The 71,626-nt window shown below is 46.4% G+C and overlaps 1 protein-coding gene and 1 long non-coding RNA gene across 5 annotated transcripts; both read right to left on the bottom strand.

Annotated features, from left to right (window-relative positions):
- Positions 1-23,195: 23,195 nt before the first annotated feature.
- LOC139084418 (uncharacterized) lies at positions 23,196-24,193 on the bottom strand. Its single transcript, XR_011541755.1, has 2 exons — positions 23,938-24,193; positions 23,196-23,618 (listed from the first exon to the last, which is right to left on the bottom strand). It is a non-coding gene; the product is annotated as an uncharacterized lncRNA (long non-coding RNA).
- Positions 24,194-45,582: 21,389 nt separating this feature from the next.
- Positions 45,583-53,350, bottom strand: LOC103541729 (melanoma antigen preferentially expressed in tumors-like). 4 transcript variants are annotated; one of them, XM_070626846.1, is made up of 7 exons: positions 53,250-53,350; positions 51,781-52,517; positions 49,224-49,368; positions 48,907-49,061; positions 48,277-48,576; positions 47,243-47,833; positions 45,583-46,344 (listed from the first exon to the last, which is right to left on the bottom strand). In XM_070626846.1, exons 5-7 carry the CDS (start codon positions 48,564-48,566, stop codon positions 45,819-45,821), a joined length of 1,407 nt encoding a protein of 468 aa, XP_070482947.1. In that variant the 5' UTR covers positions 48,567-48,576; positions 48,907-49,061; positions 49,224-49,368; positions 51,781-52,517; positions 53,250-53,350; the 3' UTR covers positions 45,583-45,818. The 4 variants fall into 4 exon arrangements, with proteins under 4 accessions (XP_070482947.1, XP_070482948.1, XP_008506817.2 ...); XM_070626847.1 differs by lacking the exon at positions 49,224-49,368 and having other exon boundaries at positions 53,250-53,342; XM_008508595.2 differs by lacking the exons at positions 51,781-52,517; positions 53,250-53,350 and adding an exon at positions 49,685-50,010.
- Between the last annotated feature and the right edge of the window lie 18,276 nt (positions 53,351-71,626).

Below are 71,626 nucleotides of genomic sequence, written 5' to 3'. Positions count from 1 at the left end.
GAAATGTCTGTTCATGTCTCCAGCCCATTTTTTGATCGGGTTGTTTGATGTTTTGTTGTTGAGTTGTGAGAGTTCTTTATATATTATGGATATTAAGCCTTTGTCAGATATATGACTTGCAAATATTTTTTCCCAGTTAGTGGATTGTTTTTTGTTTCAATCCTGTTTTCATTTGTCTTGAAGAAGCTCTTTAGTCTGATGAAGTCCCATTTGTTTATTCTTTCTATTGTTTCCCTTCTCTGAGAAGACATGGTGCCCGAAAAGATCCTTTTAATACTGATGTCAAAGGGTGTACTGCCTACGTTTTCTTCTAGAAGCCTTATGGCTTCAGGTCTCACCTTTAGGTCTTTGATCCATTTTGAGATTATTTTGGTGAATGGTGAAAAAGAATGGTCAATTTTCATTCTTTCACATGTGGCTTTCCAGTTTTCCTAGCTCCATTTGTTGAAAAGACGTTCTTTTCTCCATTGTATGCCCTCAGCTCCTTTGTCGAAGATAAGCTGTCCATAGATATGTGGTTTTATTTCTGGGCTTTCAATTTTTTTCCATTGATCTGTGCACCTGTTTTTGTACCAGTACCATGCTGTTTTGATTACTGTAGCTTTGTAGTATGTTTTGAAGTCAGGGATTGTGATGCCTCCCGTTTTGTTCTTTTTCCTCAGGATTGATTTAGAAATTCGGTGTCTTTTGTTGCCCCATATGAATTTTAGGATTCTTTGTTCTAATTCTGTAAAGAATGCCATTGGGATTCTTATTGGGATGGCGTTGAATCTGTAGATTGCTTTAGGGAGAACGGACATTTTATCTATGTTTATTCTTCCAATCCATGTACATGGAATGTCTTTCCATCTCCTTATGTCGTCATCCAATTCTCTCAGAAAGGCCTTGTAATTTTCATTATATAGGTCCTTCACTTCCTTAGTTAAATTTACCCAGAGATATTTTATTCTTTTTGTAGTGATTGTGAATGGTATTGTGTTCTTGAGTACTTTTTCTGTTAGTTCGTTATTAGAATATAGAAATTCTACTGATTTATGCAAACTGGATTTGTACCCTGCAACTTTGCTGTAGTTGTTGATTACTTCTAAGAGTTTCCCAATGGATTCTTTGGGGTTTTCTATATATAAGATCATGTCGTCTACAAATAGCGAGAGTTTCACTTCTTCCTCCCCTATTTGGATTCCTTTTATTCCTTTTTCTTGCCTGATTGCTCTGGCCAGGACCTCCAGTATTATCTTAAATAAGAGTGGTGATAGAGGGCATCCTTGTCTCATTCCTGTTTTCAGGGGGATGGCGTTCAGTTTTTGCCCATTGAGTATGATGTTGGCTATGGCTTTGTCATATATGACCTTTATTATGTTGAGGTAGTTTCCTTCTATGCCCATTTTGTTCAGAGTTTTTAGCATAAATGGCTGTTGGAGCTTGTCAAATGCCTTCTCTCCATCTATTGAGATGATCATGTGGTTTTTATTCCTCAGTTTGTTGATGTGGTGTATCATGTTGATTGATTTGTGGATGTTGAACCATCTGTGTGTTCCTGGTATGAATCCCACCCGATCATGATGTATGATCCTTTAGATAAATTGCTGAATTCTGGTTGCCAAAATTTTGTTTAGAATTTTTGCATCTCTGTTCATCAGTGATATTGGCCTGTAGTTCTCTTTTTTCGTGGTGTCTTTGTCAGGTTTTGATATCAGCATGATGTTGGCCTCATAGAATGTGTTAGGAAGTGTTCCATCCTCCCTTATTTTTTGGAATAGCTTGAAAAGGATAGGTATTAAATCCTCTCTGAAAGTTTGGTAGAATTCCCCAGGAAAGCCATCTAGTCCTGGGGTTTTATTCTTTGGGATGTTTTTGATGGCTGTTTCAATCTCTTTCCTTGTGATTGGTCTGTTCAAATTGTCTGCCTCTTCTTGAGTGAGCTTTGGGAGGTTGTAGGAGTCCAAGAATTTATCCATTTCCTCTAGGTTATCCATTCTGTTGGCATATAGTTTTTTGTAGTATTCTCTTATAATCCGTTGTATTTCTGCAGAGTCTGTTGTTATTTCTCCTCGCTCATTTCTGATTTTGTTTATTTGAGCTTTCTCCCTTTTTTTCTTTGTAAGTCTGGCTAGGGGTTTGTCAATTTTATTTATCTTCTCAAAGAACAAGCTCTTTGTTTCATTAATCATTTCTATTGCCTTTTTCGTTTCAATAATATTTATTTCTGCTCTGATTTTTATTATTTCTCTCCTTCTGCTGACTTTGGGTTTTATTTGTTCTTTTTTCTCTGGTTCAGTTAGGTGTAGTTTAAGATTGCTTATTTGGGATTTTTCTTGTTTGTTAAGATGTGCCTGTACTGCGATGAATTTTCCTCTTAATACAGCTTTTGCTGTATCCCATATGAGTTGGTATGGCATGCTATCATTTTCATTTGTTTCCAGGTTTTTTTTTATTTCTTCTTTAATTTCTTCAATGATCCATTGCTTGTTCAGTAGCGTGTTGTTTAGTCTCCACATCTTTGTGCCTTTCTCAGCTTTTTTATTGTAATTAATTTCTAGCCTTATAGCATTATGATCGGAGAAGATGCTTGTTATTATTTCTATTGTTTAAAATTTGTAGAGGATTGCCTTGTTTCCCAACATATGGTCTATCCTTGAGAATGTTCCATGTGCACTTGAGAAGAATGTGTATTCAGCTGTTTTAGGGTGAAGTGATCTATATATGTCTATTAAGTCCAATTGTTTTAGTTTTTCATTTAGCTCCACTATTTCCTTGTTGATTTTCTGTCTGGATGACCTGTCAATTGATGTGAGTGGGGTGTTGAGGTCCCCTACTATTATTGTGTTGTTTTTAACATCTTCCTTTAGGTCTGTTAATAGTTGTTTTATGAATCCTGGTGCTCCTTTGTTGGGTGCATAGATATTTATAAGCCTTATTTCTTCCTGATGAAGTGTCCCTTTGATCATTATATATTGTCCCTCTGTGCCTCTCTTTACCTGTCTTATTTTGAAATCCACTTTGTCTGATATAAGAATTGAAACACCTGCCTTTTTTTGCTTGCTATTAGCTTGAAGTATTGTCTTCCACCCCTTCACTCTGAGTCTGTGTTTGTCCTTGGGGCTGAGGTGTGTTTCCTGGAGGCAACAAATTGTTGGATCATGTTCTTTAATCCATTTTGCCACTCTGTGTCTTTTAATTGGAGAGTTCAATCCATTCACATTGAGAGTGATTACTGAGGCATGTGGACTTAATGCTGTCAATCTGTCGCTCATGATCTTGTTTTCCTGCGTTTCTTTTCCTGTGTGCTTTAGCCTACCCATTTAATGCTGCAATTTCTTATGCTGGGTTTCTTAGATTTTTCCTTATTTATGTTTTGCGGCTCTGTTCTGTTTTTTAGTTTAGTGGCTACCCTGAAGTTTGTATTTAGAATCTCATGTATAATATAGTCTATTCTCTGGTGGTCTCTTACTTACTTGGCCTATACTGATTTAGACCCTTTGCTCTTCCCCTCCTAAATAATTATTTTCATTTCTTATTCTAACTCGTGTTATGAATTTGTAGTTAGAGTGATAAGATCGTCCTTGCTTTGGTAGTTTCCTTACCTTTACCCTAATGCTATAGTTGAATATTTGCTATCCTGTTCTGGTTCTATCCATCGGTCTCCCTAGTCTGTGGTTTGTGACCCCTTTCTCCCTTTTTTCTTTTTTCAGGTATGAGAGCCTTCTTGAGGATTTCTTGTAGTGGAGGGCTTTTAGTTACAAAATCCCTTAAATTTTGTTTGTCTGGAAAAGATTTAATTTCTCCCTCCTATCTGAAGGAAATTTTTGCTGGATAAAGTATTCTTGGCTGAAGATTTTTATCTTTTAAAGCTTTGACTATGTCACTCCATTCTCTCCCAGCTTGTAAGGTTTCTGTAGAGAAATCCGCTGAAAGTCTGATAGGAGCTCCTTTGTAGGTTATTCTCTTTCTTGCTTTCCTTGCTTTCTTTGTCTTTCCTTCTTGCCATTTGTACTACTATGTGCCTTGCAGTAGGTCTTTTTACATTGACAAATGTAGGAGATCTGAAAGCTTCCTCTACACACATTTCTCCATCAACCCTAGATTTGGGAAGTTCTCTTCTATGATTTCATTAAGCACACTTTCTGCTCCATTTTCCTTTTCCACGTTCTCAGGAATTCCTATGATCCTTAAGTTCTTACTCCTCATTGAATCCACTGTCTCTCGGAGATTTTCCTCGTTTTTAAAAATTCTTAGTTCTCTTTCTTCCTCTGTCTGGAGCCGTTCAGCCTGTCTATCTTCAATTATGTTAATTTGCTCTTCTATGATGTCTACACGGGCATTCAGGGAGTCCGTGTTCTGTTTTATCTGGTCCATTGTGTTTTTCATCTCTAGTAATTCTGTTTGATTCTTCTTTATAATTTCAATCTCTTTTGTGAAGTAACTCCAGAACTCATTGCCTTGTTTCTCTATTTTTCTCTCTACCTCATTGAGTTTTTTTATTATAGCTGCTCTGAACTCATTATCACTTAGTTTATCTAATTCCAAGTCCTCAGGACTTAATTCTATGTTGCTATTGTTTTCCTTCTGGTCTGGGGCTTTTATAAATTGCTGGATGGTAGAGGAGCGGTTTTTTCGCATGGTGGTAGAAGTCGGTTGCAGTTACAGCCTGTCGCCCTAGATGGGGGTCGAGAGCCACGTGCTCTGAGCTCTCCGCCTTCGGGCAAGATGGCGGCACCCAGTGCGCTTTTCCGTGAGGGAGGGGCTGCTTTTCTCGCTCACCGATCTGGATTCCGATCAGTTCTGTTCTCTGGTCTCCCGGGGCCCTGCGTTTATGGGGTCCCTACCCATGGAAGCTTTCCCTTGCCAGCATGTTTCCACTGTACCAGTGACGGGAGTCCTAGATGATCCCCTGGTCGCATGGCCCCTCCCCAGCTCCTTCCTGGACCACACAGCAGGGATCGCAGAATCTAGGGGAGCGAGCCTTCTCTCCTACCCTGTTCCACCTCCTCCGAGGCCGTCAGCAATGTCTCTGTTCTCCGCCTTCTTGATATTGTAGGTCTCTAACGTGTTGGCATTAGATTTATTCTCTGAAATTCAGTTTTTCCAATCCTTTGTTGTATTTTGGAGAGGAGAGAGTCCCGGGTCAGCTCACCCCGTCATTTTCCTCCGTTCCTTTTTCTGATGAATAAAATTTAATGTTCAACTTCTTAACCCCAATTGCCCCAAAGGAACCTGGTGGGAGTACTCATAAAGGAAAAACAACATGTTCAAAATCTGTGTGTTCAAAGAAGACCCAACTCTGCCCGGGAGGAAAGTGCATAGAGGAGATCCATAGAGGATTGTCTGAGGATGTGGACGTGCGGGTCTGGACTTTCTTCCACTCAAATGTGTCATCCATGAACCTCACAGCTCCAAAACACAGGACGCCTTGCTCTTACTCCACTTTCTCGGTCAGTACAACCATCAAATGAGCTCACCATTTGGGAGATTACAACATAAACACAATAATGTGAGAGCAGTTGGACTTCTCTGCTTTATTGATGATTGTCCAAACTTGAAGTCAATCAATATGCCCTTTGAAAGGTGAGTTGATAGACAAATACCGGTACATCTATATAATGGAACATGATTTAGCCATATAAATAGATATTATTTTTGTACAATGTTATTTTGTACAATATTATATTTTTACAAATCTTTAATGCACAAGAGTTTGGGGACACTGAACATGTACGTACCTGCTGAAGCACGGACCGGTGACGTGCTGTTGTGTTTGGATTTGTTTTCACATTCAGTGAAGTATTAGGATGAGGGAAAGTGAGGACGGAAGATTAAAGAAGATGGGGCCTATCGATGACAGTTGAAGTTGGGTGATGTGTTCAGGTGGTTCTTTGAACTATTCTCTGGAGTTTATATAACTTCAAAATTGTCCACAATCTATTTTTTAAATTCTCTACTCCTATCTGTGATGATACTGGTATGTATTTCTGTTAAGAGACACTCAGAGTTGCTAACATGTGTGTTTTCACCATAATCTCAAGTTTAAGTCCTTCTGTTCCCAACAGACAGAGGAGGAGTTGGCTTGCAGACCATGAAGGGGACAAAAATTCAGGTTTTGAAGTTACAGGGGAGTGAGGGAAGCTGGAGGTCTGAGAGCAAGGAGAGGGGCAGTGAGGTGGCGTGGAGGGGGCAGGGACCAGACCGTGAAGGCCCCTTAGGGAGCTGAGGAGCTGGGGTTTATGCGAACAGCAGTGAGGATCACTGAGTAGGCACCTGATCTCCCTGAGCTGAGTGAGAAGGATCTCTTGGGAGACCTTGAGGACAGAGTATCTGGGGGACACAAGGGATCCTGGTCATAGTTCAATTACTAAGAGGCCCTGTGAGTCTAGATGTTAGGGGACCACGTGCACAGATAAAGCAGAGCTGGATACGGGCACGGTGGGGAAGTGATGGCTTCTGGATTCAACTGCCCAGACACTCAACTCATCTGTGAAAACTTTAAAATGTCACAATAATCTTGTTACTAAAGTAAAACAATGATTAAAAAAGTACAAGTAGGAAAAATTTTATTTAAAATATAAACAAATTGTATGACACCTAAGAAAGAATGCTGATAAGATACATATGGCACAGATACGCAAAACTGTACAAACAATATATAACTCAATGTATAAAATAAAGAATATGTTACACATTCACTAGTAAAGGTGGAGCCTGCCCGAGCTGGTATCTTTATCCAATTACTGAGTCAAGCTAAACTCTGTCAAAACTTTAAATGCATGACCTGACTTTTGAAATGTTTGTTGAGCTGTCCTCTTTTGAACATACAACTGAGTTCACTCCTGGCAAATCCGCAGTCTGTGCCATTTCCCTGAAAAGCCCTGCATGTCCTTCACACCAGCTCAACTGTTCCATCATCTGAGACGCGTGACCTGATGCACATCCAGGTCATTTTGCTTTTTCTAAGGTGCACTCTGAATAGTTATATACATACATATTAGTATGTTACATGTACCAGGACTCCTTCTAGGAGTGAGAAATGACAGTAATCAAGCCCAGTGCATCAGAATCACAGCATCTAGGAATCAGATCACGGATGTGTGAACAGAGACGGTGACATGGTGAGCTGCAGGAACCAGCTGGGCTCTCAGGGCTTTGGGCCATGGGGAGGTGTATGCCCTGTCATCAGCAGGGGGCGCTGCAGGACTGCGTTGTGGTCCCTACACAGCTGCTCAGTGAGGACTATTCACTCAAAGCAGCCTGGGCCTGGGGGCTGGGCACTCTATGCATGCCATCAATACCACTCCTTTTCTAGCCTATTCTGTATCTTTCCCCAAAGTATCTTTTAACTCTTATCAAAACTCTGTCTTGTCTTTAAATTCCTCTTGGTTCTTCACTGCTCACTGATGGGGACTCAGCCGCCGTGTCCTCTCTGGCCTGGCAGAGTCCCCTGAGCAGGGACCTTTGTGTTGTCTCAGCAGGTGCTTCCTCCCAGGGCTCTCCCAAGGGGTGAAGCCGACCTCCACCCTCCTCAGTGTGTGGTGTGAGCTGAGCTCCAGCACCAGGGCTCAGGGAGGAGCTGGGCAGTCACTGGATGGAAACCCATTTGCATGGACAGCCCCTCCTGTGGCAGAGGGTGGAGAAGCAAAGGAGGCCTGGGGCAGCCTAGCCCCACTGTGGGACCAGGGGCCATGTGCACCATGGCCTGGACTCCTCTCCTCTTCATGCTCCTCTCTCACTGCACAGGTAGGGACAGGCTCCAGGGACAGAGGGCATCCTCCAGCTTCTGTCCCGTCTTGCTCAGATCCCTAAGAAACCTTAACCTGGTCCTGCCCCATCACCCATGAGTGTCTGTGTTTGCATGTTCCCTCTCCTGGCCTGTGCTGACCCAGCTGCCCTCCCCCTCTGCATCTCCTGGAACATCAGCCAGACTCTCCTGCACCCTGAGCAGGGGCATCAGTGTTGGCAGCAAAGATACATTTTGGTACCAGCAGAAGCCAGGGAGCCCTCCCCAGTGTCTCCTCTACTGCTACACAAACTCAGATAAACACCAGGGCTCCAGGTCCCCAGCTGCTTCTCTGGATCTAAAGATGCCTCAGTCAACGCAGGGCTTCTGCTCATCTCTGGGCAGCAGCCCAAGGATGAGGCTGACTATTACTGTGAGACTGTGCACAGTAGTGCTTCTCACAGTGACACAGGCAGATGGGAAATTGGGGCAAGAACCTCAGCCCACTCAGGCCCTTGGAATAGACACTTCTGCAATTTTACAGTAACCTGTATACACACTAACTGCCTGGAAGTAGTTTCTGGTTCACATTGGCTGTCTTTCCAATTTTCCGGTCAATACATCTGCAATCTCAGGTAAACAAACACCAAAGTGAAAACCAAACCAAACAAAATATAAATCTCATGATGACACTGAATCTTTGCCTGGTGACCCATGTGTGATAAAATCAGAGCCTTTGTAGCTGGGCCGTTTGTCTTGAAAGATGGGAAATCAGCCTATGCTAGATTTCCTCTTGGTTGGAATCCAGGGTCCATCCAGCAAGTGGACAGTCCTCCACAGCAGGGACTCTGCTCTCTGAGGGTTCAGGGCAGAGACCTTCCCGCCCAGGCTCCTGTGCTCAGATCTGGCTGAGGCTCACTGTATTCAGGGATGAGACATTAAGCTGTAAGACGCTGCTGTGAGAAACATCCCAGGAGAAATTCCAGCCACAGAGCTGGCCTGGCACACTTACTGGGTGCCTGGACCTACAGTTGTCATGTCAGGGAGAAGGGGAGACAAAAATGGTGAGCCTGCTGCATGGAAGATGTGTGAAGTAGGTCCCACAGTTGAGACTTTCCTACTGCTGATCCCCCTCAGGCCTCATGCAATTTCCGGTGTCTGGGTGACCCTGAGCCTACAGGTACACATTTGAGTTCTTCTTTCCTCTTGTATCTCAGTGGAGCTTTCCAACTAGACAAAGTGTAAGAGAAGGACAGTGGAATATGAGGGAGCAGAAACTCCCCGATATGTGCATGAAGTAAATCCATCCCAGGAAGCTCTATAGAAGGACCCAAACAGTCTCCTTTAAGGAAATCAACAGAAACATTGTAGGTTACCGTGGAAATCATTATCAAGTATTCCCATAAAGAGCCCCTATGTGTGTGTCCTAGGACAGCAGGGCTTCCAGACCAATCTCCAGATCTGGGTCTGTCAACATGACCTCCTTGACCACTGCAGGTTCCAGCCAGAGGATGAAGCTGATTGTCACTGTCAAACAGCTGCATGCAACCTCCATGCCACTCCCAGTCCATGAGGAGTGAGACAAGGATCTGCCCTCCACTCCCCAGTCTGACCTAACTCTCCTCTGTCCCTGCCTGTGGCCAACAGCAGCCCAGGGTTTGGCTTCTACTGTCACTTGTGCTGCTAAAACCAGAGGGACTGACGCTTTTGAGTCATTCTAACTGTACGAATGCAAAAAACAAAAATAAAACATTTTATTACTGGTTTTCCAATGCCAAAAAATCACTTTCTCAACTTAAAATAGCACCTCCTGCCTCATGCTGGCAGGATGACATGGAGAGGAGAAGTCAGCCAGCGTGACCTAGGAGGCCCAGGGCCTCCTCTGCACAGTCCCCTACATGTCCCTTGAGCCTGGCCCTGGCTTTGCTGATGGTTCCCTGAGCTCTGAAACCTGCACAAAGTGGAGGTTCTCTTCTTCTCCTCAGATCACATCCTCGAGGAACTCCTGGATCCCAGGTGCAGGAGAGGACGCTTCCCATTAAGGACCTGACCCTCAGACCCATCACCACCTCACTTTCCCCAGTTTAATCCCACAGATCTTACTGGTTTTGCAGCTATAGATCTTTTTTGGGGGGAGGATGCTTGAATGTATCTCAGTTCTTTGGGATCAGACATCTATGACCCAACCCTCATTATCATAGAGAACCCTGATATTACAGGTCTATTTACAGAGAGCCTTCTCCTTTCTTTACTGTCAGTATATGGAGCAGTTACCAAGTAAACCTGACCAGGGCCCAGTGTGGGTTGGGTGACAGATCTTGGATGCTACCAAGTCAAGCAGGTAGGATGAATCTCGAAAGAAGTGATATGTTCATAGCAATTGTTTACTTATCTATCTTCAGACTAAAAACATTGATAACACGAGACTAAAGTAGGAAAAACTACCGGAAATATATCATATATTCAGAAGAAGAAAGAATACATCTCCAGAACAGCCATTAAGGGCAAATGAGCCCAGAGAGGTCAGCAGGAGGGAGGGCGGCTTTCCCCAACAGCGCTGTGTTCCAGCAGCCACAAGAGATGTCACGACCAGCACTTGTGCAGTGGGGGTGGGGGATCTAACAGGAGTCCCTCACAACAACAACAGCAACAAAAACAATGACAACCACAACATAAGTCAGCCTGTCAGTGTATCCAACATAGATTTTTCATCAGTATGAACCAACAGAGTACACTGTAGAATTTTAGGTCTTGAATTTGGCTTAAGATGATCCAGACACATGGCAGAAGCAAAGTATTGGGTCATCCTGAACTATCTGGCACTGTAAGAACTGTGCAATACAGCCTGTATTCAGCAGTCCGGAGGTCATTAGTTATCTACAGACAATTAATATCTCAGACTCAAACCCTGTTAAAAGACCCACTGATTCTGCTATTTGGGGTAATAACATCACAAAGATCCATGTGCAAAGTCAGGATGCCCTCCATGAGATGTGAGAGGAGTCAGAGGCACTAGTGGACCCTGGATCTGAGACCAGCAGGGTGCTGTTGGAGTGGTCCTGAGACTGCTGGGTTCTGGGCAAGGTAGACATAGAAAATGCTCTCCTGACTCTTGCGTACTTGGGCAAAGAGTTTCCTCATTGAAGTGTGGCTTCTCCGTGCCCTTGTTTAATTGACCAAAAGCTAAGTTCTCATACCCACTCTAAGGAACAGGGTCTACAGCATGCAGCCCCATCTTCTCAATTTATGCTCCCAAAGTCTGTCCTTGACAGTAACACATTATGTGATTGTCTCACAGTCATCAGCTATTCCTCAATGTAAAGGGCAGGCTGCCATGAGAACAGAATCCATGATGGATCAGGGAAAAGCCAGAGACATGTACAGAGTCCAGCTGCGTCTCATGCAGGGTAGCCAACCATCCATCCAGGCCACTTATGAAACACCAACAATATGCTGGGCTGCATGGGGAATAGGGGCCATTAGAGGATTTGACATGGAAGATAGGAAATCTGATCAAGTTTATGAGGTTCTGCTGCTGCACAGAAGATGAGTGAGTTGGTGGTGAAAGTGAAGGCAGGGGCCTTTTGGGGATTGTGGATTTACTACAAAGAGCAGACTAGAGTCGCGGATGAGGAATGGAGAAGGCGAGGGGGAGATGGCTGTTGAGATTCTGCATGTTTTTTGGAGGTGAGAGGTAAAGAATGGGATGTGGGGAAGAGGTTTGGAGGCTACTTCTTGGAAACTGGGTGGGACTTGAGTGGGCTGTACCTCCTGGATGAAGGTTCATGGACAATGATGTGGGGTTGAGGTCCTGAGCTCCTCCCTGTGATGGAAATGTTGACAACAGCCGTCCTGCCTTGTTCAGTGGTGACACAGGAATGTTTTCTCCCTATTTGTCAAGTGTGGAATCTCGATAAGCTTCACTCCTTCTTCTCTGAGATTCATTTGAGATGTTCACTCTCCGTGATCTCATGTGTCCACAGGCTAATTTCCCACATGGATCAAAAATGTCTCTGCAGTCCCAGGCATCACATCCACACAACAAACCCTCCTGAATGAGAGAGACTTGCCCCCGACCCTGACCCATTGCACAGGAATCCCGGTCTGCACAGGGACTAGACCAGATCACTCACACCATTTCCCCTGAATCCATCATGGCGTCGTGGGAGGGGATTTTCTGATCGGTTTGGGAAATTAAAGACCTGCTCCTGGAGCTGGATTTGGGGTCATTCACAGGCTCACCACATGGCTGGGAGACTTGGGGTCTAAAGAGGAGAGGAAAGGGAAGAATGTTTCCCTAGGTGGTCCCCACCAAGCACGTCACTCTGCCCTCCTTCTTCATCATAGTGCATGTTGGCTCTTGTTCTGTGGATACCGGGAGCTGGGCTGGGGACAGAGGCCAGCACTTCCTGCCTCACAGAATTCTGCTTCTGGCTCCCAGACCTTTCTAATGTTCTGCAAAGGATCAATCTCAGGTAAAATCACACTCACTTCCATCAGTGAGGCATCAATCTGAAATTCAATATTCTCAGGAGAAGTAGAAAGAAGCACAAATCCCTCATGAGGAATCCTGTTTCCAGATTGAGTGAGAAGGATGATTAAGTCTCAAGAAACCACATTAGTGGCCAGTGCCAACCATCACTTGGGCCCCTCTCCTCCACCTGCCCTGTCCCTCAGGTGAGGACCAGTCCCACTGGCCCAGCTTATGAATCTCTGGATGCACACTCCATGCCAAGTCCCTCCTTCTCCCATCCCCAAGCACGTGCTCCACGAGCTCACTGAGGGCTCATTGCTGAGATTCTCCACCTCATGGGGCCCAGGTCACAGGTGCTCTGCCCCAGTCACCTTCCTTTTTTGTGTTCTGGAGCTGGGATCAGAGTTAACACGACTCAAAAAGGTAAACAACTGACTCTCATACAAGTATAGAATGAACCAGTGTAAAATGTTTTATTCAACTCATATATTGATGGGGAGATCAGTCAATGGTAAGGATTGGTCAAAGAGCATAGCAAAAACGAAAGTCCTTACATCCCACCAGGAATAGAACCTATGAAGCAAAGTCTTTGAGTGTTGGAGATGCACTGCTCAATCTCTAACAAGGGAGGGATCACAGATAAGGAAAGAATCTGGGTCCTGCACAGAAGGGGACCTGGCTCCATGGGGCTGGTCACTGCTCTGCACTTGGTCCTGATCTAAGAGGAGTTTGATAAGAGACCCCACCTCAGTCCTGACCAGTGAACAGCCAAGGGAGCCGTGGACATGCTCACCCTTGAGGAGTCTGAGTAGAGCTTAAAGACTGCCCTCAGGTGATGGGGAGGCAGGGGGACAGTGGACAGAGCAGTGGGGACCAGAGCTGTTTCTGATGAGCTTTAGTCACTGTGTCACACATTGTGAGTCTGGGCCTGGACACCAGGGGGCGCTCAGTGCTCGTTCCTGGGGCTGAGCACAGCTGGGACCAGCCACCTGCCTCTGCCTGGTGCCCACTGTTCAGGGCTCACAGCTGTGAACGCCCCACCCCCTGGCCATCCTTAGGCAGTGGGACCTGACCCAAGACCCAGTGAGAGATCAGAAAGCTGGGGGTCACATTTGCATGTGTGGCCCCTCCCTCTCTCAGAGTATGGAGAAGGGATGGGAGAGATTTGGGGGAAGCTCTGCTTCGGCTGTGGGGCCACAGAAGGCGGGACTCGGAGATGATCTCCACCATGGCCTGGTCCCCGCTCCTCCTCACCCTCATCGCTCTCTGCACAGGTGACTACATATGGGGACAAGGGAAGGGGCCCTGGGAAGATGTGTGGGACCCTGCTGTCTCCCCTTGTTTCTAGACCCCAGCATCACCATCTCTGTGTCTTTCCCACTTCCAGTATCCTGGGCCCAGTCTGTGCTGACTCAGCCCGCCTCAGTGTCTGGGAACCTGGGCCAGAGGGTCACCATCTCCTGCACTGGGAGCAGCTCCAACACCAGGGATAATTATGTGAACTGGTACCAGCAGCTCCCAGGAACCGCCCCCAAACTCATCATCTATGAAAATAGCAAAAGACCCTCCGGGACCCCAGATCGAATCTCTGGCTCCAAGTCTGGAAACCCGGCCTCCCTGACCATCACTGGGCTCCAGGCTGAGGATGAGGCTGATTATTACTGCCAGTCCTATGATGACAACCTGAATGCTCGCACAGTGCTGCAGCCCTGTGGGGAAGTGAGACAAAAACCTGCTCTCCCCCAGCCTGGGGCTTCCCTGTGCAACCCTCACTCCTTGGCCACCTCAGCTGCTTTCTTTGTTTGTTTGGCCAAAAACAGTTCTGAGACGCAATCCGGGGTGCTTCGTCTGGAGAATGTGTCCTCGTCCTCTCAAATTCTTCCCCCACTGCCTGTGCCTGGTTTCAACACTTTGCTTTTCTCAAATTGAACAGAAACTCCTGGACGCTGCTGCAGGCTGCCCTGGGGACAGAGTCCATGAGGGGTGTGTTACTCTGGCAGGGCTGCCATAACACAACACCACACATGGGGTGCCTTAACCAACAGAAAGTTATTTCCCCACAGTTCTGCAGGCTGGAAGTGCAAGATCAAAGTGAGGGCAGGTTTGCTTTCTCCTTGGCTTGCAGACGGCTGTGTTCTTACTGTGTCCTCACATGGCCTCTTCTCTGTGCACTAACCTCTGGCTTCTGTTCCTCTCCTTATAAAGACACCAGCCCTACTCGAATAGAACGTTACTCTATGACCTCATTTACCTTAATTCCTCCCTTCAATGCCTTATCTCCAAAGACAGTCACAATAGGGTTAGAGTCTCAACATAGGATTTTGAGGGACACAGTTTAGTTCATATCAAGGGGTCAGGGCAGAACCAGGGACACAGAGTCCAGCTATGCTTGACTCAGGGTAGTTGGCTGTCCAGATGATGTGCATCCACACCATTTATGGAACACCTACTATGTGTCAGATTTTGGTTCGAGGCTCAGGATAGTAGTTGGAAGATACAGGAAGAGTTCCCATGCTCAGGAAGCTGACACTCTCAGGGGAACAGAGAGAACAAACAAGCAAAACATGTTGTGAAAGAAAGATGTCCAGGGAGAATAAGGAGATTTGTGGTGGTGGGTGGAGATGGGAACATTAGGGGGGTGGACAGGGAAACCACAGAATCTGGTTTAAGGGCATGAAATCCAGGTGCCACATGAGCGATGAATTAGGAGGAGGTGAGAGTGAAGGCAGGGCCCAGGTTGGGGTGTGGATGATACACATGTCAGACTAGGAGTCCTCGATGAGGGGAGGAGCAGGTGGGATGGAGAAGGAAGGTCGGATCGCCCATGTCTTGGAGGCAGAAGGGACTGAAGAATGGAAATGGGAAAGAGAGGAACCGAGGCCGGGCTCTTGGGAAGAGTGCGGGATGTGACTGAGTCAATTAGCTGAGACAGCATGATGACCCCATCTAGTCGAGACAGGATTATTTGAAAAGTATATTTTCAGGGGATACGATCAGTTCCTGACAAACGGGGCGGTTCATCAGGATTCTAGCAATGCACGTCTCCAGGTTACTCTCACCTCACGTTGGATGAAAACTTCACCTGTGCCTGTTAAATTTCACCATGTTTTTAGAGGAACAGAACATGAAAGATGAACTCATCCCCTCGTTCTCAATGTGCCTCCATGTTGGAAATCTTCCACTTTGGAAAAGATGAATTCCACAATTTCCATCAGATGACTTAATTTTAACCTCCACAAGTGGGATTCTATAATAGGTTTGTGTTTATATGCTTCCAGAAGTTTCTTTTATGTATCATGAATAGATAACATCTAATTGGCTACATGTCTCATTTTCTTGATGAGGAAAATGAGCCAAGAGGAATGAACAGACTGATGATGCTGAGACTCAGTTCCAGATTGGACCCCAGGTCTCAGCATAGGGTGTCTCCTGTCCCACTGGGCAGGGTCAAGGCAGATGGATCCACACATCCTGATCCCGGTCATCCCCTATGGGGGATGGAAGGATGTGCTGGGAACTATTTGTTTAGGGTGGTCTCATTATGTCCCAGGATAAACAGAGTCTAGTAGGAGAAATAAAGCAAACTCTACTAGAAATCAAAATGTGAGGGATGCACCCACAGAAAGACAGCCCCTCACTGCAGGGATGAGGAGGGAGGAAAGACTTGGGCAATGATTGACATTAGAACAAAAGGAAAATCGTGGGATTCTTTTTCTTTTTTTTTTCTTAAAGATTGGCACTTGAGCTAACAATTGTTGCCACTCTTCTCTTTTTTTCTCCTTTTTCTCCCCAGATCCCCCCAGTACATAGTTGTATATTTTAGTTGTGGGTCCTTCTGGTTGTGGCGTGTGTGACGCCACCTCAGCGTGGCCTAATGAGGGGTGCCGTGTCCACACCGGGATCCGAACTGGGAAACCCTGGGCTACCGAAGTGGAGCACGCGAACTTAAGCACTCGGCCATGGGGCCGGCCCCTATTTTTCTAACATATGTATTTCATGCTATTACTAGGTTATTAAGTTCATTCAGAAAATATGACTTCCCAGAAGTTCAGTGGGTCCCTTCACTTGTTAAACACATAAGAGCAAAAGTGAGGGGAAAGCTGCGCTGAGCCGGGCACAGGGACCCCCATCTTGCAGGAGAGAAACTTGTCCTGCAGGGGCTCACAATCTGGGTGCTTTACAGCCTTTGATCTGGAAAATTCTCTCGGAGGAAAGAGGAACCGAGGGATGCTGGTCCTGCTTTAAAACCCGTAAGTGAGGGAGGGCAGCAAAGTTTGGACGATGACATCAGGAATCCAAATGGCCACATTTCAGAAGGAACAACTGTAAGCAAGGCTGATGAACACCACTGGATTCTCTGTGATTCTCTCCACTTCCTCCATGACCCCCAAATTTCCAGGCAGATTTCTCACATGGACCAAAATTGCCCCTGCAGTCCCAGGCATCACATTCACACAACAAACCCTCCAGAAGGAGAGAGACTTGCCCTCTCTGGTCCACTGATCTCCAGCTTTCAGAAGGACTGGACCAGATCACTCACGCCATCACCCAGCTCCATCACGGTGAGCAGGAGGGCATTGTCTGACTGGTTTAGGTAACACAAGGGCTGTCCAGGAGCTTGTGGGGTCAATCATAGGCCAACTGCATGGCTGGGAGATTTGGTCTCCAAATACGAGAAGTAAATGAAGGCAGTTTAACCAAATAGGTCTCCAACATTGCATCTCTCTTCCCTGCACCCTCATCATTAGTTCAGGTTGGGGCATGTACTGTGGACACTGGGATCTGGGAAAGGGACACAAGCCAGGCTGTTCCCATCTCATAAAGCTGAAGCTTGGCTCCCTGGCCTTTCTGCCATTCCTGCAAGAGACCAATTCCAGGACAACACACATTCAGCTCCCATCCACAAGGTGTTGACCTGAAATTCAGGTAGTCTCACGAGCGAAAGAAAGAAAAAAACCTAAACCTTTCTTGTGATGACCTCCTCTTCCCAGAGGCAGTAAGAAGGTAAAGAAGGCTCCAGAAACCTCCATGGTGGCATCTTCCCAAGTTCACTGGGGCACCTCTCCCCATTTTCACTCTCTCTGGTGAGGACTAGAGTCAGCGGCCAGCACATGAACTAGTACCTCTGTCCACACACTGCATGTGGAAGTTCCTTCTGCTCCCAAACCACAACTGCTCCTTTGGTCACCTCTGTGTCGCTGCTGGGAGTCTCCACCTCACAGGGTCCATGTCAGACGGAGTGAGGTCACTCAGCCTGACTCTAACTCCGCTGTGACTCTGCCCAAGCAGTACACAGAGCAAACTCTTAAGAGCAACAGTTGAACTCTCTTGGTTTTTCCCCCACCTGGACTCTCCTTGTCAGTGTCCTTCTGGAATATTCTTTGTCTATCTAATAATATCATGCTATGTCCTCAAACCCAGAATCATTTATTTTCCCAAATTCTACTCTCTCCTTTGTGTTCTCATCTCCTTTCCACCAGTCAGCTAATGCCTCTCAACAGTCATTTTCAACCCATTGTCACAAAAATGTGTGTGTGGTGCAAACCTCTAGAGAAATACATGGTCAGAAAATAACAGTTTTGGAAGCCCCTGGGAATCACTTCAGGACCCAAGAAGGATAATTCCTGAGCTTGAAGACTTCAGTCCTCAGTCACCACAATGTAACGACATTAGGTGGAAGAATCCTTTTAGACGTCTCAGTGAACAAATTCCCAAAGTGTCACAGAAAAATTTTCAAAAAGTTAAACATGAAGATTAAGAACTATACAGCTACACGTGTATAAAAAATTTTATTCAACTCATCTTTTACTGAAGAGACTAGTAAGACAGTAAAAGATTTTTTTAAGTATTTTTTTAAATATCGTACATTTATTCTACCAAGATTGGGCCAAGGAAGCAAATTTTCTATGATGGAGATGAGCTGATTAATATCTTAAAGGGTAATAAATCTATAAGCTTTGGATTTATCTTCTGTGTAAAAATCTACAAATTAATATGATCCCATTTATATGAAACACACAGAGAAGGACATCTAGATTTGGACTCCTCCATCTTACACTTCCCATCCAATCTTTCCTAAAGGGCAATCTGTCCTCCCTCTGTCAACTCTCTCACCCACCTTCACTTCTCACCCTGCTGACATGTGGCCTCTCCCTGTCTTCCTTCCCAGCAGCCTCAGTACATCCCGCTCAACAAGTGAGCAAGACCCTTCACCTGACAAACCAAAGAACATCTTCTGGGATTCCTAAGGCACTTGCCCCACCAGGGTCTCCTTCTTTTTCAACTCTGATCCCATTTCTCCTGGTAGCCCACTTCTCCTGGGTCGAGTTATTTATCTCTGTCTTCTTCTGTTTGTATCCACTTTGTGGACTTCTCTACATCTTCATCTAAACCCAGGGAATCTTCAAGTCCTGCCCACCTCTCCTCAGCTCTCATGTTGTCTCTGATTCCCTGCTCCCCTATGATTCCACCGACCTTCATCCTCTCACAGACCAATGAGTGCAGCAGTGTCCTCTCTGGTCTCCCTGCCTCCAGCGGTGAAGGTTAGGAAGAGAGACCCCCTGCATGCCTCTCATCCTTATGTTTCTTCTTCAAGGTCAGCTCCACGAGATGGGATGAGGCTGTCTAGCACAGCCTGGCGTTCCACTGCCAACCACCAGATGCAGCAGCAGATACATGTCCAGTAAATATGTGCTATTCAAGGCATGCCCCTCACCGTACAGACCACTTGTTACTGGGCCAGGATGGGGCCTGAATTAGGAGAGAGAAAGCTGTGCACATGCTCCTCTCTCTGCCCTGAGCCTGAGAGCTGAGGGGGCCCCATCAGGGAGAGAGCATCCATGGGGAGAGGGGCCACAGGCGGCCTCCTCCTGTGTGTGAGAGACTAGGCAGACCTGCAAATCCTTGTTTATTGCAGTGGGAGGAAAAGGAAAGCAAAATTCACTATGAAAATCTCTACATCCTCAGAAACGGAGCAGTTCCAAGAAAACTCAGTGTGCAAACATGTTTGTTAAAATTAATTTCTACTCAATAATGAATAAAATTTCATAAAATTCCTGTTGTGTGATTTAATCAAAATTGTTTCAAAAAAGAGCAAGACTTACAAAGAAAATAATGTTTCAAGAGGTGGTATCCTTGTCAATGCAAAATTAAAAGAGAGCTTTTTTTCTCAGCTAAATTCATCAACTAGCTTTCTTAAGTAATGACTTTAGATTTTCACTAACCCATTTAAACATTTTGGTGCATTAATATCTCAAAGTAACACAACCCCACTGTAACACACTCACACACAGAGCGTGCCAAACCGACGGTCAGTTTGTGCTCTCTGCCCCCAAAAACTCCCCACACTCAAGTCAGCTAAGAGTCTGGTGCGTATAATTCTGTAATTTTTCTGATCATATAAATCTTACTTTTTAATCTTATTACCTGCTCATTTTGTTTTATTTTATTTTGGTAAAAAGGAGCAATGTTTTTCTGTTTTTGTTTGTTTTTCTTTTTGTTTTGTTTTTGGCTAAAGGTGATCTTTCTGGCAAAATCATGTAGAGTGGACATTTTTCCAGATAAAAGCATTCAAATTTTTCTCATTTTTAAACCACCCCCAGAGGACTGGTTCTTGATATGAATCATATTATTTTCAAACTCTCTAATAGGAATGGTTGATCCTAACAGCTACACATATCAGGCTCCCCGGGGCCCAGGCTCTGTTCAAAGCAACTGACAGTCTTAAGTAAAATGCTCCAAAGAATGTCATTTGTCATGACTCCCTGAAGAAAAGACATGGACATGTTTCCAGATCGTTCCTCAGAAGTGCACCTCACATCCCTTCTCCTTTCCCGACCTCTCTGGTCCCTTAGTTCCTAAGGAGCCTCGAGTCTCCTGACTCTTCTGGCCACAGGAGTCCCTTCTCTTTCTCCTCCTTGGGCTTCTCCTCATTCCCCAGGGAGCCACCAAGAGTGCTCCTTCATCCTCCATAACTCTCACCACCGGGTGTCCTGTGTGCACATCTAGTGAGGGGTCAGGTAGGAAGAGAGGACCTGGATTCCTGAGCAGCCTGGGAAGTGACGTCATGGCTGAACTGCCCCTGTTCTCAGCTAATGGATGTTTTCCTTCATGGAGGGTTTGTATATGAGCTCCCTTCCCCTGAGGACTCCTTATACGGGGGGTGAATTCTGTCTCTGATTCCTGCTGAGGAGGCCCAAGCAGACAACTACAGACTGAAATGAGGTGGGACGCTGCCCCTGAGGAGGGACCTCACTCTGCCCTTAGGTGGGGAGTGGGCCATGGTCAAGGCCATGACGGAGGCAGGAGCTCTGGTCACAAACATGATGGACCTGGGTCTCGGGCAGCAGGGGTGCTGGGGGCCTGCTGCTGAGGAGTGTGTGAGGCTCTTGACTGGGAAACCAGACTCCTGTCCTCTGCTCTCTGCTCACTGCTCACTGGGCTCAGGAGCTGGGTCAGCTCGGGTCCATCCCTCTCAGAATTGACACCCGGACACTTCAGGGAGGGCACATAGGGACAAAGGATGGGTTTGGTTCGCCAGAGGAAAAGGGGCAAATTTGCATGGAGGGCCCTTTTCTTGGAGTTTGAGGGGGATAACAGAGAGCTGCAGTATGTCTGTCTCAGCAGAGCTCTGGGGTGTCTGCACCACGGCCAGGGCCCCACTCTTCCTACTCACACTCTTCTTTTGCTGCTCAGGTCAGGACAACCCACAGTATCCAGACTCTGCAGCCCACTGAAACTACCTCCCAGCCACATGTAGTGACTGTCCTTCCCTCTTGTCCTTCCTCCAGGACATAACAAGTATCTGCGTCTCCAGGGTCCCTCTCGCAGACTGTGCTGACTCAGTCACCCTCTGCATCTAACTCCCTGGGAGTTAGTCTTGGCCGAGCTCTCCTGCATCCAGAGTGAGCGCAGCTCCAACAGCACTGCATCGTATCAGCAGCAGCAGGGAAGGCCCCTCAGTTTGTGATGTGGCTTAAGAGTGACAGGAGCCCCAGCAAGGGGGATGCGACCCCCAAACACTTCTCAGGCTCCAGCTCTGGGGCTGGCCACTACTTACCCATCTCCAAAGTCCGGCCTGAGGATGAGGCTGACTCTATCTGTGGAAGAGCTCACAGTGCTGGGGTGTCATGTGGGTAAAGCACACGATCAATTTCCTTCACCGTGATTGCCCAGGAACCATAATAGGCATAATAGATTGAGAAACTGAAAAACACGTCACGAAGTCCAAATTTAAGGACGTGAGTTTGGGTGTTAAGAGCCCCAGATGTTAGATGTACTTTCCTTTTTCATCACACACTGCCTTCTCCTTCTTCATTCCGGAACATTATCCCAGAATAAGAATAATAAAAATCCTAAACACACACTTAGATATACAGAACGTTTACCAGAACAAACATCCTGTTTTCGATGACTTCTTCACCATTGTCCTAATGAAAACAAAGTTGACAAAAGAAAATTCGTATGAAACATTTGAAAATAGATGGAGAGGTTTACCATAGTAAGTAAGCCAACAATGACCTCACTTCTCGTCACCTCCACTCTATCTCCACCCTTCAGACCGCCCCACCTTTCGTCCCATATCTTCTGCTCCAAGCCCTGGATCAGGGAGACAGAGCTGAGAGCACATGCCTCCTGCCTCCTTGTAAATCAATCTTGCAGTAAAGCTGTTTTCTTTTCCCAAAAGCTGATGCCATAATAATTGGTTCTTTATGTGCATCAGGCAAGAGAAACCCAATTTTGTGCAGGAACAGGAGGAGGGATGTCAGTTGAATGGGATCAAAGACACATGTCTAGAGACAATTAGTATTTTGCATTGCTATCAGTTATCTTCCAAAGGAACTCAAAAACAATGAAAAACTAGAAAACAAGGAAAGATGAGACTGGAGGAGTATGATCTCAGCAGTGGTGTTTTTCATGGAAGTACATTTTTCCCACCTATCATAGGGTGGTGTCTGTCATTCAGCCAGCTCACTCATCTGGGGCCATAGATTCAAGTTTGAACTCTAAGACAGATAAAAACTGACAGAGCTGTTTCATTACAAAATCCCAAAACACAAATTGACAAAATGGTCTCTAAAAAGGAAACTATAGATCAATCTCACTTATAAATATTGATGCAACGGCACTGTTAAAGTAACTAGATTAGGCCCAAGATGGAGTCACACATGCTAAGTCCCACGTCAGCAAACTAAAATTTAGCTGAGTTTCTATGCATGGCTCTCCTAGAAAAGGAAGGCCTAGGTCAACCAGCCAGCATTTGCCTGCTCAGCACAAGTTACTTGAGCCGGCTCTAAGACTTCCCTTTGCTCCATAGAAGGAAAGTAACCCTGCTTTAACCAACCTGCAAATGCCCAGCGCAATTTCCTTGTTCCTGCTCACTTTTTTCTATAAAAATCTCTCACCTTGTACAGCTCTTCAGAGCTCCTTTCTAGCAGCTAGATTGGATGCTGCTTGATGCATGAATTGCTAGATCGGTAAATTGTCTGTGGGACACTTTCTTTTAACAGCACCCAACACCACATGACAATAACAACAGAATACGACAAAGTGAGAAATACTAGAAATGGAAGGATAGTCCGATATGAGCAAACCTTTTAATAAAATTCACCATATTAACAAGATAAAAGAGGAGAAAACCCCCCACATAATCATCCCCATAAGGAGAAAAAAATGCAAAGGAGTCATATCCTCAATAATCTGAAATTTGGATAAAGGTGTCAACAAAATAATTTATTTCTGGGTTATTTATAGCTTAATGAAATGGAAAACAACTGTCAATAAGAGAATTATGATGGATTATCAGTCAATATTTAAAATGATAATGAATCTATCTTAAATAAAATGGGATAATTTAGACACGCTATTAATTTTTTTAAGCATAAAAAAGTTTACTATGTAGTGTGTTTGACTCTATTAAGATATACATGCTCCAAATAAGCCTTAAAGGAAAAACAGCAAGAAGCTTTCACTCCTCTTCACACAGTGCTGTAAATAGTCTTATCAGCTCACACATTGCTTTCAACTGGATTGTTTTTATTTGCTTTTGGCATAAGGGGTTGGGGGACTGTTGGAAGTATACATGAGGCTCCTTTTATGGTAAGTTGTAAGTAGGCATACATCAAGCCAGAAACCTTTCAGACTGATTAAAGAATGATACAAAAACAGGGGAAAACAAAAAGAAAATTAAAGTACATATTCATCAAATCTCTACCAAGTACTGCACATTTAAAGCTTACAACAGTAACTCTAAAATCTAACGTTAAACAAATGATTAATATCAGTTTACAACCACTGTCTCATTTAATCTTCATACACACAGAACTTACAAGGTATGTCGTATGTTATCCCCACTTTATAGCTGAGGAATACTTTGCTTGAGGTCATGCAGCTAGTAATTGGAGCCAGGAGTTCTTAACATTGCACACTCTTCTCCCCCTGTGGAAGGTACTTAGTTCAGAGGGCAGTTCTGAGAAGTAAATGTGCTAAGTCACATTTTTTCCCTTAGTCCAGGGCCTGTCATATAGTAAACAGTCATTAAATTATAGGTCTTATTATTAAATTATTAATATTAGTGTTTACTTGTGCATATTCTAGGGTCCCATGTAGAGATTTTCCAACCATTTTGTTTAATCCATGTACTTCAATACCATATGGTACACAGGTGAGAATACCTCCAACTCTGTGATTCCATCAGTCAATAATGAGTTAAGGCTAGGAAGATAGAAGCACACACAGTCAAAAGTTCTTAACTCACCAGTTAGTGAAATTGTGGGTCAGGATGTGAGAAAGTAATGAAGGAATGGGGCCATTCTAGTTGCTGGACAATGTTCTAGTCAGGCATCCACGAGCAGCAATACTTTGGGATGGGCACCACATTCTGGAGTCTGGCTCTCAGCACTTGCAGTCGAAAATCAAATTTAGTCAGTATACACAGAATTATTCAGGCTCTTGGAAATTATTAAAATGAATCAAACTAACCAAATGGCTAATCTTTAAATCACGTTGTCAATTACGTATGTATAATTAGAGATATGCCTCTCCTAGATTGGGATATTCCATCCCCTTATTGCCCTGGCAATGGAACTCATTCTTTTTTTTTTTGAGGAAGACTGGCCCTGAGCTAACATCTGTGCCCATCTTCCTCTATTTTATACGTGGGACAGCTACCACAGCATGGCTTGCCAAGCAGTGCCATGTCCGCACCCAGGATTCGAACCGGTGAACCCCAGGCCACCGAAGCAGAGCGTGCACACTTAACTGCCGTGCCACTGGGCTGGCCCCTGGAACTCATTCTTGTTCCCAGATTGTGCATTGGAAATCACTTCCCTAACTGAAGTACTTCCTCCTTGAATCCCACCAAAGCCTTATTACCTGCTTTATTTTCTGTGGCATTTACCACCATCTAAAACTAATTTCCTTCTGGATTGTCTGCCTTCTTCCACTTGAGTGACAGGTTCTTGCATGTTTGTTCACCGCCATTAACCCCAGCTTCTAGAATAGAGCTTGACACATACTAGGAACTCAATACACGTCTCAACAAGTGAATGTAATCTGCAGGTTGTAAATCCAAGTTAGATGAGAGTCAATTCAAGCTCTTCTCCCTAACAGAGAATAGTTCCCTCGAAACTGGACTCTGTTTCTGAGTCAGTTTGTGCTTTCAGGAATCCCCCCTTAAAATACAATGTATTAGGTTTAAGCCAAGTTATAGAATAACTTGATTTGATTCTTGGTTCCACATTAACCATTCATTAAAATGGAAGCATGAGAGAGAGGGGAGTGTTGGTTATGCAATACAATGTGGAATTCATTCATTTCCTTATCCTTTTAATACATAAATTTCTTAAGCTTCTATCATGTGACAGCATCCCGTGAGATGTGGGATAAGGGGGGTTCTGTTGCCTCATTGCTCACTAATTACAAAACGAAAAAGCAAAATTTTAGTATTTTTCCAGCCAAAGGCAGGTGTCCTTGAACGAAAACAGCTCCGTACAGCTGCTGTGTCAAAAGAAAGAAATAATCTCTATAAAGTCCTGGATTTATCCTAACCACAAAGCAGTGACTCATAGGAGGTGTTGGGAATTCTTCCCAGGGACACCTAAGCCAGACTTGGGAAGTCCAGGAATGCTTTGCAGAGGAAGCCGTACAAAAGATGAGACCAACAGGATGTGTAGGAATACGCCTGAAGAAGACGGGGGACCAGCTTGTGAAGCTGACAGAAGAACAAGCGTGTAGGCACAGCAGCAAGACAGAGTTGTCGGCCTGAAGAACCAAAAGAAGTTCCATACGGTGCGAGCTTAGATTTTGATAAGGAATTTTATCTATTTCTTGATTTAAGTCCTATTTCAATACATGGTTGGAAACTCTCAGATATGCCTGCCTCTCCACCTGCTGGTCATTTTTCTGTTTCCTTTAGGACCTTTCAGTATATCTGGATCCTGTCCTGTTTGTCTTTTTGTCACTTATTTTTTTTTCTCGTATTTTTCCCTGTCTCAGTATTACATGTTCCTGCCTCCATCCTTATTAGTTCACAACACACAATCTTATTCCTTTTCGCTTGCTCTACTTCTAACATTCTCCATTTTTAACTGGAAGCAAATAAAGCTTATTATATTCACACTTGACAAATGTAAAACAAAACTTGGACACGCATGCCTTCAGCAGCGAAGCAGATGAGCCCTGGTTTTCCGTTCTGCAGCACGGTTCCGGGTAAATGGACGAGGCTGTGGCACAGAGCTTGGCACTGAAATTGTGGCTCTACCACTTACTGGCTGAGCGACAGGTACATTTTACTTAAGCTAAGCTTCAGTTTCCTCATCCATAAAATGAGAGGATTAACAGAATCTACCTGACGGCGGTTTTAGCAGAAAGTCTTGTCTACTATTATTGTGAAGCCCCTCAGGGTGAGAACTCTGGGTCTCTAACTCGGCCGGACTTTCAGTCACTAACCTCTCCGGATTCTGAATGCCTACCCTACCGATGTTTGAAGCAAGCAATGGGTTATCGTTAACACAAAGAAGCATTCAAAGGGAGGACCCATTTTCTACGCGAATGTGGGAAGGAGGCACTGCCGCGTGACCTGTCTTCACATACCCAGGATTCCAGAAAAGGACTAGACCCTGAAACAACTCAAGGAATGTTATGTTGGCAAAGCGATTCTCGGACCCTCCACGAAGAACCTCGTTTGGGACCGGGGGGGACCCACTTCCAGCGGTAGCAGGACACGGAGGGTCCTCTAGGAGCCGAGGCGGAACTCGGCAGGATGAAGCCAAAATGGCGGGCGGCAGTTGCACGCCGTGGCCCCGGGCACTTCCGGCGGGGCCGTAAGTCCGTCCCCGGTCCCACTCTGCCGGCTGCTAGCTGAGTGTTGCTCCTTAGTTCCTAGGGTTTGAAGAGGCCGCGGAAGTTAAAGGCCAGGTACTGCGCCTGGAACCGGATCTCCATGAATGACCGCTGTAGGCAGGGCTGGGTTGGCCCTGATAGGTCCAGGAGCCGGGAGTGACACGATGGGGGTGTGGCGGGGTGAGAAGAGCCTCTTCCTCCTCCTGGGACTGGAGGTAAGGAATTTGCATAAAGCCCTTTACTGCCTGGAGTCGTGGTTAAAGGATAAGGAAAAGGTTAAAGAAAGCTCAAAGGGCTGTGTGGGGCCGGCATCTCCACCACGGCGTTGGTCTCAGCCTTTCCTCAGAGGTTTTCTTACCACTTAGGAGAGTTGTTAGCATCGCAAGCTGTGATCTAACGTCACACAGATCTGTGCTTAAATCTTGGCTTTGTCTCACTTCCTGAGTGATTTCATTAAGTTACTTAAGTTCCCTAAACTTCATATTTTTATCTCTAAAGTGCAGAAAATAATTGTACTTGTTTTAGAGTTACTGTGAGGAAATATGTATATCACACAACACTGAGCCTTGTACATAGTAAGCGTTGAATTTATACTTGCTCTTTCACGTTTGTGTGAGTTAATGAAAACTTGCCTGCTTTGCTTCATCTTGTCCTGGCGGCCCATGGCACTCTCTTGGCAAACCACCTATGCCAAACAAAGATTCATCACAAACTGAAAGCTCTTTATTTTAGGAAAGTATGAATAAGGTGGTTCATATTGCCTTTAAAAAACGGTAAAAGGAAACTGAGAGGTGGATTGTCACCATAGTTTGGGGTGTTTAGGCTCATGAAAAGATTCTCGGAAGAAGAGACAATGGAAGGAAGAGAAGAGAGAATGAACATTCCAGGCAAGTGTAACAGCATGTGAGAAGGCCCCACAGTGAGCTGGAGCACGGCAGCTGTGGGGAACTGAGTTAGCTTTGTTTGAACTGAGATATTAATGATGGAATGGAGAGAAGTAGAGAGGAAGAGGAAAGCAGGGCTGGATTTTGTATGGCCTTGTAAGTCCTGTCAAAGAGTTATTCAAATTATCCTTCCCGATCATGTGTTTATAATGTATGAGTTAGATTAATAACCTTAGGATAAAGACAATATGGAATTGGCAAATTACAGTTACCCCATATAGTAACAGAGGCCACCTTTCCATAGAACACCAAGTAAAGTGACATCTCAGGTCCATACATCATGTGGCATGAAGGAATGCTCTACTTTAAGTGGTTGACCCTTTACAGAGGATCCTGGAGGTATCTGGATAAAAGTCTAAAGCTGTCATTGCTAACTCAGCCTCATTCAGCAATGGTTTTGAGGACATAAATTCCTAATGCTGCGCTGGAGAAAGAGGAACAGGAGAGGGATATACGCTCTTGCTTTGAGAGAGAAACTTTCTACTATCTCACTTCAGGTGTTGGCAGCAAGCTCTAAATGACTGGAATTCCCAAGGATGAGAAGGAAACACTAGGAAAGCTGCCAAAGAAACGGAGTGGCTATGAGTGGGTGTTCTGCATGGAATCAAATGGCCTGAGTTGAAACCTCACACCCCAACTAAATTATTTGACTAAATTACCTAATCTCTTTGACCCTTAATTTCTTCATTTATAAAATAGGTACAGTAGTACAATCATCAAGTTGTTGGGAGGAGTAAACAAAATACTTCACGGAGGGGCCAGCCCGGTGGTGCAGCGGTTAAGTGCACACGTTCCACTTCCCAGTCACCTGGGGTTCACCGGCCCGGATCCCGGGTGCGGACATGGCACCGCTTGGCAAAAGCCATGCTGTGGTAGGTGTCCCACATATAAAGTAGAGGAAGATGGGCATGGATGTTAGCTCCGGGCCAGGCTTCCTCAGCAAAAAGAGGAGGATTGGCAGTAGTTAGCTCAGGGCTAATCTTCCTCAAAATAAATAAATAAATAAATAAACTTCACGGAGAGCTGTACCCTAGTTTTTGGCGTGTAATAAGACCTCAGTAAATCCTAAGCATTATGGTTCTTAGTATTTTGCATCTTTAATCTTTCACATTTTTGTAAGCATGTGATCATTTGAATTTTACAACTTTGCTACAATAAGTGTTGTAGAATCAGAAAGCTGTACTTAGTAAACTTGCCCGGCATTCATCTAAATTCTCTAGTTTCTTTTTTTCCAGTTTTTCATTTATTTCTTGAAGGCATTATATTAGTTTACTAGGGCTGCCATACCTAACAAAATGCCACAGAGTAGGTGGCTTAAACACATTTCTCACAGTTCTGGAGGCTAGATGTCTTAAGATCAAGGTGTCGGCAGAGTTGGTTTCTTCTGCATCTTCTCTGCTTGGCTTACGAGTGCCCACCATCTGGCAGTGTTCTCAGATAGGTTTCCTCTGTGTGCACATGTCTGTGTCCTAATTTCCTCTTACTAAAGACACCAGTCACATTGGATCAGGGCCCACCCTATGGCCTTGTTTCACCTTAATTACCTCTTTAAAAGCCCTGTCTCCAAATACAGTCACATTCTGAGGTCCTGGGGGTTAGGACTTCAACATTTGAATTTGGGAAGGGGGGCACAATTCAGCTCATAACAGCATTTTTTTTTTTTTAAAAAGCCTCTTTTTGTAGAAACACAAAAGTAGAAAAAACCAGTACAATAGATCCCACTACTCATCACCCAGCTTCAGGGTCATTAGCTCTTTTCCAGTCCCCTTGCAGTGACACTCATGCTCTCCTCTTTCCTTCTGAATTTCTTGGAAGCGATTCCCTGACGTCACAGCACTCCATCTGCAAATATTTCAGCATTGATCTCCAAAGCACAAAATATAACCACAACATCATTTTATCACCTGTAAAAAACAATTCTGTATCATCAAATATCTAGTCTGGGCTCAAGTTTCCAGGCATCTCATAAATTGTTCATTTAAATCAAGATCCAGATAAGGTTCACATTGTGATTAGGTGATATATCTTTTCAATCTTTTTTTAATCTATAGATTTAGTCTTTAAAAAATGTAATGTACGTATAGATCTAGTCTTAGCCTGCCTGCGGACATGATCTCTTCCCCTTCCCCATTTTCCTTTGTAATACTTGTTAATATCTATCATACAACATGTTTATTTGTGTGCCTAGGGTACTGTATCTCCACCTGCCCATCATTAGAATAAAAACTTCCTAAGAGCAGGAGGAACTTTGTGGGGAGCAAATATTGGAATGTGCCTGACCAATGATCCCTTCTAACAGTGATTTTTCTCTAGGAACTTTTTCTCCTTGAACTGGGGAGGCTGGGAGAGAGGTCTTACATTTATTTTTATGATGGTTATTCTCTCCTAAACGGAAGTGATTTTTTCTGGGTGATAGGCTCAGCAAGAGGAGGTCTTATGACTAGATGATAATTGTTTTTTCTGTTTAGAAATTATACAAGACACTAGCCTCCCAGATCAACCCTGGTAGGATTAGAGAAGGAAAATGGAGAAAAACATGGCAATGAGGTCCAGGGGGACAGTTTGGAAGGGGGATATGTGGGATGGTGGCTTTGGCCTGGCAGGAGGTAGCCTAGTGTCAAAGAGAAAACACAGTGGGCAGTTAAGGAGAAGACTTTATTTAGGTTATTGCAACAGGGAGGGCACCCCAGATCCACAGATCAGAGTGTCTCGGCAGATTGGTTCTACCTTCGTCCTCTGTAGTAAGGGATAACCAAGTTGCAGGTGGAGTTGTTTGCAAGAAGGGCAAGTCTAAGTTATCTGACCAGCAACCGTTTTCCTCTGTGGTTAGCTAGTTTCAGCGAGACAGACACTTCTAATCTCAGTTACTCAAAGAACAAGAAGTTGGAGTGTCTGTGTGTAGCCTTGTCAGCAGGTTCAGGCAAAAGGGTCTGTGTCTGGCCTTGCCAAAGGTAAACAAGGGAGCCATCCTTGACTCTTATGGGAGCCATGAGAAACAGTGGACAGCGAGTCTTATCTAAGCCATGGGGAAGGGTAATTTTTTGAGTTAAGCTGTTTCCTAGAAGACAGATGTTGGGGGGGAGGGTTTCCCCAAACAAAAGATTGGAGGATTTCTTAAGCCTAGCTGTTTTTTTGGAGCACAGGGCTCAGGTAAAGTTCAACACTGTCACTAACTTGGTTGTTAGAGGACAGAATAGGTAGGGAGGTGCTGGAGTCTCATTGCCTTGAGACAAACTGTCCACAAACGCACACTCTGAAGCAGGTGTATTCAGCTGCAACACCAGGGCAGTTGCCTAAGGCCTGGCTTGTGCTGAGTGGAGAAGTGGAGACTGGTCTCAGGGAAGTTGTTTTCCCATCCTTCTGCCTCCAAACCCACAGAGCTGGGCAGTCACAGTCTGAGAGTCTCTCCCTACTGTTGCTTCTCCTGAGAAGCAAACGTTGAAGATCAGACCTGAGTTGTTATTTCTTGGGGTGGGGAGTGACTGGCTGTGGGTTTTCTGGTGCTCTCCACCCTAGGGCTCATCCGCTCCCCACCCCTTTAGCTAATCGGAGCTGATTGGGCCCGTCTGGTCTTCATTCATTCCTTTGCCCCACAGAAGGCACGTGGTATTTTTATGTTCAGGACGGATGTAGTTTACAATCAGTCGTATAATGGGCTCAGGAAAATGAGTGGGAGAAAAATCCACCAAAGCACTGACGCTTTCTTTGGGTAGTGGTGCCATAAGTGGTTGTTTATTTATGTGCTTTCAAAATTTCTGAAGTAACTAATGGCGTACACAGCCCTGTCAGACCCCCTCTCCACAGGCCCTTGGCTCAGGCCTGAAGCAGTGCTCAAGGAAGGACTGGAGAAGGCACAAGCGGGGACAAGTTTATATGAGTAGCCCCTCCTCTGCAGGTCAGTGAAGGGGCAGAAAGGCCCAGGGTAACCCAGTCCCACCGCATCTCCTATAGCTTTCTTGGTCTCCTCCTGTGCTCCTCTCTCACTGCGTGGGTAGAAAGAGCCCTCAGAGACCTGGGGGCTGCTCCCCAGCATGAGTGACCCCCTGTGGCTCAGACCTCAGAGCAGGTCAACCTGGCCTAGCCCAGTGATCTGTCTGTTCTCCAACCAGTGCTTACTCAGCTGCCCTCCCTCTCTGTAGCCCTGGGAACAACAGGCCAAACTTGCCTGTACGCTGAGCCATGGCTTCTGGGTTGGTGGCTACAGGATGTTCTAGCACAAGCAGAAACCAAGAAGCCCTCCTAGTTTCTCCTGTCCCTTTCCTCAGACTCAGGGAAGCTCCTGACTCTGTGTCCTCAATCGCTCTCTGGACCTAAAGATGCTGGTGCCAGACATCTGCTCGTATCTGACTCCAGCCAGTTCTGGCCCAATAATCTTCTCATTGTGACATAGAAAGGGACCAGGCTTCACAAGTTCTGAGTACTGTGACTCTTTTTGGTTGTTCAAAATAACTTTTAAATTGTCATGGTAACAGTTTGTCATGGTAACAGCAGTTGAAAGTGAATTTGTGCTCATGGTCATTAACTCTTCCCCTCCCAACTTCCCATTAAATATGTTTGAGAACTCAGGAAGGCTGACTCTCAAGAGCACCCAGAAACCGAGTCCTCCAGTCTGGGATGAGCGGTTATTTTTACACCTGGTGTACTAAAATGAAACTCACCAACAATGGTGACGTCGAGCTCTCCCTTGAGAGAAGGCCAGTCTCAGAGTGACAGGCAGTAAGCAGAGCCTACCTATCTCCATCACATCTGGCTTCTTACATCAGAGGCTCAGGGTCTGTTGACGAGGAGACTCATGGGCAGTCCTGCCACTGGGCTGCTCCTGCCTTTGGAGGAAGCAGTGGAGAGCTGCTTTCTCAGCCCCAAATGGCTGCCTCGGAGCAGCTGCAGCGTACTGCATTCCAGGGATGGTGCTTTCTGTGGAGTCAGAGAAACACTCCCACAGTGACTTTGAAGGGAAGCTGGAACCTTGGGAGGTGCTGTTGCTGTGAGAGTCAGAAGGAAGAGCTCAGGGTAGAAGAGAAACAGGGACCATGCAGACCTTGATGACCCTGATCCCACCGTAGAACGTATTTATGTCCTGGGTCTCAGGCAGGACTGGGATCCTGGACCAGGGGAGACTTTATTCAGCTTTGTGGGGGCATGGTGGCACCATGTATCCTCACTCCAGTTGTCTTCTGAGAGTCACTCCTTACTGACTTCTCTTCATACAAACGAGGAGAAGTGGTTCTTTCAGTTGGTTTTATAAGATCGAAGTGCTCTTTTTGATTGACTGAATTCACAAGCCAGATCAGAGACTTTCTAGTTCAGGAAACAATTACCTGCACATGTCCTCCCTTATTCACCAAGTCCAGTGTTTACTCCTAGCCCCGTGCGTTCACTCTGGACGTCATCCTAAGCTTGCTGTGGCCAGTACACGTCTCTCGTTTTCAGGGGATCATCCCCTCCTTCCATGCTTCTACTTCCTATTTCTTATGCATCCTGTTCTGTGTGGTTTCCAGCTGCTCTCATTCTACACAGACCCTTTAGGGGAATGTGCTGACCTCAAGATGCTCCTGGTATCAAGGTGGTAAGGAATGGCATCTAAAACCTGATTCAAAGTTCCATGCTATCCCATGATGTCACAGGGGCCGAGGCCTGTCTACGTGGTGACCTACCTCACAACCCCCATAAACAGCCCATATTCCATAAAATGTAGGGGTTTTGTGATTATCAGGAGATCAGGATAAGAAGAAACCTTAAAAATAACTCCATCAGCTCAAGTAGGATGAGCCTGCCCCAGTGTGTTCGTCTAGTGACCCTCTTAAGAGAGATTTTATGCATATACGAACAGTAGATGGAGGAGTCAGTTGTCTGCCCTCGATGGTGCTGGTAACAGGTCTTTGTAGACTTCATACTCCCAATGCATCACAGGTACATGGTCACTTACAGATCAGGTCCTCAAAAAATGTTAAATTAGTCCAGGCAAAGGGGGAAATGTTTTCTAGACATTGAATTCAGTAGCACCTGTTGTGGGGGGAGGGGGCCTCCAGGGACTGTTCCGACTGAGGAGGCTCATGGGGTCAGGATAGGGTCTGAGAACTCAACAGAAAAGTCTACAGTGTGCAGCACTGCAGGGAGAAGGGTTTTGAGATGGTGACAGAGAGAGGCAGGATCTGAGGAGCCTGAACAGGGCCAGCAGCTTTTCTGCTGCCTGAGACCTCAGCCAAAGTCACTCCTTCTGCCCTCTCCCCATCCTGGGCATGCGGTGCCCATAGCAGTGAACCCAGGAAAGGAAAAAGGGAAGGCAGAGGAATAGAAAAACGGAGGGAACAAACAGAAGACAAATAATAAGATGGAGGAATGGATGGTGTTTTCTAATACCACATGTGTGTGGTTTGTTTGGGTTTTTTCTCTGATGCCAAATACATGTTGTTTCCACACCAACCAATTCTCTGACGCTAGCTGGGTGTCCAAAAATTCAATCCAGTAATGACACTATCTGGAGTTAGCATCAGATCCCACAAGATAAAGAGTTCCACAAGACTGAGTCCACTTCAGATGCCAGCTACAAATGGGATGCCCAGGCCACCTACTCTTCTGCCTGGCTGACTATAAATTCGGGGGTTCCCACAACCCCCTCAGGTTTGATAATGACTTACAGAACTCAGGAAAGCACTTCACTTACAATTACTAGTTATAAAGGATGCAACTCAGCCAAATGGAAGTGATGTATAGGACAAGGTATAGGTGTGGGTGGTACAGAGCTTCCATGCCCACTCCAGGCATGCTACTCTACCAACACATTTATGTGTTCACCAACCCAGAAGCTCTCCAAAACTTTTAGGGGTTTTTCTGGAAGTCTCATTACCTAGGCGTGATTGATTATATCATTGGCAATTGGTGATTGAACTCAATAATATCTGACCCCTCTCCCCTCCCAGGAGGTCAACGGTGGTGCTAAAAGTTTTAATCCTCTAATTGTGTGGTTGATTCTTCTAGCCACTGGTACCCCCTCCCCACCATGACTCATCTCATTAGCATAAAAAAGACAGTAAATTCCAAGGGTTTTAGGAGCTCTGTGCCAGGGACCCAGACAAAGACTAAGTATTTTTTTTATTATACCACACAGACATAAATCTAATAACCTATTAAATTACATACCAATAGTTACATTATACATTATATTACACACCAATAATTATATTACATTACATTATGTAATTACATTACATTACATGCCAATATTTGCATTAAATACATATGGCTTAAAACACATCAATTAAGAGGTAGAAACTCAAAGTGGATTAGACTTGAATGTAAGACCTGAAACCTTAAAACTCCTACAATAAAACATAGGCAGTATACTCTTTGACATTGGTCTTCGAAGTATCTTTTTGAATACCATGTCTCCTCAGGCAAGGGAAACAAAAGAAACAATAAGTGGGACTATGTCATACTAAAAAGTGCCTGCATGGCAAAAGAAACCATCAACAAAACAAAAAGACAACCCACCAACTGGGAGAAAATAGTTGCAAATCATATATCCAACAAGGAGTTAATTCCCCAAATATATAAAGATCTCATACAACTCAACAACAACAAAAAATGAACAAAGTGATCAAAAAATGGGCATTTTTCCAAAGAAGATATATGGATGGCCAACAGGCACATGAAAAGGTGTTCAACATCACTGATAATTAGGGAAATGCAAATCAAAACTACAATGAGATATCACTTCATGCCTGTCAGAATGGCTATTACTAAAAAGACGAGAAGTGTTGGAGAGGATGCGGAGAAAAGGGAACCCTCATATACCACTGGTAGGAATGCAAACTCATGCAGCCACTATGGAAAACAGTATAGAGAGTTCTCAGAAAATTAAAAATAGAACTACCATATGATCCAGCTATTCCACTTCTGGATATTTATCCAAAGAACACAAAAACACTAATTCAAAAAGATATATGCACCCCTACGTTCATCACAGCATTATTCACAATAGCCAAGATATGGAAGCAACCCACGTGCCCATCAACAGATGAATGGATAAAGAAGATGTGATATATATACACAGTGGAATACTACTCAGACATAAAAAAGAAAATCGTGCCATTTGTGACATGGATAGACCTCAAAGGTATTACGCTAAGCAAAATAAGTTAGAGAAAGACAAATACCATCTGATTTCACTCATATGTGGAAGACAAACAAACAAAAAGATAGATAAGGAGAACCAATTGGTGGTTACCAGAGAAAGGGGCAGGGGAGGGCCAAAGGGGTAAAGGGGCACATATGTGTGGTGATGGACAAAAACTGGACTTTTGGTGATGAACACGATGCATTTTATACAGAAGCTGAAATATAATAATGCACACCTGAAATTTACACAAAGTATAAACCAATGTGATCTCAAAAAATAAATAAATAAAAGTGAGGATAGTTTAAGGGACCTCTGGGACAATATCGAGCATTCTAACATTTGCGTTATAGGGGTCCCAGAAGGAGAAAGGAAGGGGCAGAGAACTTATTTGAAGAAATAATAGCTAAAAATTTTCCTAACCTGGGTAAGGAAACAGACATTCAGGTCCAGGAAGCACGAAGAGTCCCAAACAAGATGAACCCAAAGAGGTCCACACAAAGACATATTATAATGAAAATGTCAAAAGTTAAAGATAAAGAGGGGGGCTGGCCCCATGGCCGAGTGGTTAGGTTCATGTGCTCTGCTTCAGCGGCCCAGGGTTTCACCGGTTCAAGTCCTGGGCGCGGACATGGCACCACTCACCAAGCCATGCTGCGGCAGCATCCTGCATGCCACAACTGGAAGGACCTACAACTAAAAGTACACAACTATGTACTGGGGGGCTTTGGGAGAAAAAGAAAAAAATAAAATCTTAAAACAAAACGAAACAAAAAAGATAAAGAGAGAATCTTAAAAGTAGTAAGAGAAAAGCAACAAGTCATGGAAACTCCCAATAGACATCAGATGACTTTTCAGCAGAACCTTTGCAGGCTAGAAAGGAGTGGCATGATATATTCAAAGTGCTGAAAGGAAAAAACGTACAGCCAAGAACACTCTCCCAGGCAAAGTCATCATTCAGAATGGAAGGAGAGAGAGTTTTCCAGACAAGCAAAAACTAGAGGAGTTCATCATCACTAAACTGACTTTACAGGAACTGTTAAAGGGACTTCTTTAAGTGAAAGGGAAAAGGCCACAAACAGAAATAAGAAAACCACGAAAGAAAAAATCTCACTGGTAAAGGCAAGCATATAGTAAAGGTAGTGGACCAACCACTTAGAAAGTTCGTATGAAGGTTAAAAGACAAAAGTAGTAAAATCATCTTTATCTGCAATAAGAAGTTAAGGGATACAGAAAGTAAAGGGAGGTAAAATATGACATCAAAAACAAAACGCGGGGTGGTGGTGGTAAAAATGTAGGACTTTTAGAATGTGTTCAGAATTAAGAGACCATCAACTTAAAATAGACTGTTATATATACTGGTTGTTGTATATGAACCTTATGATAACCACAAACCAAAAATCTGTAACAGATACACAAAAAATAGAGAGAAAGGAATCTAAACGTTGCACTAAAGAAAGTCATCAAATCACAAGGGAAGAGAGCTAGAGAAGAAGAAAGGAACAAAGATGAAATGCAAAAACAATTAACAAAATGGCAATATAGGCATACCTTGAAGATATTGCAGGCTCAGTTCCAGACTACGGCAATAAAGTGAATATCACAATAAAGTGAGCCTCACAAAAGTTTTGGTTTCTCAGTACATATAAAAGTTATGTTTACACTATACTGTAGTCTTTTAAGTGTGCAATAGCATTATGTGTAAAAAAAACAAGGAAAGGAAAAAACCTACAACCTGAACATACCTTAATTAAAAAATACTTTATTGCTAAAAAATGTTAACCATCACCTGAGCCTACAGCAAGTTGTAATCTTTTTGCTGATGGAAGGTCTTGTAATAAATGCAATTATCTGTGAAGTGCAATAAAAAAAAAAGCACAGTAAAAAGAGGTATGCTTGTAACTACATACCTATCAATAATTACTTTACATGTAAATGGACTAAATGCTGCAATCAAAGGACATAAGGTGGCTGAATGGATAAAGATACAAGACCCATATTTATGCTGCCTATAACAGACATACTTCAGATCTAAAGACACTCACAGACGGAAAGTGAAGGGACGGAAAAAGATATTCCATGAAAATGGTAATGAAAAGAAAGCTGAAGTAGCTATACTTATATCAGAAAAAATAGACTTAAAAACAAAAACTGTGGGGCCCGGCCTGGTGGCACAGAGGTTAGGTTTGCATGTTCCGTTTCTCGGTGGCCCGGGGTTCACTAGTTCGGATCCTGGGTGCGGACATGGCACCACTTGGCATGCCATGCTGTGGTAGGCGTCCCACATACAAAGTAGAGGAAGATGGGCATGGATGTTAGCTCAGGGCCAGGCTTCCTCAGCAAAAAGAGAAGGACTGGCAGTAGTTAGTTCAGGGCTAATCTTCCTCAAAAAAAAAAAAAAAAACCCAAAACTGTAATGAGACAAAGAAAGGCATTACATAATGATAAAGGGAGCAATCCAACAAGATATAACGCTTGTAAATATGTATGCACCCAATACAGGAGCACCTCAATACATAAAGCAAATATTAACAGACATAAAAGGAGAAACTAACAGTAACAATAATAGTAGGGGGGGCTGGCCCCATGGCCGAGTGGTTGAGTTTGTGCACTCCACTTTGGCGGCCCAGGGTTTTGCTGGTTCGGATCCTGGGCACGGACATGGCACTGCTCATCAGGCCATGCTCCCCACACAGCACAACCAGAAGGACATACAACTAAGAATATACAACTATGTACTAGAGGGCTTTGGGGAGGAGAATGAAAAAAAATAATAGTAGGGGACTTTAACACCTCACTTACATCATTGGATAGATCATCCAGACAGAAAATCAACAAGGAAACACTGGTCTTAAATGACCCATTAGACCAGATGTATTTAATGGATATATACAGAACATTTCATCCAAAGATGGCAGAGTGCACATTCTTTTCAAATGCACATGGAACATTCTCTAGGACAGATCACAGGTTAGGCCATGATACAAGTCTCAATAAATTTAAGAAGATTTAAATTATATCAAGCATCTTTTCTGACCACAACAGTATGAAACTAGAAATCAATTACAAGAAGAAAACTGGGGAAAAAAACACATTGAGGCTAAACAACATGCTACTAAATAACCAATGGGTCAATGAAGAAATCAAAGAGGAAATAAAAAAAATACCTTGAGACAAATGAAAAGGGAAACACATGGTCCAAAATCTATAGGATGCAGCATGCAGTTCTAGAGGGAAGTTTATGGCAACCCAGGCCTATCTCAAGGAACAAGAAAAATCTCAAATAATCTAACTTTACACCTAAGGGAACTAGAAAAAGAAGAAGCAACAAAGCCCAAAGTTAGGAGAAGGAAAGAAATAATAAAACTCAGAGTGGAAATAAATGAGAGACTAAAAAAACAATAGAAAAGATCAATGAAACCAAGAGCTAGTTCTTTGAAAAGATAAACAAAATTGATAAATCTTTAGCCAAACTCATCAAGAAAAAGAGAGAGGGCTCAAACAAATAAAATCAGAAGTGAGGGGGGCCTGCCCTGTGGCTGAGTGGTTAAGTTCGCACTCTCTGCTTCAGCAGCCCAGGGTTTTGCCAGTTTGGATCCTGGATGCAGACCTAGCACTGCTCATCAGGCCATGTTAAGGTGGCTTCCCACAGAGCAGAGCTATAAGGACCTATGACTAGAATATACAACTGTGTACTGGGGGGCTTTGGGGAGAAGAAGAAGGAAAAAAAGAAGATTGGCAACAGAAGTTAGCTTAGGTGCCAATCTAAAAAAGAAAAAAGAAATGAAAGAGAAGTTACAACTGACACCACAGAAATACAAAGGATCATAAGAGATTACTATGAGCAATTATATGTAATAAATTGGACAACCTAGAATAAATGGATAAATTCCTAGAAAGATACAATCTTCCAAGACTGAATCAGGAAGAAAGATAAAATCTGAACAGACCAATTACTAGAAATGAAATTGAATCATAATAAAAAAACTCCCAACAAACACAAGTCCAGGACCAGATGGCCTCACAGGTGAATTCTAACAAATATTTAAAGAAGAGTTAATACCCTTCCTTCTCAAACCATCCCAAAAAATTGAAGGAGGATCACTCCCAAACTCATTCTACAAGGCCAGCATCACCCTGATACCAAAAACAGACAAAGACATCACAAAAAAAGAAAATTACAGGTCAATATCCTTGATGAACATAGATGCAAAAATCTTCAATGAAATATAAGCAAACCAAATTCAACAGCGTATTAAAAGGATCATATACCATGACCAACTGGGATTTATTACAAGGATGCAAGGATGGTTCAATATCCACAAATCAATTGATGTGATACACCACATTAACAAAGTGAAGGATAAAAATCATATGATCATCTCAATAGATGCAGAAAAAGCATTTAGCAAAATTCAACATCCATTTATGATAAACCCCACAACAAAGTGGGTATAGTGGGAACATACCTCAATATGATAAAGGCCATATATGACAAACCCATGTCTAACATCATACTCAATGGTGAAAAGCTGAAAGGTTCTCTTCTAACATTAGGAACAAGACAAGGATGCCCACTCTCGCCATTCTTATTCAACATATTATTAGAAGTCCTAGCTACAGCAATCAGACAAGAAAAAGAAATAAAAAGCATCCAAATTGGAAAGGAAAAAGTAAAACTGTCACTTTTTGAATATGACTTGATACTATATATAAAAAGCTCTAAGGGCTCCATCAAGAAACTATTAGAGCTAATAAATGAGTTCAGTAAAGTTGCAGGATATGAAATAAATATACAGAAATCAGTTGTGTTTCTATACACTAATAATGAACTATCAGAAACAGAAATTAAGAAAACAATTCCAGGGCCGGCCCCATGGCTGAGTGGTTAAGTTCGTGCGCTCCGCAGCCATGGCCTAGGGTTTTGCCAGTTCGGATCCTGGGCGTGGACATTGCACCACTCATCAGGCCATGTTAAGGTGGCGCCCCACATGCCATAACTAGAAGGACCTGCAACTAAGATACACATCTATGTACAGGGGTGGTTTGGGGAGATAAAGCAGAAAAAAAAGAAGATTGGCAACAGTTGTTAGCTCAGGTGCCAATCTTTGGGGGAAAAAAAAGAAAACAATTCCATTTACAATTATATCAAAAGGAATAAAATACCTAGCAATAAATTTAACCAAGGAGGTAAAAGACCTGTACACTAAGAACTACAAGACATTGATGAGAGAAATTGAAGACAACACAAATAAATGGAAAGATCTACCATGCTCATGGATTGGAAGAATTAATATTGTTAAAATGTCCATACTACCCAGAGCAATCTACAGATTTAATGCATCCCTATTAAAATTCCAATGGCATTTTTCACAGACCTAGAATAAATAATCCTAAAATATGTATGAAACCACAAAAGACCTTGAATAGCCAAGGCAATCTTAAAAGAAGAACAAAGCTGAAGGTATCATGCTCCCTGATTTCAAACTATACTACAAAGCTATAGTATAAATATGTTATATGTATAGTATAAAACACTATGGTACTGGCACAAAACAGACACATAGATCAAAGGAACAGAATAGAGAGCCCAGAAATAAACCCACACCTATATAGTCAATTAGTCTACTACAAAGGAGGCAAGAATATACAATGGTAAAAGACAGTCTCTTCAGTAAGGTGTTGGGAGAACCAGACAGACACCTGCAAAAGAATGAAACCACTTTCTTACACCATATGCAAAAATAAGCTCAAAATAGATTAAAGACTTAAATGTAAGACCTGAAACTCTAAAACTCCTAGAAGAAAGCATAGGTAGTAAACTCTTTGACATCAGTCTTAGCAATATTTTTATGGATCTGTCTCCTCAGGCAAGGGCAACAAAAGCAAAAATAAACAAATGGGACTACATCAAATTAAAAAACTTTTTCACAGCAAAGGAAACCATCAACAAAATGAAAACACAACCTACTGAATGGGAGAATATATTTGCAAATGATATGTTCGATAAGGGGTTAATATCCAAAATATATAAAGAACTCATACAACTCAATATCAGAAGCAAACAATCCGATTAAAAAATGGGCAAAGGACCTGAATAGACATTTTTCCAAAGGAGACATACAGATGGCCAACATACACATGAAAAGATGCTCAACATCCCTAATCATCAGGGAAATGCACATCAAAACCACAATGAGATATCACTTCACATCTGTCAGAATGGCCATTATCAACAAGACAATAAATAACAAGTGTTGGCAAGGATGTGGAGAAAAGAGAACCCTCATGCACTGTTGGTGGGAATATAAATTGGTACAACCACCAAGGAAAACAATATGGAGCTTCATCAAAAAATTACAAATAGACCTGCCATATGATCTAACAATTCCCCTTCTGGGTATTCATCCAAAGCAGACAAAAATACTAATTTGAAAATATATATGCACCCCTGTGTTCACTGCAGTATTATTTACAATAGCCAAGATACGTAAGCGACCTAAGCGTCCATCAGTAGATGAATGGATAAAGAAAATGTGGCATATAGATATACAATGGAATATCAGTCGTAAAGAAGAATGAAATGCTGTCATTTGTGACAACATGGATGGATCTAGAGTGTATTACGTTAAGTGAAATAACTCAGACAAATAAGATGAATACTATATGATTTCACTTATATGTGGAATCTAAAAAAAAAAAAAAAAACAATGGAACAAACAAGACAAAACAGAAACAGACTCACAGATATTGAGAACAAATTAGTGGTTGCCAGAGGAGAGGAGAGTTGGGGGAAGTACAAATGTCAAGTCATAAAATAAATAAGTCCTGGAGATGTAATGTACAGCATAGGGAATACAGTCAACAATACTGTAATAATTTTGTATGGTGACAGATGGTTACTAGTCTTATCAGTGTGGTAATTTTGTAATGTATAGAAATGTTGAATCACTATGTTGTACACCTGAAACTAATATAATATTGTATGTCAACTATATATACTTCAATAAAAAAATAAAAATTAATTAAAGCAAAAAAAAATGTCCATACTACTCAATGTGATGTACAGATTCAATGCAATCCCTATCAAATCCCAATGGCATCTTTTACATAAATAGAAAAATAGAAATAGAATTCATATGGAACCACAGCAGACCCTGAATGGCCAAAGCAATCTTGGGCGAGAACAACAAAGCTGGCGACATCACACTTTCTGACTTGAAAATATATTACATAGCAATCAAACAGCATAAGAACAGACATATATAAGCCAGTGGAACAGAATAGAGGAAATAAGCTCACATGTTTATGGCCAACTGATCTTCCTCAAGCGTGCCAAGAACACACAATGGGGAAAGGATGATCTCTTCAACAAATGGTATTGGGAAACTGGATATCCATATGCAAAAGAATGAAATTGTACCCACATTTCATACACAAAAGTGAACTCAAAATGGGTTAAAGAATTAAACATTAGACCTGCAACTGTAAAACTCCTGGATGAAAACATAAGGAAACATCTTCAGTCAACAAAAGCAAAAATAGACAAACGGAACTATATAAAACTAAAAAGTTTCTCCATCTCAAAGGAAACAACGAAACAAAAAGGCAGTCCACAAAATGGAAAAAATATTTGCAAACCATATATCCAATAAGGCATTAATATCCAAAATATATAAGGAACTCATATAACTCAGTACTAAAAATATAAATAACTCGATTTAAAAATTGGCGGAAGATCTAAATAGACCTCTCAAATATACATATACTATACATATTTATACTATAGCTTTGTAGTACAGTTTGAAATCAGGGAGCATGATACCTCTCTAAAGAAGAAATTCACATGGCTAACAGGTCGATGGAAAGGTGCTCAGCATCTCTCATCGTCAGGGAAATGCCAATCAAAACTATAAGGAGGTATCACCTCATCTGTTAGTTTGGGTATTATCAAAAAGACAAAAAGCTCACTACTGTTGGTGGAGATGTAGAATAAGGGAACCCACGTGCGTGGCTGATGGGACTATACATTAGTACAACTGTTATGGAAAACAGTATGGAGGTTTCTCAGAAAATTTAAAATAGAACTACCATGTGATCCAGTAATCCCATTTCTGGGCACACATCCTAAAGAACTGAAGACAGGATAGCAGAGACATACCTGAACTCCCTTGTTCACTGCAGCATTATTCGAGATACGGAAAGAACCTAAATGTCTGTCGGTGGATGAGTGGATAAAGAATAGTACATTCTCTTTATCATTCATCTGTCAGTGGACATTTATATGTGTGTAGTCATGTGCCGCATAAGATGTTTCGTTCAATGACAGACTACATGTACAATGGTGGTCCCATAAGATTAGTACCACAGAGCCTAGGTGTGTAGTAGGCTACACCATCTAGGTTTGTGTAAGTACACTCTGTGATGTTCACACAATGATGAAATCACCTAATGATGCATTTCTCAAGATGTATCCCCATTGTTAATCGATGCATGACTGTATTTACATAGCGTTTACATTGTATTAGGTATTATAAGTAATCTAGAGATGATTTAAAGTATATGGGAATGGGGGCTGGCCCCATGGCTGAGTGGTTAAATTTGTGCGCTCTGCTTTGGCGGCCCAGGGTTTCGCCAGTTCGAATCCTAGATGCGGACATGGCACTGCTCATCAGACCATGCTGAGGCGGCGTCCCACATGCCACAACTAGGAGGACCCACATCTCAAAATACACAACTGTGTACCGGGGGGCTTTGGGGAGAAAAAGGAAAAATAAAATCTTTAAAGTATATGGGAAGATGTGTGCAGGTAGGTTGTATACACCATTGTATATAAGAGACTTCAGCATCTGTGGATTTTGGTGTCTGAGGAGGGTCCTGGAACCAGTCCCCTGTGGATACTGAGAGATGACTGTACTGGGATTGTAAGGAGGCTTCCTCACGTAGGCATAATCAATTATTAACTCTGTTTCTAGCCCCTCTCCCCTCTCTGGAGGATGAGAGGTGGGGCTGAAAATTCCAAGCTTCTAATCATGGCTTGCGGGGCTGGCGCTGTGGCCGAGTTGTTAAGTTCATGTGCTCTGCTTTGGCTGGCCAGGATTCACTAGTTCGGATCCTGGGCGTGGACCTACGCACCACTCATCAAGCCATGCTGTGGCAGCATCCCACATAGAAGAACTACAAGAACTTACAACTAGGATATACAACTATGTACTGGGGCTTTGGGGAGAAAAAAAAGGGGGAGAAGATCAGCAGCAGATGTTCTCTCAGGGTCAATCTTCCTCACCAAAAAAAAAAAAAAAAAAAAGAGCAAAAAGCATATCTTAATCATGGGTTGGTATTTCTGGTGACCAGCTCCCATCCAGGAGCCATCCAGGAGTCCACCTAGAGTTGCCTTATTAGAACAAAAGATGCTCCCAGTATTCTTATCACTTAGGAATTTACAAGGGTTTTAGGAGCCCCTTGTTAGGGATGGATCAAAGACCAAAAGTTAGAACAAGTCTTAGTGTTCCTATCACTTGGAAATTACAAGGGTTTTAGAAGCTCTGGGCCAGCAACTGGGGCAGAGACCAATATATATTTTCTGTTATCTCACAGCTGCCTGCCCCCAACTCCAGTCCCTCCCATTCCATTGGTGATCTGGTGTTCTCACGGCACTCCTCCGCACTCCGTTTTCTTATTGGTTTGCTGACTTGCTAGTGGTCTCCATCCCCTTCCAAAGTGAAGTTCTTTTGGAGGCAGAAACCTGGACTGTTTGCTGCTGTATTCCCCAGAGAGCCGTTTCTGAGCAAAGCAGGAAGTCCACAAGTAGTTGGTGAATAAGCGAGTGAAGAAAAGCCCTGTGCTGGGCACCTTACACTTACCTATTCCTTGATTAACATCTCCCTTACCCCACTTTATAAACAAGTGTTTCGAGAAGAAAATCACCCAATTGCTTGTTGGTCAAAGTGGGAAGCAAAATGAAAGAGAAATTGGGTAAACAGAGCAGAAGGACAAGTGCTGGAGAGGTTTTCTTTTTATCCCGGCATCAGAACAGCGCTAGTGCCTGTTGATTTCATGAATAACGGAGGCCGGCTCTACCCGGAAAGAGACGTCACCGCTAGTGTTCACTGCACCGTTTCTCATTTCCATAGTTTTCTTTAAAGCCACACCACCCGTTCAGGAACTCCACTGCCACAGCTGCGAGATCCACTGCTGCTGCTCTTCCCCATCAGGCCAGCTGTGCATTTTCATAAGTCAGGGCATCGAGGTACAATTCGTCAGCTCCATGTCGGCCCGCTGCAGAGCTTGCAGCATTTCCTGCAGTCTGGTGTGGACCCGGGCGAGTTCCACTCTGTTGAGGTTCCCCCACCTGTATTCATCCAAGTACACAATGCATTCAGCAGGCACAGGGTAGTGCACACGCTTCAGCTCCTTCAGCCCCGCTAAGTGCTGCAGCACGTTCATGATGCCTGACGTGGAGATGACGTTGTCGTAGAACACGAGGGAGCGGAGGCGGGAGCAGCAGCACAGGGCGGGCAGGAGGGCACGGAGCTGGGCCTCCTTCAGCCGGCAGCTCCTCAGGTTCAGGTGCTCCAGCGTGCCGGAGACCTCACCGAGCAGAACCTCGAGGGGCCCAGGGACCGTTTGGGACAGGTTATTGCTACACAGGACCAACTCCTTCAGGCGGGTGGCATGAGTGCTCTGGGACAAGTAGGTGATGTCATTCTCAGTAATCCTACATCCATTAATCACCAGAGTCTCCAATGGTTTTTGCAGGCCACTGTGGAGACACAGGAAGACACAGTTACTTCTTGGAAATTGGGGTGGAGTGCTAGATACATTTGGGAAAGGTCCAGAAATCTGGCCTGAGAAATTCGCCCCACCCTTGCCTCAGTCTAGATGCAAATGGTAGGAGCCAGTCTTCTGTACTGGTGAAGAACATGGAGCTTGGAGTCAAACATTTTCCCATCCCCAACAGGACCTCTCCTGTTTTCAGAGCGTGGTGTCAGGCACACTGACCTCTCTCAGCCTCAGCTTCCTAATGAGCCATGTAAACACAGTGATCACTCACGTCCCTAAGTTGTTGTAGGAATTAATGAAATTTAGATGTGGCTCCTACACGTGGTAAGGGCTAGGTTTTTACTGGTGGCAGGTTTAGGAAGGTGTTCCCCATGCTCCTATTCACAGACAGAGAAGTCTGTGAGACATAGATGAGGGGATGAGTTGACCAAATCACCTGGGCTTAGACACTGTGCGGGCAATTACCTTCCTCCAATACTGCCCTCCCAACTTAGCATCCTTGTTCACCCTTCTCTATATAAGCTCTTGTAAGCTCCAGGAAGACAAGGCCCTGTCTGACTTTTTTCAGGGTTTTATATCCATTCTTAGCTCTCTGCTTGGCATGAACTAAGTGCTTGAATGAATGAACGAACGAATGAATGAACAAATGAATGAGTGGATGAGATGCCAATCTTGGACATATGTCTTTCTCTTCTATAAGAGCCAATAGCCATTGGTTGGCCCAAGACCCCAGCCTTGGAGTCTAAGTCCATCAGTGAGTCTGCAGGAACTCATGGAAGGGGTGAGTCCCGGCTTGTCTCTGCTCTGAGAGAGCAATGCTTAGAGGAGTGTTCAGGGACCTTGGCCTTGTAGCTTCAGAGGGACTTTCACACACTCACCTGAGCATCTTATGGAGCTGGCCCGAGAGACAGCCAAAGGTGAGGTGGAGCTTCTGGAGGTGGCCCAGCGGACTCAGCAGGGAGAAACAGTCAGCTGGGAAATCCCAGGGGATGTCGCTCATGATGAGTTTGCCCAGGCTGCTCATCTGCCCTAGCTGGGTGAAGAACTGGATGAGGTCTGACTGGAAGCAGAACCTGCTCCTGTGATGAAGCCTCACCTCTCGGATGGCCTCCAGCTCCAGCATTCCCAGGATCTCTATGAGGCTGCGGAATGGCACTTGGTTAATGACCAGTGTCCGACAGTGGAGGCGCAGACAGCCGTGGCTCTTCCCGACTCGCTGCAATATGTACGACGGAAACCCAGACAGGTGGAAGAAACCGAACAAACCACCTAAGAACAGGTCCGTGTATATGTCCACAGGTTCTCGGTCACTCCGAGGCTGTTCTCTGAAACTGGGCTTGAGCTGGTCTGCCTCGGGCTCTTCTAGCACATGCGTGATGACAAACGGTGCAGGAGAGGTCTCAGAGCATTCCTCCCAGTTGGAGTGCTCAAAGTCATGGGTAAAATCCAGCACCTTTAGCTTCGATCTCCTGTGGGGAAGGAGGAGGAGGGCTGAGAGTGTGACTTTCAGGATATATGGCAGGGTTGGTATGAGACTGGCAGCAGCAGACCCTGGGAAGTGGCCTCTGTGCCGGCCAGCAGCCCTGCCCACTGCTGTCTGCCAAGCCTTCTAAGTGCACTCTTCCAGCCTCATACAGCCTCAGACCCTCCTCAGTCCCCTTCTCTTATAGGATCCGGGGATACCACCCAGGCACCTAACCACACTCTCGATGACCTCAGCAGCACGATCAGCACTGAACTATACTAGGTCTTTCCTCTTGGAGGGCATTTGAACAATGACCTCAAGGCCTCCCACTGATTGATGTTGTACTACCAGAAGATTCTGGCACATCCTTGGACCCCACATTCTTGAATCCAGCTCCCTCCTTCTCAACTCACTATGCCCCCACCAGCACCCCATCTCTACAGTTACCTGGGGCAAGCAGTGTTGGTAGGAACCAATTCCAGCCCATCTAGTACCGCTTCCAACAGGTCTTGAGTTATTGACTGATCCCTTAATGATCCCAGGTGGAGGCAGGGGAAGGGCCAGGCCTGCACCATTGCTGTCACCGTCTTTGTGTGTCCCCCTTCAAAGGCCACAGCGGACAGTGTTGGGAAGAGGCCCACAGGGAGCTCTCCCAGGGCACGCATGGCTGAGTCTTCGTCACTCAGCAGGCTCTGCGCTGCAAGGTCCAGGAGGCGGAGAGGGGCTTGTCGGCTCATCACCACTGACCTGGCGCAAGGTAAGGGGAAATCCTGAGTGGGCTTCACAGTGCACAGCCTCTTTTGTGGGGCCAGGACAACCCAGGCCTCAAACACCTGTCACAGCAGGAGCGAGACCCCCATCCCTCCTTCTACCCTTGCGTTGCTAGTCATAAATCGCCAGCTAGTGTTCCTGACTCTGATACCAGCTGGCCGAAAAGGGAATAATTAGAGTTTTCCCTGTCCCTCATTGCGGTTCAGAGACTGTAAACTGTTCCTAGCAATTTCTCGACCTTTCCTCAAGATCATCACCACCTCCCAGGTGATTTTAAGGAACATGACTGAACAACCAATCTCTTACCCTAGGCCAACGGTAAGGGGCCGAGGCCTGAGGTTTTGTTTGCCTGTCCGGCAGCAGGCCTTCTAAAATAGCAATAGCAAGGGCACTTTCCGCACGTTCAGCTCCCTCCTCCTTCCCGCTCTGGGGGCTGCATTCCCCACATTCCACCAGGTGTCCTGCAGTTCAGAGGGGAGAAAATAATTTTCAAAAACGTCAACAAGATATAAAACTCCTCTTACGGGGCTAGTAAAATTCAGAAAAAGCCAAGGGGAGAACGGAAAATCATGGGACAATCCTATGGATGAGCACAGATACAAAAGTCCCGAGTAAAATATTACCTAGTGGAACTAAGCTGTGTCTCACAAAGAAGCAGGATGACGAAGGGATTCTTCCAGGAAAGAAAGGAGGTGACACGGTAGAGAATCTATCGGTGAACTTCTGACTGCACTTGGACAGCTAAACACGAGTGCTTTGCGCTGCAACCTAAAAACCCAAATGCAGTGAAGGAACGTCTAAAACCAGAAAGCCAAAGAGGATCAATTAGAGATCCCCACTCCTCCAGAAAAGGCAAAGTTTTGGATTGTGGAAAAAGGTGGATTAGAGGAACTAGTGCTCACACCACAGAAGCCCAAACCTAAGCCTGTGGGGGCTGGGGGAGGGTAGTGAAGTCAGTAAGAAATCAGTTGCAGACCCCACCGGGGCCTCAGGAGTGAGATGCGCAAGTCGGGCCCGGGTGGGAAGCCGAGACTGTGGCCAGGACTTGGGCACTCGTGGAGCGTCTACAAACATGAGCGTCTACCTCCACCAGCAGCACAGGCAGCAGTCCACACCCGGGGCCCAGCCTTCCTCCGGTTCCCAGCCTGACTCTGCGAGGCTACCCCCTGGAGCCGTGCTCAGGCCCCCGTCCTGCAGCAGACTGCTCTTCGCGCGGGAGAAGCCAGTGCCCGAGGGCAAGGTTGGTAAATGATCATTTCAACAACCGAAACACTAGCTTAGGATCCAACTGAACCTTCTCTACTGGAGCATTTCCCACATATGCATGACTGAGAGGGGCACCTGCTCAGGGGCTCAGGCCCGGGGGCAGCCTGGGGAGCAGGCAGGGCAGGTGAGGGAAGCACCAGGGCCCTGTCACAATCCACCAATTGTTCTGAAGGCAGAGCGCCTCTGAAGCAGCCCGTGCTGCAGAGGTGGCTGCGAAGAGTCTGAGTCCTCTCCTCCGTGATTTTCCTGAAATATCCCATTTCTAGGAAGGAACAGCCCACAGGAAACCACACGCCCGCTACTGAAATGATGTGCAATGACAGTAGCTAGCTCACTGGAGGCAGAATATGCCTGGGACTCTCAGGGGCATCTCTGTCCTTGTCCCTCCTCTGAGAGCAGACAGAGCTTCACTGGCAAAAGTAAGCCTGACTACAAACTCTTCATAAGGGAGGGATGTATACTCTACTGACGTCTCCACAGGGGACGGAGAAGCGGTTCCCCAGGACGCAGCACACGAGAGCTCATGGCTCTCCGGGAGACAGTCTCCCCTCCCTCCACTCCCCTCCCTCAGCCTGTCTGTCTTTCTGGACAGTCTCCCTCCCACCAAGTGCCTTTCTTTCTGCCTTTTTTTCTTTGTTTCTTCCTTTGTTCCTCCCTCCCTCCCTCCCTTCCTGTCCTTCCCTTCCTTCCTCCCTTCCCTTTCCTTCCTTCCTTCCTTTCTTTCTTTTCTTCCTTTCATCCTTTCTTTCTTTTTTTGAGGAAGATTAGCCCTGAGCTAACATCTGCTGCCAATCCTCCTCTCTTTGCTGAGGAAGACTGGCCCTGAGCTAACATCCATGCCCATCTTCTTCTACTTTATATGTGGGACGCCTGCCACAGCATGGCTTGCCGATCGGTGTGTAGGTCTGCACCCAGGGTCCAAATCAGTGAACCATGGGCCACCAAAGTGGAACATGTGAACTTAACTGCTGCGCCACCAGGCCGACCCCATAAATGCCTTTCTTATGAGGAGACATTCACACCTGCCAGCTTCTCCCTGCTCATCACCCGCAGGAGCCTCACCGACCCCCTTCTCGGGTTGAGGTGGGTGTTGTGAGTGGCACATATTTGATTTCCTGAGGGCCTTCTCCTCGGTTCCAGTGCAGCTTTTCTTCTCCACTTGGATTTTCTGCCCAAGACAGAGTGTCTATCCAGCAGGACATAATGAGTTGATGCCTCTGGTTCCTTCCAGCAGGCAGCAGTCTCAGCTACTCCTTTTCTTGCCCGCGGAAACCAGCGTGTGTTGCTGGCCTACTCCGCCCTGTGCGCCACCTGAGTGCACTTCTACTCTTCGGCAAGGGGTCCTCTAGGAATCCAGTGGCCTCCGATCCTGGGGGAATCTCTGAGGAGGAGGCTAGTGAGATAAATTACAGCCTGGCCTCTGCGGCTGCTCTTGGGGCTGCAGTGGCTCTCATCTCCTCCTTCCTCCGTTATTTATTATGGATTCCCCTAATGATCAGCTGCCACCTCCGCTGTCCTTGGTAGCTGACCAGGTGGCCCGACTCAGAGCTTCATCTGCAGGCTCTGAGCCCCTATTCACTACGCCTTCTCCGGCTAGGGTTTCAGCACTTGTCTTTTTCCCTTCACAGCTGGGCAAGGGAATACCAAGAGGCACCCAAGGGATCACGTGGGAGTCAAACATATTCCTCCATACCCTCTGGTTTAAAAGCAGCCCTATCTCCTCCAGACGACCTGGGTCAGTTACCCCCGCCAAGATGGGGGCTCCTTTCCTTACCAACTGGATGCTGGACACAAAGAGGATAACGTGTTCTGCTGGCAGCCACAGCTTATAATGCAATGGGACACTTCTGTTGAACAATGGACCACTGCTGAGCCTAACCTACTTTATGACTTGGTAGGTTTGATGCAACTTACCTCATGACAGGCAGTTTGGGACATGAGGTCACCTCGTGTCCCCTGGTCCTCTGAGGGCCCACAGCAGTGCAGCAGTTTTACAGAGCACTTAGAATTCCCCACTGCAGACTGCACGCCTTGATCCAGACCTCCAGAAGCCAGTGTTGTGATCTCCCACCGGAGCATGCCATGAATTCCACATGGCACCTTTTCCAACCACTGATGCCTCCACTCCCCTAAGTGCTGCCGAGTCTTGTGGCCCAAATGGCAGGGCTGCTGTCACTGCAGCCCACACTGTACTGGTCCCCAGAGAACTTGCCTACTCTGGGCTGCAAAGTGGCAGCCTTTTGTGTCACAGCCTGTGGTATACAGGCCAGAGAAGTGTTCCCGGGTATGAAATATGCTGTCTCCGAAATCTGAAGAGTTCTATCAGGCATTGTGCTTCCCTCCTCATGTAGGAGGTGCAAGATGTGATCATTCGTCTTTTATTTTGGATGATATGACCCCCATGCCCTCGACCCTTGGGCTCTCAAAGTTGTTCTCATGTGGCGGGTCCTTGGATCTTCATGTGGATTATATCCTACTCTTTGCAGTGCATTTTTCTTTCTAGGCCTCCAACATGCCAGTCATTTCTCACTAATCTACTTGATTAGCATGATGCCATCAAAGTAGAGAATCAATGAGATGTTCTGTGGATGCCCAGATGGTAGATGGTCCAGATCTTTTCAGACTGTGACAGAGGGCAGAGTGGTATAATCCTGGGGAAAAAATTAAATGCATATGTCGTCTGCTCCATGTGAATGCAAATGGTATCTGCTAGGGATAGAAAAGAACACACGTGCCCATCAATGTTCATATACCATAGACCTGAGCCTTCATTATCGGCTCAAGCAGAGAGCGCACATCTGGCACAGCAGCTTTGATTGGGGCGACTATTGTGTGAGTCTATAGAAGTCTCGGCCAAGCCTCAGGATGAATCTGGTTTCTGCAGGGGCGGACTGGTGAATTAAAGGGAAATGTGACAAGGACCACTACCCCTGAGTCCTTTTCATCCTTAAGACTGGTACAATTTTCTGTCATTCCTCCTAGGATGTGGTATTGTATTTTATTTATTATCTTGACCAGGGGTGGGAATGGTTACAGAGGCCTCCACGTGGCTTTCCTCTCGTGATAGTTTTTATCCCACAGATGAAAGACCCACTGAGGGTATTCCATTAACTGACAAATATTCTATTCCAATTACACGTTTGCAAACTGGATAATGACACAGTGTACCCATTGTGAGCTGGATCTTGGCCAAGATTCTATTTATTACCTGGCTCCCCATATACACCCATTCTAACAGCTGGCCACAGTGATGTTTTGGATCTCAAGGTATCAACTCTGACCCTATGTCCAACAATATTCAAATTATTTTTATATCCCCCTTTCCCTGGTCCAAACACTCCTCAAATTGCTTGTATATTCCAATTTCCCTCGTTCACAGTTACCCAAGTGTGGTAGCCAGCCTCCAGAATGGTCACAATGCTTCTTGCCTCCTGGTATTCAGCCCTTGTGAAGTCCCCTGCCACAATGAATAAAGCAGATCTGTGATAACCAATAGGATACTGTGGAAATTACAGTGTGTGACTTCCAAGGTTAGGTCATAAAAGACACTGTGTCTTCCATATTGTTCTCTCTTGGATCACTTGATTTCATGTCATGGAGACACTCAAGCAGCCCTATGGAAAGGTCCATGTGGCAAGCAACTGAGGCCTCTTGTCAGAAACTTGCCAGGCGGGTGGGTAAGCTACCTTGGAAGCAGATACTCTAGCCCCAGTTGAACTTCAAATGACTGTTGCCCCAGCCCACATCTGGACTGCATCCTCATAAGACCATGAGCCAGAACCATCCGGCTAAGCTGCAACCAGATTTTTGACCCACAAAAACCATGTGGGATGATAAAAATAATAAATTAAGCTGCTAAGTTTTGGGGTAATTTGTTGTACAACACAGATAACTAATACACTGAATAAATGTATATAGATTCCTTCAAGGAAATTATTACTGAGTCCACTTGCCATGGTGTTACATGGTCCTTCCTCCTGGAGATCTGTCCTCTTCTTCAACCAAAGGGTTTCAGGCCTGAAAACTGACTCATGTCTAGAAACTTGGCAAAGGATCATGCCATTTTATCAGGCGGACTGCCCTCAGCCTCTATCATCCATGCTTGATTCTTTTGATAGTTCCAGTGTCACTCTGGGTGGCTGCCCTTCTATTTTGCACCTAAGGACACTGTGTTCTTTTTCTTGTCATGGAAGAGAATTATATTGATTCCGATTGAGGATTTAAGCACAAGTCTTTGTTATCCCATTTAAGCACTTAATGAAAGCAGTCCCAAAGCTTTTAAGGCTGTTACTTTGATGTATGAACTGTGCTCAGAGCTATCCTTGAGGATTATCCTTTACTATAGTGGGTTGCCTTTTTTTAAAAAATAGTATCTACTCTGCCGAACTGCCTACTCTCTGGCCACCCCCAGAGTAAACAGTTCAGTAAACTCTGAACTTTCTGCCAAGAAAGACTTTCACACAGGGGCTATGTACCATGGGGGGAGGTGCATCTGAGGGGCACTGCTGGGAGGCCAAATACCACAACTGACGAATGGCCCCTCTCTAACCCACACCTCTGGGCCAAGATGCCAGGCCCTTTAACTCTGGCCAAGTGTGACTGGTCTTAGGAAATGACAGTGACAGCTCCCTAAGCAGCTCCTGCTAGACTGGAGCCCCACAGGTTAAAGGACCTGCCCTGGAGTCACCTGGGGAGTTTACCTGTGTGGTTAACTGCCCTAGGGCTCTGGTCCTGGACAGTGAGAGTAACAGCGGCAAAGGCAGCCCTGCCCACCACCTTCCCGGGGAAGATCGGCTGCCCAAACCTTGCATTTCGTAGATCATGAAAAGTGAGCTCTAGAGAAGGGACGGGCCTCAACACTTAGAGCCCAAGTTCACGGCTACACCAGCACAAATAAGTTGGCCCCTTGCTCCTCTGGCATAAATAAGCTACTTAACTTGTAATTCACAAAGTCTAGCTGTTTACTCTGCAATTCAAAGAAAATCAGAGTCCTTCATGAAGTTTCTCCCAAGGAGTTAATATGTACAGTTTATACCTCTGATCTTGAAAATCTCCACATCGATATGTCTCTCTATGCAATTTGATTACTGCTACTGTAGAGGAGGAAGACATTTCCTCTACCCTCTCTGGGTTCTTTTGGCCGGAGAACGAATTAAATTCACATGAGACAGAATAGCAGGAGAAAATTAAACAAAGCTTTATAACATGTATACATGGAAGAGGCTCAGGCTGAAGCCACCACCTTAAATATCATATTCATTCAGCTAAAGACAAAGGAGGATGTTGGAGGTGGGGGAAGTCAGTTACAGGAGGTTACCAGACAAGCACAATAAACAGGAATAAGATTATTATGCAGATTTAAGTCCTTGCATTCTGTATTGATAGGAGTTTCTGGAGATAAGGTCATCCCCCCTTCTTCCTGGTACAGAGAGGGAGACACCTTTACAGATGGAGATTTCGTTTACAATGTAAATGTCTCTTACAAAGGGTAAGTAAATTCTACTTTTCAGTTGCTTTCCTGTCTGCAGTTTATTAAAAGTAATCAGCCCCAAATAATCCTCGTGCCAAAGAGATGTACCTTGGGGTGGCCAATTCCAGGCCCCCACACTACTTTGATTGGTATCATTCCAACAGGTACATTCAGCGCCACTCATCACCATGGCGCAGAGCAGCCCTGGGCAGACTGCAGCTGCATGGCCATGGACGTGAGCGTGAAGGAAGGGCCCTTCCCGCGCAGCTGCCCAGGTCATGCAGCTGGACTTGGACCCAAGGAGGCAGCAATTAAAGGTTGGAGTCATCTTTAAAGGAAATCCCTTTGAGGTACCCCTCCCTTTTTTTAACTAATGCAACACAAAGGCCCCCCCAAACCTATTTTTCATTAGAATGGGGCTATTTTCTAAAATCCCATGCCTTTTAAGTCCCCATACATCAGTTAGCCATTCTAGTTTCCTAGGGCCAGTTAGTTTTCTTGTTGTCGAGGGCTTCTTCCACAGTGAAAAATATCACCTACTCTGGAATGCAACATACTTAAAGAACTGCTCTGTTCACCACGTTGAGGCAGAGACTTAGTGCCCTATAGTGAGGGACGGCAGGTGGAGACTGTGGGAGTCTTTACTATAACAAGAAGATGGCACGAATGTGCCACAAAAAGCAGCCATGTCTTGCTAAGGCTTGAGTTATTAGAAGACCGAGTTGATAACACTAACCTGTGCAGTTAAGACCTTAAACGAACCTCACCCACGGAGGTGACTTCGCTTCTCTCCCAGTGTCCTTCCATGTGGGTCAACTGTCATTCAAAAGGAGAGGAGAAGTGGAAATTGACCAGTTTGGACAGAGTCAAAAGAGCAAATAGGAACTGTGCTCAGAAAGGTGAGGAGGCAGTGTGAACACAAAGACTGCTTAGATTTGTATTTTCTAAGGAAGAAGACTCTTTTCTGGATTTAACTTTCTTGTCTCAGAAGTTTAAGATATCCAAAAGAAAAACCCCACCACTTTTGAGAAAAAGCTGGATGTGAAAGAAACAGGAGAAAAAGTCATACTGAGTGATTAAGGATCCAAATGATTTCTGCTCCTTCGGTTCTTTTGTCAGTATGAAGTGCTATCAGGCTACGATTAATCATCACCTGATATTAAAAACACTGACTTTTAAGTGTTCCTCTTATTCGTTTTTCTAGAACATCTGTTCATTCTAAGTAAGTATTCTCTGCCCAAACTTCTTTTTGGAAGTTGTGCAATTGGGCTTATTCAAGTCAAGTCTAATTTGCATGCAACTTCCACAAGCTATGATGTTTCGCCTACTTTGAAGAAATGGGTCTCACCAACTCCGGGCTGAGTTCAACTTGAAACCCATTGAGTGGATGCGTCCCAGGCTGGCTGGCAAGTCCTGGCACAGCACCCAGGGAGTGAGCTCGGGCCTCATCTGCCCCACGCATGCAGGTTCAAGCGCGCCCTGGGGACCCGCGAGAGGAGACAGAGTGTCAGTACTGGCGGTGGTATCCAGCTTTCACCTCTAGCTTCCCCGCAGGAGGCGAAGTCCCTGTGTGACTGCGTTTCCGAGAGGCTGGGATGGCAGCAGTGGGCTGGGAGGCCTGTGCAGGTGAGCGGAGGTCCCTGGAGCGAGGGAGGTGCACTGGGGACCCACAGCGGCCGCCTGGAGGGGGTGGACACGGTCTTCTTTAAACCGTCTCTGTAACTGTCCCTGGGTCAGGTGCCTTGGTTGCCACTCCAACCTTATGACTTGCTACAGTAATTGTGTCCACCTGCCTTCTGATGGTTAAATGCCACCACCTGACCTCAATTGCTTCCGGGTCCTCCCATGCCCGTTTCTATTGGTGAGTCTAATTCTGTCTGTCTGTCATCACTGACCTACACAGGAGCACCACCACTGAACTTTCTAGTGATGCTGCTGTCCCAGTCTATTACCCTTCTGCTGCCATCTGTCACAGTAGTCCTGGAATTTCGACCTCACTTAGCACAGGCCATTGCTTTTTCCATGCTTCTAGAGGCTATCCCAGTGGCAGGTTCACACAAACTCCTGGGGTCCGGGACAGGATACTAAATCACCCTGTATCTCAGGAGAATGCTCCCAAATGAATACATTCATCTCCCCCCTCTCACTGTTCCGGCCACCTCTTCATCAAGCACCCTCCCAGCACAGTCCCTCACACAGGCCCGGCAGGCCTGCTGGCTCAGCTCCTTTGGAGCCGTCCCTTTCCACCTTGGCAGTCTGAGTGCGTCCCCTGCGTGTTCTGCCGGGACTGAGCCCCGGTTCCAGGCCTCCTGGGAGGGCAGCTGGGGAGACGGTCGGGAGGGCATATTTGTCTTAGTGAGGGAAGCCTCTGTCAGGTGGTCAAATGAAGGAGTTGAGTTTTGAGTAGGGTGGGTTGGTCCACTTCTGTGGGCTCAGAGGGTTAAGGAGAAGGAGTGGATTGAAGATTTTCGAGGTCTCAACCCAGACAACTCCATCCATAGGGCAGGGTGCCGTTCTTCCCCACCAGGGCCCTGACTGTGGCACAGGCGGCCTGCGGGCTAGGAGTCTACCCTCCGGAATGCCTCTGAAGACCAAGTCCCGGGCCTGGCCCCCAGCTTTGTCTGCCCTCCCACTACAGAAGCTGACGGCCTCTCTCTACGCCAGCAAGGAGACCCTGAGTGTGGCTCTCGGCCCTTCTGTATCCTTTACTATAGCGTCAACCAAGCACAGCACTAGCCATTCAGTCCCGTCGTTCTTCCTGCTGAGTCACTGGCTTCCCACCGTGTGCCGGACCGATCGCACCGGCTCACGCCCCGCCCGCGCACGGCCGCCGTCCCCCGCGAGGCCGCGCCCAGCGCCCGGCTCTCCGGGCGCCCCTCCCCGCCAGGGCCGCCGGCGCGGCGGAGGCGGAGCTGGCCAGGCTCGGGGCCATTCGGCTGGGCGGCCCCCCTGCCCCACGGCGGGCGCAGCAGCCCCCTCAGGTGCAAGGGCGCCGCCTGCGCACTCCGGTGAGTGACCACGGAGCGCAGGTGTCACAGCAAGGAAGCCCACCCACTTTGGAACCGAGTAACGAGGTCTGCGGCCACCTGGGAGTCCTCCCATTTCTCTACCCAGCTCGTCTGGCCCTCAGTTCGGAACCTGTCTGGGTCCCCATCAAGCAAAAGGGACGGGAGGGGCCCCGCCCCCCACGCGGCCTCTTTCCAGGCCAACTGGACGCGGGCGAGCGCCGCCCCGGCGGGTCAGCCGGCTTCCCACTCAGGCATCCGGCATCTCGAAGCCTCCGGCGGGAGCCTGGGCTCCTGTTCCTCCCTCTGAGGACAGGGAGACCCCAGAGCCCGCGCGCCGGACCTGCTTCCCCCACGGGATCGCGTGGGCGGCGGGGCGGGGCCTGGGCGCCACACCGTCCCGCGCCGTGACCCGGTCGGGGCGGGCTTAGAAGCACCCCTCGGCTCGCGGCCGCCCGCAGGTGCGAGCAGCCGGGGACCTGGAGCCCCGCGGGGCGGGGAGAGGGCTGGTCCGCTACGTCCAGTTGGCGGGCGGTCAGGTCCTGTCTCACGCCGGCCGGAATCTGTTAGAGGCAGCACGGAGGACCCTGGGGGCGCCTCGACCCCTGAGAGAAGGGTCTTTATGACCAGGGCTGGAAGGCAGCCCTGCCATGAGGACCAGCCTGAAGCCCGCACATCTTTTAGCTTGGACTACCGCGCTGGAAAGATGCAGCCGCGCTCTCTGAACCTTGTTTTCTAGAGTGAGTAGGTTCTCCACCTTCTCTTCTCCCCCAGCGGCATCAGGCGGCTGATCAAACTACCAATGAAGAAACGTCTGCCCTGTGCCAGGCAGCCCCGCCGAGCCCTTACTTCCCTTGTCATTTCCTCCCTACGATCTTACTGTAGGCTTTTGCACGCGCCTCATTTCCATGTCCCATCAATGCAGCTTCCTCTTCCTGGGACACTCTTCCCAACTTCATTATCTTCATTAAGATATCTTTACATATTCATTCCAAGACCTTGAAAGCAGACTCCTCGTGTACGCTTCTTAGAATAAAAACATTTGTAGCTAGTGTCTCCGGTGGTCTCTGTAATGATTCTGCACAAAATGTGATGGCACGTGGAGCAGGGTTTATCTCAGCAGAGAGTGGATGACTGTGCATGAGCCCCAGGGGTCTGAGGCCTGGGACAGGGACGAATAATAGAAGTCACCAGTATAGTGGGCATCGGGGTTTGGTTTGTTCTTCCTTTTAATTGTGGGTGAATTCTCCTAAGCAATTCTGGGCAATTAGGAAGCCAGGAAAGTTGCAGACCCCGGCGAGGTGAAATCCTTGACCTCAACCACCATGACAGTAGGGACTCACAAGTGTACTGACCTGTTTCCCTGTGAGACAGTGAATGTGATTCGTCTCTCTGGAGTTCCCATCGGTGTCCCAAAGTGACCCTGTAAGAATCCTGTCTCCACTACCTGCACCTTGCTCCGTTTCCCTGGGCCCACTGTCTGGAACCAGGCCGCTTCCAGCAAAGCCCTTGGGCTTGGATTACCTGAGGCAGTTCTGGTTGTCAGTGACAGAAACACAAATCAAATGAGCTCAGGCTAAGGAGAGGATCTGTTGGGCAGGTTGTAGGGAGCTTGCAAAATGAAGCGGAAGCCCGGGGTCTGGAGAGCTGTGAGACCAGGCTTCTCTACCCCTCGGTGGCTGGTATGCCCTCTTCCCACCCACTGCACACAATGGAAGCACTTCCATTGGGCTGGCTGGGGTCAGATGCCTCTACTGGAACACTCGGCGTGGACAGGGACACCGGACCACAATTGGGTTGGAGAGGCAGCGTCTGACCAGGAAAAGAGGGTGGAGGGCAAGAGCCCAATGGGCTTCTCCAAGGCCTCTGTTTGCCTCTTAGAGTTTGCTTTTCGGAGGGGAGAGTTACACACCCAGTCTTCCTTCTTCTAAGGCCCCAGGCAGGATGGTTTTACGCACCTGTCCACATCCAGGCTTCTGGTGCATGTCGCTCAGCTATTGGGGCTACAGCATGAAGCTTGTGTAATGTTCAAAGGGATTTTGATAAGCCCTCTGGAGGCAGACATCTCCAATTGGCCCCCAGGTTTATTTGCATTTCTGGGAAAGCAGTTACTTTGTGAAGTGGAGGAACCAGAACCGGGGGGCGGGGGTACCCACCGCCTGCACAAAACCAACCCAGCAGAGGATTCCACCACATGGACACATGGGATAAGCTTGGAGGATCGCTTGGTGAGAATGAGCACCCCGTCAGTCTGTCAAGTTCCTGCAGGACTGCAGGCCCTCTCACTCTGTGGGAACCCAGGGCTCCAAGCAGACAGAAACATCTACATTTATGGGGGCTCCAATTAGTTCCCTTCACCATTCCTTCGGGTTCAACACTCTCTGCCCATCCAAATTCAATTCCACGCCATCTCCACATCTATGTCCAGCCATGATTATAGTGCCTTGTCCACCACCGGCATTTTAAACTCTGTTCTGAAGGCTCTGGTCAACACCTTAAAGATGAGAGAAGCAGGTTGGTCTTAGCCAAGAGGGGACAAAGGAATATTAGGTATGGAAGATGACAAGGGACTTAGAAATCTCCAAAGTAACTAAAAAATGACAGAACATGAAGAATTGGTGCTGCAAGTGCCTGAGTCTGGTATGCACCAGCAAAACTTTTTTTACTCAGTGGATACAATAAGATGTGTTTAAACATTGGAAACCACTCGCCTGCCTCTGGCCCCATAAAATGCTGACAGTAAAGCTCAGTGACGAACTCGCAGGCGCTCCATGAAGAGTAAGACAGAAGGAAATTCATGCCAGGCTCTTGGATGGCCAGAGAGGATTCCACTAAGAGCACATCTTTACTAATTAGTTTATGATTTGAAAGGTTTTTTCAGACATAAAAGGTTTTTGTTGTTGTTCTTAATTAGACTGATTGTAACTTGTTGAAAGAATCAAACGCCGTAGATCAGGAAACTTGGCAAGAGAAATAAAGGCAGAGTCACTTTACAGATGTTTAAAAAATAATAAAGTGACAATGTTTTAAGTGAGACTGACTGAAGAGGAGAGCATGAGGTTAGCCCAGCAGAAGCGCGGGCTCCAGCCAGGGTGTCCTGGTCGACCTTCCTCCAGCCCTGGCCCTGTGCTGAGGCCAGCTGGTCAGGGGAGTCACGAAGGGAAGGTGGCCAAGGCCGGCAGTAGCTGTCTCTGACTGCCACGTGGCCGCCTAACGCTGCCTGGTGATGGCTCCTTCTGAGTTGCCAAGTGGCTAGAGGGGAAACCCAGTTGGTCAGGGTGTCAGGTGTCCTTCCTTGACCAATCAGATGAGGCCTGGGAGACAGTGTGGGAGAGTGGTACCCTGACATTGGGACCACCCAGAACCATCCTGGCACCCAGCACCCTTGGAGGACGGAACCACTTGCCGCCACTGAGACCCCAGGGCCTAGGTTGCCTTGCGAGGGGCAGAGTCTGCCGAAACCGGACACAGACCTTGGGCTCCCTTGGAGCACGGCCCATGTGGCACTCCCGCTGAGCCTTCAAGGACAGTCCAGAACAAAGAGGACCTAATGAACATGATGATGTCCAGAATTAAAGCTGTGAACCGCTTTGGCTTGAGCTCACAGATCCAGCTCTATTTTTTCATGTTTGTGATGAATAAATGAAAAACAATAAGCTACCCTGAGGTATGAGGAAGCCATTTGGTTTAAAACTAATTCAGCCTGACCTTGTATTTCCAGAAAGGCCTGACATGGCCTGTTGAGCATGCATTGTACATCTGCTTTAAACATTTATAATGTCCTAAAGCCTAGAATGATGCCCCTAAAGACAGAGACATAGCTACCCCATATCATCATTTCTTTAGGGATAAGCATCTCTTCCCAGAAACTAAGGATTAATTACCCACCTGCTGTGCTCACCGTGTCACCACTGACCTGCTGTGCCAGCAAAGCATCTCGGGACTGTGGTAGAAGAGAGAGTCCTGTCATATTCATGTTCCTTGTTCCAAGATGACACATAACCCCTCTGTGCACACTGCCTCTTCGGAGAGCTTCCTTCCTTGGTGAAGGTTCTCTCCTGGGCTATAGTTCTCAACACTGGCTCATATAATAAAATCACCACAATTTTGATTTATACACTGATTATGGATTATCTGCATTGACGTCTGTATCATGTTCTAATATTTCATATATTTTACTTATTTTCTTTATGTCTATGTCTGTCTCCCCTGCTAGAGTGTAAACTCCATGACGGCAGAGACCTTTTGATTAGTTTGTTTTTTGATTAAATATTTCCAGAATGAATGAAAGAGCTTGTCCTGGTACAGCCACGGCTGCCCTTTGTTCCTGCACAAGCCCCGCGGACCCCTCAGGACACCAGTTGGTTTCCTCCTCCCTGAGCCCTGGGCCCAGAAACCCGCCCCACGGCCTGTCTGCCCTTTGAGCGCTGTCTCCTCTCCTGAGAGGCCTCCCCCATCTCCCATTGTGCCCCTCTTTCCTCTCTATCTCCTGACTGCCTGGAGTTATTTCCCCACAGCATCCTGTGTGCTGGAAGTGACCCCCCGCTCCGGAAAATGTAGTTTAAGACGATGAGGACAGGAGGGAGAAGCTTCCCTTTCTTGTTTATGGAGGAAGAAGGGACAGGAGGGAGAATGGGAGATCACGGGACATTTTTAAATAGACGACTTCAAGGAGAGAGGCTAGGGGAACCCAGGGTGTCTGGGGGAGGGGGCAGATGGGGATAATAGCGTCCACTGAGGTGACCAGATAAGGTGCATTGAGTTGGGGGGCACTGCCAGCATTCCTCCTGCTGGGCAGTGATGTGTGGGGTGCCGAATGCTGGTAACTGAGGATGCCATCCGGTGCTGGGGGAAGAGCCAGCCTGGGGAGGCTCGGCCTACAGGGAGGGCTGTCTTGGAGAGGAGAAGGCTGACAGGCTTGCCTGGGATGCTTCCTGGGAGCCCTGGGGACTGGAATGAGGCCCCGCAGAGTCCTTTGTTGGGGTCACTGGCTCTTTTGGTCAGCTGGCCCTGCCTCTGCCCGGCAGCTTCCCCAAGGGTAGGCTTAGGGCCCCCAGGGCCCAGGATAACTCCCTCCTGTTCTGCTCCCCATCCTGGCGTTTCCTTTTAATCTTAAAGAGCTCCTCCCGCTTGACAACTTTCAGAGCCACTCCTTCGCAGTCTCTCCTTGCGCCCTCAGCTGCTCTCCTGGCTCCACAGGGGGATCCATTAGGCCCTCTGTGGGGAGCAGCCACACTGAGCCCTCCTACATGCGGGAGGTCAGGCCCGGCCACTGTTCTGGGAGCTGTCCCCACCTCCTTCTTCCAACAAGCACATCCTGGACCTGGGGACAGGCTTCAGGGGAGTGGCCAAGGGGACACTGTAGCTGAAGATGGACACTGTCACTCGGCAGAAGTTTACCGCAGAGGGCTGAGGGTGGGGAGAAAGTGCGGGGGCTTCAGGACGGTGCCGGGGCTTGGAAATGGGGCATGTTGATCCACCCTCTGGGGACTTATTGAGAATCATGAGTGTGTCACGTGCCTTTTTGGGCATCCTGGCTAGTGTGGTCCTCAGGATAGACAAATACGAATTGCTCCTTCATTCGTTCATTCATTCCTGAAGGAGAAGGTGCTTCCCCCTCCCTGCTCCCCCAGCTGTGGTCTTGACAGCACAGGGACCAAGGTGACAGAGGGCCTTGAGTTACAGGCCCCATGGCCTGGGCCTGAGGCAGGGCTGCAGTCGGGGATCCAGGAGCAGATTGGCAGGAAGGTTGACGTGGGTGTTGTGAGTAGCACTTATTTGATTTCCTCAGGGCCTTCTCTTCGGTTCCAGTGCAGCTTTTCCTCCCCCTGAGATTTTCAGCTCAAGGTCCCCGGCTCTCTGCCCGGCAGCACCGGGCGGGGGGAGGTGGGGATGACGGAGGCCTTTGGCTCCCCTGGAGTCATCCAGTTTCAGCCACTCTTTCCCTGACACAGGGACCTTGGGGTTTCAGCACCAACTGTGGCATTAAGCTGGCGCAGGATTGGGGCCCGGGTGCTCCTGATGGACAGAGGCTGCACGTAGACACTTGGTAGATAAAGCAGTAGCCTGGAACCAGTGGGGAAAGCTCATTCATTAATGACGATATTAAAATTGGTTCTCTGTAGGGAGAAAATTAAGGTGGATTCTGTACCCCGCGTCACTAAGAAATAAACCCAAATGGAACTAGACTCAAACTGTAAGGTAATGAGCGATATGCAGGGGGCCCTTCCTGGAGCCTGGAGGAGCTTCAGCGCGGCACTGGAAAAATCAGTGAACATCCAGCTAAAGATTTCCATTCAAAAAGAGAAAGGAGGCAATGTTAAATGCTGGGTTACAAACTGGGAAAGGACATTTACAAGGCAGGTGATTAAGGTCTAGAAAATGAGCAAATCACCAATTATGAGAAGGGGACGGGGATCTTGAGAAACACACGCAGACATGTACACAGGCGATTCACAGAAGGCTGGCGGGATGGCCCAATGCACACCTTCCTGGTAATAAGACCGCTGCACCTCAGGGGAGCCCTGAAGGTGGTAGACATTAGGCAGCCCTGTCGAGGCAGGTGGGGGTGTCAGGGCGGGCAGGGTGCTGAGGGCAGCCTTTCAGCATGAGGGAAACAAGCGTCTCTCCATTCCGTCCAGCCAGCAGCGCCTGGAGAGCTCCCACCTGGAGCTCTGTCGGGGATGTCCTCCGCCCCTCGCCCCTGTTTTGTGGGGGGGCGCATGTGACTGCAGTGTTGGTAGGCTCCAGGGCAGTAAGAATAGCCTGGGAGCTTTAGAGGCTGCGATAGTGCGGCCCGCTCTCCATGGTTTGGATTCGTTGGTTTGGGAGAGGTCTGGAAACAGTATGACTTTTGGAAATGTTTTCCTGAAGTTTAACATACAGAGAAGTGCACAAACCACAGGCGTACAGCTCAGCGAGCTTTCACAAGGAGCCCTCTTGTGTGACTAACAGCCAAAGAAACAGAACGTGACCAATGCTCCATTTCTTGGACGACAGAATTTTAAACGAGCCCCGGCTGATTCTAAGCCACAGCCAGCTTTTCAGAACTATCGCATGGGGCAGGAGTTCCCAAACTTTGTAGCATCCTGGAATCATCTGGGATCTTTAAAAAACACGGATGCCTGGCTCCCATCCCCAAGACGTTCTGGTTCAATAGGTATGGGTGAGACCTGGGCATCCAGGTGATTCTAATGGGCAACCAAGTTTGGCAACCTAAGGCACTGGGGGAATGGATAGGGAAAATGTGGCATCCAGGTGATGGAGTACGATGCAGCCATAAACATAGATTTCTGCACATGCTGTAGAGTGAAAGAAGAGTGAGAAACAGGCTGGGCACTGCAGACAATACGACTGATGTGTATTAAAAATACTCATGCATGGAACCACTGTCGTTTTCTTAAGATAAATATGTGAGAAAGAAAAAGGCAGCGCCTGACAGCTGGGAGCCCGCCTGGTCGTATCAGCCAGGCCTTGGGATGCTGGGCACTGACCTGGCCCCCACAGCTCCTGTGAACATGAACAGTTCACAGATAAGGCCAGTCTGCATGGAGACAAAACAAGAGGACTCCACAGTCATGTCGAACACAGACAAAACGTGAGCCTTGTTCAAACCACAAAATGACCAAACGTCCCACGGCCCATGCTGGCTCACAGGAGAGACTGCCGCTTCTCTGCCAGCCACAGCTTTAGGCCTGCTCTAGGCTGCCTCCTCCCAGGTTAGAGACAGGACAGTGCCTGACGACAGCATCACCCGGGTTTCTTGACAGCATCCACCCCCCAGGAAAGCCCTGCTTCCTTGAACCGCGCCCCCCCCACCCCAGTTCCCTAACGCAAGCCCAAATCCAGCATTAATTCTTTCTTAACACCCCCTTACTGAGACGCCCCACTGCTCCCCAGGATGTCCCTTGTCCGACAATGCAGCAAGTCCATACACCCAATCTTGTTTGCCTGTAGGGGTGTCCTGGTGGTCTTTGGCTGGAGAACGTTGACAAGTGCACAGGATTACACATAAATCTACTATCGTTGAAGCACACTTACCACGATACTAGAATGAACAAATCTGTGGTGTTGTAGCAGCAGGTCTAACCAAATGACTACTAGAATTGAAATGTGATGAGCGTGAACTACATTTGGAGGTTGGTCTACAGCTATAACATGACCTGAAAGTAGCTGCAATTTCTATTGGTGACAAATAGGTATTGCCAATACCGAGGAGGTTTGTTGCCTATATGCACAATTGCAGGAACTGTTAGATTTTAGTTAGAGGTCAGTTGCAATAACAGGATGTGTAAATTTTCTCCCACCCAAGCGGTTCACGGACAGCAGAATTCTACCCCAAGCCTGGATCAAAACCCGGTGCTGGTCCTCAGGCATCTGGGGCCAGCAGGGGGCGCTGTGGAGCTGCCCGAAAAGGAACAGCTGGTGGGGCCTTCCAATGGGGAACCACTCAGGGAACTCGAAGGGAGTTGAGCCAACAGCGTCTTTACCTGTTGTGACTGACTGCAGCTGTCCCCTGCCAAGACCAACAGGGTCCCAAGGGGTCCAGCTCCCCTCCCTGCCACTGAGGTGGCCCCAGGAGGCCAGCCCTGCCCCACCCCATGCAGTCGTGGCCCAGACCAGGCCCCAGCTGGGCAGGGCGCCCATCAGGAAGCAGCACCTTCCTGCATCTCCACCCGCAAGAAGGTGTTAGCAGGTACATGTTAGAGGGACCTGGGAGCCTAGCCTCTGCTGTGGGCTCCGGACACAGCTCTGTGGGTGCCTCCAGCATGGCCTGAGCCCTCTGCTCCTCCTCGCCTTCCTCACTCTTTGCCCAGGTGATGGGCTGACGGGGTCTCAGGAAACAGGGCACCCGGGCTTGTCGCCTGCCCTCCTCCTGGGTTAGGTGTGGGCTCTCAGCTCAGGGTGACCACTCTCTGTGTCTTCCTCCTTCCAGGGTCTTGGGTGCAGTCAGGGCTGACCCAGCTGGCCTCGGTGTCCGGGGCTGTGAGAGACACAGTCACCATCTCCTTGCTAAAATCAGAGCCTGACACAGAGTTGGGCACAGTACTCAGCACTGGGGAACCGCCCGCAGTTAGAGCTTTCAGAGTGTCACTTTGGGAGAGGCGAGGTGGGCTGTGGCCAGCATCGTCTCAGTGGGTACGAGCAGCAGGGCGGTGGACAACCACCTCCACATCAGAGTGATCCTCAGCTCACTGATGGGGGCTGGGAAGCAGGGTTGGAGGGCAAGGAGTCAGACTGCCAGCAGCCCCATCTCCCTGGGGCCAGTGAGGAGGGAATGGGCCTGGGGCAGCCTGGCCCCACTGTGGGGACCGGGGGCTGTGTGCACCGTGGCCTGGACTCCTCCCCTCCTGCACAGGGAGGGACAGGCCTCAGGGACACAGGACAGTTCCCCAGCCTGCATCAGCCCCTATGAGACCCTCGCTCAGCCTTACCTGGGACCCTGCTCCTTATCTGGCTCTGTCTGTGCTGACTCAGTCCCCCGTCCCACTCTGCATCCCTGGGAACAATGGCCACACTCTGAGCTGTGACATCAACAAGGTGGCAAAAAGGCTCTCTGGTTCCAGCAGACGCCAGGACCCATTCCTGGAGGAGCAGGGGAGGCTGAGGTAGAGGCCAAGAAGGAGGGAATCTGAGGGAGAGACTGAAGAATTGTGCTGGAATGTTCAACAACTGTCTCTCCAGGAAAGAAAGCTCTGGATCTTATCGTCTGCCATTTTCCATGGTGTAAACGCTCCACCTGTGGCCGATTTCAAGCTATCCACGTGACGTCACTGAACAAGGAGTGGCAGAGATGTACACCATCGCTCTCGCAAGGCGGAGTGGCTGCTGTGGCACACTGCTGCCCAAACCCGGAGATGATCTGAAGCCTCAGTCCTCTTCTCTTTACTGGGACACACAGAGTTTTCCTGACGAGGACAATTGGGCAAGGGAATTGCTCCAGTGAACCCCCTGGGCTCCCAAGAAGGTCTTCATTGCTGCTATTGTGTAAGAGAAACTAATTTTCCCCCAGGAATCTGGGTTAACCACCCTGGCCCGTGCAGTGACACCCTTCTCAGCCTGTTGGGAGCAACATGAGGAATCCAAATTTCTGGGGCAGAATCAGCTTCCTGTTTGTTCATTCAGTCCCATGGAGTTAATTCTTGTTCTGCTTGACCTTGGTCAGCGGTTTTGTGATCCCATCAGTTTCTCCACTAGGTCCTAGAGATCCGACTCAGTCTGCTGGGATGGTCTCAGGGTTGTTTCAGCAGCGCCCTCAGAAGCCTGTGCCCCAGGGTACCTGGCATAGTCCTTTCCATGGGTTTCAGAGACAGTCCCTTTTCATTGCCGATGGAGCGCTCTGGCCTGTCGCTGGCTGCAGATGCTCTTGGAGAAGAATCAGAATGAAACGAAAATGACCTGTGGATGACAAAAGACTTAAATGGCCATGATTAAAGATCTGATGAGAGTTCATTATAAAAATAGCAGAATTGACAAGGAAATTTGGTTGTTTCTGTAATATACACACCATTTTAAATATTAACCAGAATTATGACTGATAACATTATACCAGGACATTTCATGGACAGCAAGGGTGCTGACAAATTTCCAGGAATGTTATACACTTTCTGAAATATTTATATTAGTAGCATTTACCCGTACAAATATAACCCGGGAAGGTTAAGCTTCTCTTATTTGACAACGCTTCCCTTGCAACTTAACACGTGAAACAAACTTAATTATTTTTAACATCTCTCCCTTTACAAGGCGAAATAACAAATCCTTTGAGATCTTCCAGGTGCCCTCTGGGAAATCCCAAAGTCAGTTGAAGATCAAGAATATTTGATTTAGGGTTTATTTGATGTTGTGAAGGCAAAGTCGTCAAAAATGTCAAAAGGTTTGAACACTGGACTAAGTAGGATCCCAGGTCACTATGAAGCCATACTTAGTTATCTACTTAACCACAGTGACAAAGAATTCTAAAGTAAATATGGGAGATAACATGATTGTAAAGAGTACTTCAGCTTTTTCAACAGTGAGAAGATTTGGTTCTCTTAATTAGTCAAGGACATGATAAAGTCAACATAACGCACAGGAAATTATTTCGATGAGACACAGAATCTTAGTTTCCTAGGTTAATTACTCAAAGGGTAAAGAAAACCCTTTACAATTTCTTATTAAGAGCAGACAGTAGTCCAAGAGAACTTTGTTTTAGGAGAGAAAAAACAAACTCTAGTTTGCATTCATGTACTACAGCTCATTTGAAAGAAAACCTTATAAGTAAATCCATCCAGCTAGCCAAGTTTGACCACATAATATAAAATTCCTTTTCTGCAAACCTTCTACAACTTTCTATATACATTTAGGTTTTGTCCTACTCTTTCCATCTTTCTCTGCTCTTTCTCTGCAAAGACCAGTCATTTTTCTTCGGGGCACAATTACTCTCCTATGACTAAGGAAATCTGACTAAGAGAGTGTCTTAAACCAATCAGCTTAAGACTCAAAGCTTACGGGTCACACATGTCAGCTGACACAGCCAGGTGTATCAGCTCGTGGCAACAAGAGAGACCACAAAGCTGTGGAACTGCAGGGTGTCTCCCCAGAGAGGGGGAAGATAGACCTATTACAGGATTTGAGGTAAAGGTGGAGTTGAGGGCTTTAAATGAAGCAGGATTTTGATAGGCTCAAAGCAAATCAGGGCTGTGTGTGTTTCATTTTCCTTTTGTATCGATTTCTAACTGAGACAACTAGAGAGCTGCGTGAAAAGAATAAAGTTGAAGTCTGTTATGGACTGAAGGTTTGTGGCCCCCAAATCCATATGTTGAAACCCTACTCCCCAAAGGGATGGCATTAGGAGGTGGGGCCTCTGGGAGGTGATTAGGGTCAGATGAGGTCATGAAGGTGGGGCCCTCAGGAATGGGATTAGCGCCCTTATGAGAGTCCAAAGAAAGCCTGCTTCCTTTCTGTTCCCTGCCACGTGAGGATACAACAGACGTCAGCAGGTTGCAAGCCAGGACGAACGCACCTGCCAGATTTGATCCTGCTGGCACCCTGAGCCCCGACTTCCAGCCTCCAGAACCGCAGAGAAGCTGCTGTTGTTTCAGCTGTGCAGCCTGTCGTCCTTGTCACAGCTGCCTGAACTGAGGCAGACGCCTAAGTCACAGCACACACCAGACTGAGCTCCGATGGATCCAAACCTAAATGTAAGAGCTAACACTGTAAAAGTCTTAGAAGGAAACTTAGCAGTAAATCTTTGTGACCCTGGCTCAGGCAATGGTTTCTTAAATATGACACCAAACCCACAAGCAACAAAAGAAAAAAATGGATAAATTGGGGCTCACCAAAATTAAAACTGTTTACACATCAGAGGACACTATCAAAAAAGTAAAAAGATTGGGGCCTGCCTGGTGGTGTGGTGGTTAAGTTTGTGTGCTCTGCTTTGGTGGCCCAGGGTTCGAGAAGGGTGGGGGATAAGAAGGGCAGGTGTTGGATGACCTCAGACCATAGGGCGCCTCTCTGTAGGCAAAAGTTTCGGATCTGCTGCATGTGACATTCCTGAGGAACCTAAGAAACATTAGTTATTTTCTTATCAGGGGAGAAGGAACAGTTTGGAGAAAGGACCTGAATCTTCTGCTAACAAGACATTCTCTCTGTTGGTTCCTGACGGACTGCTGCTGAGTTGCCCGCGTGCGGTTCTAAGTGTTTTTCCAAGGCTGGCAGCAAGACTGTGAAAATAGGACGACGTGGGTTCTGGACATGGAGGCTCTCATGCTCATTTGGTCTCATTGTGATTTATAGAAAATATGTATTTGGTCTTTGTCTGGTTCTTGGCACAGAGCTCCCCAAACCCTTGGAATTTCCTACGTGGTGATTAGAGCTATAAAGGTATCTTTTGTTATTCCTAACAAGACCTGTGCAACCACACCTGCATTTATGTTAATGAGGTGACTTTTGGCGAGCCCTTAGGTCACCTAAGGAAGGGGCTGCTTGCCTGGAGCGGACCATGTGATTAGAGGTTTGGAGCTTTCAGCGTCACCGCCCACCCCACCTTGGAGAGGGGTGAGGGGCTGGGGATTGGCCAGTGGCCAGTGATTTAATCAATCATGCCTATGTAATGAAGCCTCCATAAAATCCAAAAAGGATGGATTCAGAGAGCTCCCAGGTTGGTGAACACATGCAAGTGCTGAGCGACTGGTGCGCAGAGGGCATGGCAGCGTTACCAGCTCTTAGTCAATATCAGCCCTGATATTGGTTCCCCAGTAGTGAACCCAGCATATATGGGGTTAAAACCAAAAGCACTCATCTC

The sequence above is a fragment of the Equus przewalskii genome, chromosome 7 (assembly GCF_037783145.1).
Source record: "Equus przewalskii isolate Varuska chromosome 7, EquPr2, whole genome shotgun sequence".
NCBI classification, from domain to species: Eukaryota; Metazoa; Chordata; class Mammalia; order Perissodactyla; family Equidae; genus Equus; species Equus przewalskii.
Note: the sequence above shows the minus strand (reverse complement) of the source record. Positions and strands in the feature narration are given on the sequence as shown.

Coding starts and splice junctions, on each gene's coding strand:
- LOC103541729 (XM_070626846.1), bottom strand. CDS start 48,566: ATGAGCCGACAAGCCCCTCTCCGCCTCCTGGACCTTGCAGCGCAGAGC. Junction 47,834..48,276: donor ACCAACACTGCTTGCCCCAG/GTAACTGTAGAG, acceptor CCTTCCCCACAG/GAGATCGAAGCTAAAGGTGC. Junction 46,345..47,242: donor CAGCTCCATAAGATGCTCAG/GTGAGTGTGTGA, acceptor GTGTCTCCACAG/TGGCCTGCAAAAACCATTGG.